General features: G+C 39.5%; 1 long non-coding RNA gene across 1 annotated transcript; it reads left to right on the forward strand.

The window, feature by feature from the left end:
- The first annotated feature begins 12,572 nt into the window (after positions 1-12,572).
- Positions 12,573-13,495, forward strand: LOC149841510 (uncharacterized). Its single transcript, XR_016431655.1, has 2 exons — positions 12,573-12,769; positions 13,320-13,495. It is a non-coding gene; the product is annotated as an uncharacterized LOC149841510 (long non-coding RNA).
- Positions 13,496-72,089: the final 58,594 nt, after the last annotated feature.

Consider the following 72,089-nt stretch of genomic DNA (forward strand, 5'->3'; position numbering starts at 1 on the left):
ATTATAACTGGTTCATCCAGTTTTCGGACAGATTCATGGATTATTTAACTGGTTCATCCAGTTTTCGGACTGGTTTGTGGATCATTTGATCGGTTCATCCAGTTTTTTAGACCGGTTCATGGGTTATTTGATCGGTTCATTCAATTTTCGAACCATTTCGAGGGTCATATGACCGGTCTATTTAGTTTTCAGACCATTTCAAGGTGTTATTGGCATTAAAGATAGTTAGATGACTTAGTGTGTTCACGTCACCAAAGTGACTGCATACACGTATGTCATCAAAGAATTTTCATGCTATCATACAGTTTAAGCCGATATCCATATTGTACTTAGATTCATGAAACGATAAATGACCCAAAGGTAGTTTTATCGTGTTTAGAATTTAAGTAGGGTAGAATAAGGTAAATGTGTCGAGATACATCACACATGTGTATCCAAAGGTACCTTGTGTTGATGGTCTAACTTCACAAAAACCTTAGTTTTACCGAATATGGTTGGTAGGCGAAGTGGTTTTGCGTGTCAGAGTTCTTACCAAAGTAGGACTCTGATGACCCCCTTCACTCGCCTGAAAATAAGCATATCAAGGGTCTTTATTCTTTTGCTTTTTTCCACTAAAGTTTTACCCTCGTACGAATGTTTCTTGATACATGTCTTTTGTCGTGCAGTTTCTAGTTTTGTGATTTTAGATGACTCAAGCTCTATACCTTTTCTTGATGGATCTAACTTTAGTGATTGAAAATAAACTATTTTTTTTACATTAGGGTATATGGATTTAGATCTGGCCATAAGGATAGATGAACCTGCTGCCCTCACTGATCAAAGCACTGCTGATCAAAAGATTGCTTTTGAGAAGTGAGAGCGCTCGAATAGGCTTAGCTTGTTGTTTTTGCAATCTAAAGTAGCTAAGAATATTCGCAGTGCTATCCCACAATATAGAACAGTGAGGGAATTTCCTGAATGCCATTGAGGCACAATTTGTGAGTTCAAACAAGGCCAGAGCCAGTACCTTAATGTCAAAGCTTATAACTATGAAATATTCTAGAGGAGAAAATATTCGCCAACACATTTTGAGAATGAGGAACATAACATCTCAGCTGAATGACATGAAGCTCCTCTAATTCTTTTCTAGTGTATTTAGTTTTAACGTCCTTACCCTTGAAATACGAACCTTTCAAAATCTCTTACAACACACATAATGATGAATGAACATTTAATGAACTCATGTCCAAGTGTATTGAAGAAGAAGAGAGGTTGAAAGGAGAGAAAGTATAAAGTGCACATATGGTTTCTCATACATCCAAGGTAGGACCAAGAAAGAATGCATTTAAGAGAAATACTAGGAAGAAGCCAACATGGGATAAGACATCCCAAGGAAAGCAATCTGACTATGTTCCCATAAGATGCTTCTTTTGTAAGAAGAAGGGACACAGGAAAGCAGATTGCATAAAACACAAGAAGTGGTTGAAAAAGAGAAGTAATTTGTCATTTGTTTCTCATAAAAGTAATTTATTACAAATTCCTGAAAATAGCTGGTGGATTGATTCGGGTGCTAATGTTCATATTTTCAACTGTCTACAGTTGTTCCTGAGCAGAAGGGAACCAACAATGCGTGAGAAGAACATTTATTCAGGAAACAAGATGCATTCACATGTGAAGGGTGTTGGAACCTGCAGGATTACTCCAGATACAGGCGTAGTTTTAGATCTTCATGATGTCTTTTATATTCCATCATATAGTAGAAACTTAATTTCAATTTTGGAGTTGGATAAATTTGGATATTGTTTTATGTTTGAAAATTTTAAATTGTTTATTTATAGAAATTCAATTGAAATTGGTTTTGCATCAGTTTATGATGATTTATATCGATTGAATGTGAAGATCCAAACTCAAGAGTCTCTGACTTCTGAATACGCATTGATTGGAAATAAATGTAGCTTGATAAATGATAAATCTTACATGCTTTGACATCGAAAGTTGGGTCATATCTCTGAAAAAAGAATAAAAAGACTTGTAAATGAAGGGATCTTAAAATCTCTAAATTTTACCGACAATGATGCATGTGTTGATTGCATAAAGGCTAAGCATACAAACACAAATAAAGAGGGTGCCAAACGCAGTAGTGAGATATTGAAAATAGTCTATACGGATGTATGTGGACCTTTTTCTCCTTGTTATATAGGCAAAAAATATTTTTTCACCTTTATTGATGACTATTCTCGGTATATGTATCTTTACTTGATCTTTGAAAAATCTGATATTTTTCAAATATTTAAGAAATTTAAGAAAGAAGTAGAGAAACAAACCAATAAGGTTATTAAGATAGTCAGGTCTGATAGAGGTGGCGAATATTATGGTAGATTTACTGAGATGGGGCAAATGGAAGGATCATTAGCGTGATTTCTCAAAGAGGAAGGCATTGTGCCTCAATATACCATGTATGGTAGTGCCTATCAAAATGGTGTAGCTGAAAGAAAAAATCGTACGCTTAAGGAAATGGTCAGAGCTATGTTGAATTATTCAACACTTTCCATAAAGTTGTGGGGTGAAGCCTTAAGGACTGCTGTGCATATTTTGAATAAGGTTCCTACGAAATCTGTGCCTAAAACTCCTTATAAGTTGTTGACAGGTAAGAAACCATTACTGTTTTATGTGCACATATGAGGATGTCCTGCAGAGGCTAAGTTGTATAACCCCCACATTAAAGCCTTTGATTCAAGAACAACCAGTGGAAATTTTATTGGTTATTCAGAAAGATCAAAAGGGTACAAATTTTATTGCCTATCTCACCCACCACAGATTGTTGAAATAGATAAGGCAAAATTTCTAGAAGATGGTTCAGTAGGATTAAGTGCACTTCAAAGCCTTGGTTTTGAGGAAGTATATGATCCAGTTTCATCACCTGTTAAGGAAAACATCGAAAGATACCACATTATTATTCCTAATGATGATGTAGTTGATCATTCGGCTGTTAATGCACAAATCCAAAGTGAACCTATTGTGGACAATGCAGAAGAGCACGAACAGGATGATCAGGTTCAATCTAAACCTGAAGAATGAGCTATTTGAAGATCCACAAGGATTAGGAGATCTGCCATACATCCGGATTATGTGGTGTACCTTCAGGAGCCTGGTGATTTCATAGATATAGATGATGATCCGTTGACTTTTATGGAAGCTGTTGAAAGCAAACAATCTTCGCACTAGATAGAAGCCATGAAAGAAGAGTTAGACTCTATGGCTAAAAATCAAGTGTGGAATCTTATCATGTTACCTAAAGAAGTAAAACCCGTAGGGTGTAAATGGGTCTTTAAGACCAAGAAGGACTCCAAAGGTAACACAGAGAGACATAAAGCAAGATTGGTTGCTAAAGAATTCACCCAGATGGAGGGCATTGATTATAATGAGACATTTTCTCTAGTCTCAACTAAGGAGTCAATGAGGATAATTTTGGCCCTCGTAGCTCATTATGACTTAGAGCTATACATCAGATGTATGTGAAAACACCGTTCCTCAAAGGGGGTCTGAATGAAAAAGTATACATGGAACAACCTCTTAGTTTCTCTGAAGATGATCGTTTGGTTTGCAAGCTTAACAAATCAATATATAGACTTAAACAGGCCTCCCGATAGTAGTATATTAAATTTTTCCTAGTCATTATGACTTTCGGGTTTACAGAAAACATTATTGATCAATGTATATACCATAAGGAAAGTGGGAGTATGTTTATTATATTGATGTTGTATGTGGATGGCATCTTACTTGCAACCAACAATATAAAGTTGCTTTCAGAGACAAAATAGTTTCTTGCATCATATTTTGATATGAAAGATATGAGTGAGGTTGCTTATGCTCTTGGCATTGAGATTCGTCGAGACAGAGCAAAAGGTTTTCTAGGCCTCTCTCAGAGATCCTATATAGAAAAAGTGTTAAAGCGATATGGGATGGAGAATTGTTCTCATAGTTCAATACCCATATCAAAAGGTGATATGCTGAGCCTAAATGATTGTTCACAAAATGACATTGACAAAGCACATATGAGTGCTTATTCATATGCATCAATTGTTGGCAGCTTGCAGTACGCACAGACATGTTCTCGACTAGATATTTCTTTTGTAGTAGGGATGCTTGGAAGATTTCAGTCTAACCCAGGTATACCTCATTGGAAGGCTGCCAAGAAAGTCTTGCGGTACTTGTAAGGGACAAAAGACTATATGTTGACGTATCATAAAGTTGATCACCTCAAGGTCATTGGCTACTCAGATGCGGACTTAGGAGGATGCCTCAATAGTAGAAAGTCTACTACTGGGTATATCATCCTACTTGTTGGGGGCGCGATCTCTTGGAGGAGTGGGAAGATACGACCACTGCTGCCCACACCATGGAAGCAGAATTCATAGCGTTGTACGAGACTACCTCGCAGGCTATATGGTTAAAGAACTTCATATCACAGTTAAAGGTGGTCGATTCCATTAGGAAGCCTCTGAAGGTCTATTGTGATAATGAAGTTGCAGTGTCTTTTTCGAACAACAACAAAAGTACTACGTCGTGCAAGCATATGAAATTAAAGTATTTTGTTGTTAAAGAAAGGACGAAGAATCATCTAGTGCATATTGTTAATATTGGTACCAAAGAGATGATCACTGATCCTCTTACTAAAGGGCTAGCACCGGGATTATATTCCGAACATGTAATGAGGATGAGCTTGTTAAACTCTTTTTTTGACATATGCACATAAATAAAGTGATCACTTTCAGTTTTTTTATTCTCATTATGGTGGTTGTTAATCTCATAAAGATTAAAGATTCAACTAAGGACCTATAGAATAGAATAAAAAGGTCATTATATTCATCAAGTTATTCCCATAAGGTTTTCTGGTTAAAGGGTTTATCGTCAGAACAAGTGGGAGAATATTGGGATAAACCACCACGTTGGTGGTGGGTTACCCACGATGTGGGTAACGCTCCCCCATGAATGTGCTCATTTCGTTAAACCTGCACAAAATCAAGGGGAACAGTTACACAACCGTTCCCATTTTGTGCCTATAAAAGAATATCCGTGAGCGACCCTTTGCGTGTGCAAAAATATAGAGAAAAACACAGAAAAGGGTTAAGGCATAAATTACCTTTTCTGGTGGGTTTTTTATAAAGGAAGAGAAGAGAGATCCTGCTCACTGATTGCTGAAGGAGCCTGCGCTCATTGGAGGGCTGCAATCCGGCTAAGGAGCTAAGCTTTCCCTTACTTCAGCCACCACCTGCTCCTTTCCTCTGCTCCAGCTGACCTCAGTTTTTTGGCAAGTGCAACAGCCTGTCAATGGCTGCCTCAGGTACGCAGTCCTCCCCTATATTTTATTGGTGCTCTGTGTCTTCTGTCGTTATGCAGGGCCACTGCCTTTCAGGGAAGGAGATGCGTTTGCCGGACCAGCTACCCAACAGTTTGTTCAACGAATAAGGAAGCAAATCAGTGGATTCCTACCAGATGGAAGAGGGTGAAACGGAAGGCGATGAGGGTTTATGAAAGAACCACTGCACTCAACGACCCGAAACTGATGACAGTGGAGAGCTTCAAGGGAGACGCTAATACTCCCCCACCAACCTCCAACAACTCGTATTCAAAGTCCTGGGCAAACAAAGTGGAAGGGGAAAGGAGGACAACCCCCAACCCAGTTCTGTCCTACAAGCAGTGCCAACAACTACAAACCCCAGATTGCGATCCCGAAGAGCCGTTATGAAGAACTCCTTGAACCTCTCAGGTGGACCGCCATTGCCGGATTTCTTGGAGGTCTGGGAGACAGGAAGTACCTACCGATAATGCCCTGCAAGCGCAATGGCCTTAATGCCAGGGATGACCCTATCGACTCTCAAAGATGAATTATTTCTCATTTCCGTAAGATCTGAAGAGCATTACTGGATTGTATCCCGGAAACGAGCATGGCGGGTAGCCGGCAAAACATTAGTGACGAATAAGTGGAGGCCTGGCACACCGATTCGGCTAGAGGTTACCACCATGATGCAACTGTGGATCCAACTCCCCGACTTGTCACTAGAGCTATAGTCGGAGGACATCTTGGAGAGCGATTGGGGGCGAATATGTAGGCACAGACGTCTACACAAAAACGAAGGAGAAGCTACACTATGCAAGGGTTAAAATGGAGGTCCCAGTCGACTTTTCACCATAACCAGCGCGGTGGAAATTGAAGTGGAAGGAGGAGGCACTTACTCGCAGGCGGTTGTTTACGAGCAAAGCATCAAGCTCTGCCCAAGATGCGGCTCCATCACACATTCGACAGATTGCTGTGGTCTACAGCCTACATCTGCACCCATCTCATCAAACAAAGAGGATGACACATCACAAGGGTGGTCGCAGGTGAGAATTTTTCGCCCAAACCGGCCAAGGATCAAGAAAACGAAACTGAAAATTGTAAAGGTGTTATCTAAATATATTGATAGTAAAAGAGAGAATACAATGAACATACATAGGAAAAATACAGTGCACACACGATAATTAGTTATCGTTATCACGGTTTCCTCGGGAATATCGATTCCTTGATTATCGATGCATTTGGCTGATCTGATAACGACTATACAGACTATACAAGAGTACCAAGTATGTTGGTCGGACTGTATCGAGATAACAAGGATATCGAGTATTCGATATTCGAGTTATCATAAACTCTTTTACGCCCCCCTCAAGTTGGAGCGTGTAGATTGAGTATGCCTAACTTGGTCTTAAGGCGAGAGAAGTGATCAATGCCAAGCGCCTTGGTGAAAAAATCTGCATACTAGGAGTGCATGGGAACAAAACTTGTTTGAATCAGGCCACTCTGAATTTTTTTTCTCACAAGATGACAATCGATCTCGATGTGTTTGATGCGCTCATGATAAACCAGATTTGCGGCAATGTGAAGGGTTGCCTGGTTGTCGCAATACAATGTCATGGGCTGGGAGTGACTAATACCAAAATCCATCAAAAGGTACTTGATCCATGTGAGTTCGCAACATGCCAAGAACATAGATCGATACTCAGCTTCAGCTGATGAGCCAGACACAGTGGACTGCTTTTTAGTCTTCCAAAAAACCGAGTTGTCCCCAATCAATATGCAATAACCGAACATTGATCTACGAGTGATTGGGTAGGAGGCCCAATCAGAATCGCAATAACCAACCACTTGGATGTTGCTTGTGGAAGACATTAGAATTCCCTTTTTTAAGAAACTTTTGATATATCGAAGGACCCGAATAACGATGTCTATATGCGGTTGTCGCGGCTGATTGCTGAACTGAATTAGAATATTGACCGTAAATACGATATCTAGATGGGTTGTAGTGAGGTATAATAACCGACCCACCAAACGTTTGTACGATCCTGGGTCTTCCAATAAGGCACCATCTTCATTACTAAGCTTGATGTGGGATTTCATGGGTGTTTTGCTTGGTTTTGCTCCAAGAAATCCCATGTACTGAAGAATATCAAGGGCATACTTACGCTGGGAGAGGAAGATGTCGTTCTTGGATCTGACGACTTTAATATTGAGAAAATATTTTAAACATCCAAGGTCTTTCAATCAAAATTGTTGATTAATGTGCACTTTGAGTTTCTCGATATAGGTGAGATCATCTCCTGCAATGATGATATCATCCACGTATACCTGAACAAAGATATGTGCCCTATTAGTAGCCTTTGAAAAAAGGAAATAGCCAGCCTTAGACTGAACAAAACCTTCTTGAAGCATATAATGTGAAAGTTTAGCAAACCAGTTTCGAGAAGACTGTTTAAGGCTGTACAACGACTTGTGCAACTTGCAAACCTTATGCTCCCCCTGAACCGAAAAACCCAATGGCAAGTCCATGTATACCTCTTCATTGAGATCCCCATGTAAAAAAGCGTTGTTAACGTCTATTTGATATATATGCAAGTGCTTTATTGCTGAAATAGCTATCAAGCATCATACAGTGACCAGCTTTGCAAGCAGAACAAAAGTCTCATTATAATCTAATCCTTCAATTTGAGTGGAGCCTTTAGGCATTAGACATGTTTTATATCTTTCAATAGAGTCATCATAACAATACTTTGTTTTGTATACCCATTTGCATCCAACTGGGTGCTTTCCAGCGGGTAAATCTACAATCAACCAGGTGTAATTTTCTTCCAACACCCTAATCTCTACAGTCATGGCATCATGCCAATACTGAAACTTTATGGCATGGGAAAAGGTTTTGGGTTCTGGACATTGAGAAATAGCACTTAGGAAGGCACAATGTTCCTTAGAAAAATGATCATACCTTATAACTTTAGACAACTCATGATTTGTGTTGTGGGTCTTTTCTCTCGCATCGGTCGATTGGAGTATGGGAGCAACGGTGTAGCAACTGTAGTCTTTGAGACACAATGGCAGTTGACGGTTTCTTTCAGATCTTTGGTGATAGACTTGAATGAGCTCAACAGTTTTAGGATTTGGATCAAGGTGGATGGGTTTGGGGGTCTCATTGACTACACTTTCATTGGATTCTTGAGTTTCGTAAGACTGAGGCTAAAAAATGGAAATGGGTAGGACACACACTTCTTCTTCATTCAGAGCATTATGATCTTGAAAGGAAAAAATATTTTCATAAAACTTGATATCCCGACTTATAAAAATCTTTTTTGTTTCAAGATCATATACACGATATCCCACTTAACCATATGGGTATCCTATGAACACTCATTTGTGAGCATGATTATCAAATTTGTGAGAGTAATGGATATTCTGAGCATAGCACAGACACCCGAAGACACGAAAATGGTCATAAGTTGGGTTCTTCCCATGGAGTAACTCGTAAGGTGTCTTTCCCAATAATTGTTTTAAAGGAATGCGATTAATGATGTATACAACCCTTAAAATGCATTCTCCCCAAAATTTAATAGGTAGGAAGGCTTGAAATCTCAAGGCCCTAGCAACATTGAGCATATTTCTTTGCTTATGTTTGACCACACCATTTTGTTGGGGGGTCCCAACAAAACTATGATGATGCTCAACACTCTTTTCTCTTAAAAAAAGGTTTGCATGTCACTCGAAAAAAACTCAGTTCCATTGTCAGATCTGAGACTCAAAAATTTACTGTTGAATTGATTTTCAATGATAAAAAAAAAAATTTAATCTGAACTATGATTTTTTATTTGTGCTGCACAAGGTGAACCCATATAGTTCTAGAATAATCGTCTACAATAATAAAAAAATATTATGCTCCGAATAATGAGGTGGTTTGGTATCCTCCTCAAATGTCACAATGAATAAGCTAGAAAGGATTTGATAAAGCAATGGATCCGCTAGAAAATAAAAGTCGAGTTTGCTTAGCCATGTGACACACATCACAATGATCATGAGGAACACAACCATGTAGTTTCTAATTATTTATAAGAATTTGTAATCTAGCATTCGAAAGATGTCCAAGATGTAAATGCCAAATATTAGAATCAAAAGAAGAGTTATTCAGGGAATGATTATCACTGGTCTAAAAAACATAAAACCCATCACATCGCTTACCCACTCCAATCTTTCTCTTCGAGAGATGGTCCTAAAAAATACAATAATCATGACAAAAGATAACATCACATTTGAGGTCTTGAATCAATTTACTCACATAAATAAGATTAAATTTAAATTATGGAACAAAGAGGGCATTTGATAGAAGAAAATTTAGCGCCAATCAGACACTACCCATGTGAGTGGCATGTGTAGAGGAGCCATTTGGCAATCCAATAGGAGGAAAATGTTGGACTTAGGGGACATTTAATTTGACAAAGAATTAGTAATGTGGTCTATCGCGCCTGTGTCTATGATCCAATGTTCTGGTGCTATGGAGTGTACAAAAAAAATATGGAGATTACCAGTTAGGTTGACTGCAGGTGCTGGTTTGGGATTACCTATATTTATTATAGCAATGATCTGCGAACTCAATTTCTTAATAGAACCATCTACGAAACCAAACTTATTTTTTGCAGATAGTGTCATGGTCATTGCGCGACACCATCTAATGTAGTTGTTGTTGGTCAATGGTTACGATACCAGTGCCATGTCGGGATTGTCTGAGTGATGGAAGAATGGGCTTTCCATCTCTTCAGAGTTTGGGCTTGATGTACTTTCAACTTCGCTATCCATCTTTAGGGTGGATTTGTAGGTTGAAAAGAAAATGATCGGGATAGCTGATCATGTGGCTTACTAATTTTGGTACATATAGATATTTATGGACCTTTAACCGTAAAAACACATGAAATAAAATCATATTTTATCACATTTATAGATGATTATTCAAGGTATGGATACATATGCCTAATCTCTAAGAAATCTAAAGCTCTAGAAAAGTTTAAGGCATACAAACATGAAGCTGATGGATTACTATGAAGAAAAATTCAAGTTATTAGATCTTATAGAGGAGGTAAATATAACTCTGATGAGGTTAAAAACTTTTGCATTGATAATAATATAACTCCTCATACAACTATACCTTATACACCACAACAGAATGGTGCAACTTAAAACGAAGGAATAAAACCTTAATAGATATGACAAGGTCTATGTTGGCATATGCAAATCTTCCTAAGAAATTCTAGAGAGAAGCAATTTATACTGCCATGTATATCCTGAATAAGGTTTCTTCTAAAGCTGTAGAGCTTACTCTCCATAAATTATGGACCGGTAGGAAGTCAGACTTGAGCCATTTACGAAAGTGAGGGTCACCTGCTCATGTATTGTTCTCTAGTCAAATGAAAGACAATTTAGGTAGTAAAGCTATCAAATGCATCTTCATGGGATACCTAAAAAGATCAAAGGGATATCGTCTATATAATCTTGGAAAGGGATTTATAGAGAATGAAAAGGTAAAATTCTTTGAAACTCAAGAAAATAATTTTGATCTTGAAGATGATGGTGTCTTTCTTGATATAATAAATGATCTTGTGGTACCCATTCAAGAGTTAGAGTATAACGATTCAGTTGTGAATAATGAGCAAAATTCAAAAGCAGTAATTGGACAGAAAAGAACAAGAATTCATCCATCTTATTTGAATGATTATTACACATTCTTAAATGAGGAATTATGTTATTCCATGGATTTAGATGAAACTCTTAACAACTTGGGTTTTGAAGATGCAATTGCTTCTAATGAGTCTGAACTATGAAAGAAAGCAATGAAAAATGAGTTGCACTCCATAGAAAAGAATGAAGTTTGGGAACTTGCTACTTTGCCTAATGGATATAAGGCAATTGGTAGCAAGTTGGTTCTCACAAAAAAACTCAAGGCAGATGAATTTATTGATAGATTCAAGGCAAGATTAGTAACAAAAAGCTATACTCAATGAGAATGCATTGATTATAAAAAAACTTACTCTCTTGTAGCCAAACTGACATCTATTCGTATTATATTGGCATTGGTAGCTTATTTTGATCTTGACCTATATCAAATGGATGTGAAAATGACATTCTTAAATGGTGAATTAAATAAAATTATTTTCATGTAGCAACCAGAAGTTTTTGAAATTGAATGTCAAGAGGATAAAGTATATAAGTTAAATAAATCTTTGTATGGATTTAAGTAGTCATCAAGACAATGGTATTTGACTTTTTATAATGCTATAACCAAATTGGGTTAGGAGGCAAATAGACTGGACCACTATATATATGCCAAGAATAGTGGAGGTAAGTTTACTATGTTATCATTTTATGTTGATGATATATTAATTTTAGAAAATGACATAGACATGATAAATATGACCAAATCATGGTTAAGTTCTCGATTTGAAATGAAAAATATGGGTGAAGCTTCATATATCCTTGGAATTAAGATCTAGAGAAATAGAAAATTGAGATTGCTATGTCTAAATCAAGAAAAATATCTTACCACATTACAATTGGTATCATCATGGTGAATTTGTGATCCCACCTACAAGACAACATGTTGATGCATGTTTAGATAACATAGATGATATGGATGAATTGATACATGATGCATTTGGAATACATGATTCTCATTGTGATGGAATAGATGAGCCTATTGAAAGTCAGAGTTCAGAAGCTAATGCAACCTTCACTGAATTGCTGAGTGATGCTGAACAAGAACTATATCTCGGATGTGCTAGATTTACAAAGTTGTCCTTCATTGTTTGCCTGTTTCATATAAAATATCTTAATGGATGGAGTAATAAATAGTTTGATATGATGCAGGATTTAGACTTGGTGGAAGTAACCCTCTTAGAACAACTTGGGTTATACATGAAGGATGAGGATGAGGATGAGGATGAGGATGATGGTCTGCCTAATGTTACTGCTGCTCCTACCACACTTCCTGAATTTGGTGAGCATGGTGGAATTCAGGTGAGCATGGTGGAAGTAACCCTCTTGAGCAACTTGGGTTATTTAGGAAGGATGATGATGATGACGAGGATGATGGTCTGCCTGATGTTACTGCTGCTCCTACCGCTCTTCATGAATTTGGTGAGCGTAGACTAGATGAGCATATAAGGTTTGATCATTTGCTATGTTGCTTGGATCTTATGGGAGAGAGCTGAAAAGAAAAACTAAGGCATCTTGTTTGCCACAGTGAAATGCAAGAAGGGTTGAGGGAACTGAGGATGAGAACAACAAAAAGTATTCTCTCTCTCTCATTAGACACAGTTTGGCTGAGTTTGTTTCTCCTAAAATTGTGATCAAGCAATTTTCTTTCAATAATAATTCTTCTCCACTGTCAGGTGGCTTTATGTGACAGAGGAAGACATAATGGGACTTCCCTGCTTTCAGGTATATTTGTTTAATGTGCTTCCATGTAACTTGAGCATCCTTCTTTTCTACAAAACTTCAAAGATTGGAGTATGTTTTCAAATTTTCATTGATTTTAACTGTTCCCATCTTTTTCTTTTATAGGATACACTCATATGCTTTTTTGCAACCATCGCATATGTGAAGTCGCTTAAAATGCTAAATAAAAGAGACAAGATTTCTGAGAAAGAACTCACCAGGAACAAAACTACCCAATTTCCAAACCCAGATGCTGTATTGCATCTTTATGTGTTAGTTACTTTGAGGATGCTCTTTGTTCCATTTGTTAGTTGTTCATCTCAGTTTATTTCATATGTCTGAGTAGTAAACTTATTCAATTATTGACTTTCAAAATACTTGCATTGATTTTTCAGCTTGAATCACCAGATTACCTTCATTTGAGCCTCACCATCTATAGATTTTTGCCTTTGATTATCAAGCTCCCATTTTGATTTTTGTCATTCCGTCTATTATACAAGAGTGAGATGTTTAATGTATGGCTTACTAAGCACCACCTGTTTCAAGAATGCAGGGGTTATGGTGGATTTGGAGGACTTGGGCACTCTGTTTATCATAGAGAACTGCTTCCTAGACTGCTGCAATATGATTGGGATGGAAGGATCAATCATCTTGCAACTAGTGGAACTCATACTGCAGCTGTTTCCGAGTCTGGTACTACTTTTGATCAATTTAAAACCTATTAGAGAATTGCCTTGTGGATTCAGATATCTCGTGCACTTTCAAACTAACTAATCTTTTATGGATATATTTTGTAAGTATGATGCTACTAGTATTGACAGGGAATATATAATTTAAAAAAATAATAATAAAAGTTTTTACTGGCACAGTTTTAAACTGCGCTAGTAAACACTTTTTTGCTGGTGCAGCAAATGTGTCAGTATAAGGCCCTTTGACACTCTGAAGGACTTTTAATGACACATTTGTTGTGCTATGAAAAATGTTTACTGGTGCAACATTGTGCCGGTAAAGTTTATTTTTTGCTGGCTCATAACTGCATGCCAGTAACAGTTCTTTCAACTTCGTATGAGTTTTTTGCTGGCGCAGAACTGCGCCAGTATTAAGTTTTTGCTGGCGTAGAACTGCACCAGGAAAAATTCTTTTTAGTTTTGTGAAGGATTTTTGCTGGCGCAAAATTGTGCCAGTATTACATTTTTGCTGGCGCAAATTTGTGCCAGCAAAAAATGATATTTCCTGCCAGTGTAAGGTTGTGCCAGGAAATGCATTACTGGCGCTACTGCTGGCGCATTCTTGCACCAGCAAAGATGTTTGCTGGCGCTATTGTTGTGCCAGTAAAACCTTTAATTCTTGTAGTGTATGGTGGTTGTGTGAAGATGACCTGATTGACAAGATCAGGCAATAGTGGAATGAACCTCAACATGCTTCTTGGACAACACTAAGGTTGGTCAGGAGGATGAATTATGTAAGAGGTTAATTGAATGGTCGAAAAGAGGGGGCAGTAAGGTTTCAATACATTGTGCTTGGGAAGAAAAGCTAAAAAGGCTACAAGATAGCAAGTCTACTCTTAGGCTTGGGGATAAAAGGTTTTGAGGTTATGCACATGTTGTTCCAAAAGATTCTTTTGTTAAGATATACTTGTTTATGGAAGCCTTGTATTATATTTTTTTTATCATTATTACCTGAGTCCCTCGTGGAATGTAAGTGGCCGTAGGTCTAATAGTGTCTTTTTTTGGAAATAATAACTTATTATAAATAAAGGAAAGGAAAGGAGATGAGGATCATGGCGTTTTCTACAAATACCTAATCTTAGCATTATTATATCTTTTATAGTCAGGTTCTACTGATAACCTAATCAGTTAATGGAAGCACAAATGGAGTTTGAAAAGTAGATACAATAGCATCGAATAATGCATTTTAGAGTTTAGTTTAGGTCATGGTCATCTGGCTATGCCCATAAAGACCATCGCAGTAGGGTTTTTAAAAGACTTGCAAGAAAATCTGTTTTACTCTGTATGATTTTAGTACTAATGCTTTCTTTTATGATGTTAGGTTGATGGTACAACAACAACAACAACTACGCCTTCATCCCAAAACAATTGGGGTCGGCGATATGAACCAAAAAAGAAAATCATTCTGGGTCTTCCACATGAATCCTTCTCCTCCAATCATTTCTATCCAATGCCATGTCCTCGGTGAGGTTCAAAGCATTCATATCCTTTCCTATCATCTCCATCCAAGTCTTCCTAGGCCTACCTCGACCTCTTTTAACTAATATATTTTCCCATTTCTCCAACCTTCTAATTGGAGCATCATTAGGCCTTCGCCGAATATGTCCAAACCACCGTAAACGATTCTCTCGCATCTTATTTTCAATGGGTGCAACGCCTACCTTCTTACATATCTCCTCGTTTCAAATCTTATCTTTTACTGTATTTCCACACATCCATCTAAGCATACGCATCTCAGCTACACTCATTTTTTGAATATGATGTCTCTTGGCAGCTCAACATTCCGTACCATATAGTAAAGCGGGCCTAATTGTCATCCTATAAAACTTTTTCTTCAACCGCAATGGCATTCTACGATCGCACAATACTCCAGTTGCACTTTTTCATTTCATCCACCCAACCTTTATCCTATGATTTACATCTCCATCAATTTCTTCATACTTTTGAATGATAGATCCCAAATATTTGAAACAGTCACCCACCGGTATTTCTTGTTCACCAAGCTTCACTACACTCCCATCACTACTTCGTTGCTTACTAAACCGACATTCCATATATTCTGTCTTACTCTTACTCCACTTAAAACCTCTTGCTTTCAATGTCTGTCTCCATAATTCTAACTTAGCATTAACCCCAACTCTAGACTCATCAATCAAAACAATATCATCAGCAAACAACATACACCATAACACATTTTCTTGAATTGATCTCGTAAGCTCATCCATCACTATAGCAAATAGGAAAAGGCTTAATGCAGATCCTTGATGTAACCCAACCGTTATAGGAAACTTGGTTGTCACCCCTCCACAAGTGCGTACATTGGTTACTACTCCTTCGTACATATCTTTAATTATACTAATGTATTTGAGAGAAACACCTTTCTTCTTCATTGTCCACCAGAGAACATCCCTAGGTGCTCTATCGTATGCCTTCTCTAAATCAATAAAAACCATATGCAAATCTTTGTTTCTCTCTCTATATCTCTCGATAAGTTGTCTAAAAAGATGTATAGCTTCCATAGTTGATCTTCCAGGCATAAAACCAAATTGATTCTCTGATATCATGACAACCTTCCTCAACCTATATTCAATCACCCTCTCTCAAAGTTTCATAGTATGTCTCATGAGTTTTATACCACGATAGTTTGTGCAATCTTGTATATCACCCTTATTCTTATATAGAGACACCAAAGTACTCTTCCTCCACTCATTAGGCATCTTATTTGTCCGCCAAATCTTGTTAAAAAGATTTGTCAACCATTTTAAGCCTTTCTCACTCAAGTATTTTCAAGCCTCGATAGATATACCATCTGGGCCAACTGCTCTTCTTGATTTCATTTTCTTCAAAGCCTCTACAATTTCTTTCTTTTGAATCTTGCGCATCAAGTCACGATTCATCTCATGAAAAGGAATAGAGAAGTCTCCAAGATCCTAAGCATGACTTCCATTAAATAGCTTATCAAAAATAATCTTTCCATCTCTCCTTAATCTCCTCATATTTGACTAAAACCTTTTGCGTTTTATCTTTGATACATCTAACCATACCCAGATTCCTCGATTTCCTATCTCTCATCTTTGCAAGCCTATAAATATCCTTCTCGCCCTCTTTGGTATCCAACTTGTCATAAACCTCCTTATATACCTTATCCCTCGCGTTTCGAACTACTTTTTAGCTTCCTTAAATTCTCATTATCACGACTCTTAGATTTCTATAACACTCTCTTTTAACCTTAATAACTAATTTGACATCCTCGTTTCACCAAATTATGTTAATTTGATGTCAGGTTGATGGTACTCGGTCAATTTTGTAGAACCGAGCATTTTTGCCATACAAATTATATTAATATATATTCCACATTTCACATAATGTGATTCAATACCTTAATTGCTAAGTTTGGTTTGCTGGGCTACATGTGATTCTCGTTTAAATGAGAAAGCAAGAGAGTCCATTTCTCTCCACTCATTTTCTAATGTTTGTTTAGCCAATGCTAATGACATTCATTCTCTCATTATGATTCCATTGATTTGCTTTCATGTTCTCTGTGCATTCAAGTTTCTCTCTTTTTCAACAACTTCATTTTGTGAAAAAAATGTCAGTAAGATCCCAAGCTCACAAGGGCTACAGACACCTGGCTAGATGTGTGGGCTTAAGGTCTTCAAATTGAAGGTTATTGCAAGTTCGATACTAGGGGTGCATCCCTTGCTGCAAGATCGAAGCCAACAAGAAAGCTCAAAATAGGAAATGAAAATATAACCATGATTAACATGACACCTCACAAGTGTTGTGTGGTCCCCACTCTCACGCATCTGACGGTCCCTAAGTGAAATGTGTTGTGGGGATTCAATATAACCAATAGACGATGTGGCCATAGCTGTTTTCATCCCAAATGCAGATGAGTGGTTGTCCAATTGCAGGATGCTATGATACCAGATTGCTTGGGACCATTATTTTTCAGTGTTTTCAGAAATTCTGACCTTACAGAGCATGATTGATTTACTAGAAAGTGACACTTGAATCATTTGATGGATAGTTTTTTATAAGATTCAAAAATCAACTGTCTACAATTTTCATAAATTTTTGAGGCTTCAAATACTATTTTTTTTCATCCAAAATTCTTGATCCAAGTGTCAATTTCTAATAAATCAATCATGCTAAACATAAGGTCCGAATTTCAAAAAAAACACCAAAAAATTCTTAGTGGGTAGAGTTGGTATGTTTTCCATCCAGTAGGTTCCCATCTCTCTCTCTCTCCCTCTCTCTCTCTCTCTATATATATATATATATATATATATATATGAATCGATGACTTCAATAAAAAAAGGTCTAAAATCTACAGCCAAAGGCCATCAGATGACTTTCCTTCTTCAATGCATGATGGGACCTCTTATATTTGATGTTTATAATTTATTTAGTAAGAAATATGCTTTACACAAAGACTTTACGATACATAAACATGTTTTTTGCAATGTAAAAAATTGATGGCTCACAATGCATTTAAAACTTTACAATACAAAGTACTGTGGGCTATTAATTTTTAGTGTTTTAAAAAATATATTTAAACATTGAAAATTCATAATCCAAAATACATCACTCACTAAATAAATGATAAAATCCAATATGTAAAGTATGATCGATGAAAAACTCAATCGTTAAAGAAGGAACATCGTAGATTATCATTGTATATATATATATATATATATATATATATATATATATATATATATATATATATATATATATATATATATAATGAAAATGAGCAAAATATGTAAACTGGTATACCTCGAGATTTTGATGAAGGTTTTTTTAAGTCTTGAAAATCAACGTCTTTGAATTTTTGTAAATATTCAAGAATACAAAATCACATTTTTTTATCCAATTACGACGATCCAATAGTCGATTACAAGTAAATGGTCATGCCAAATGCATCTGCGGGTTGGATTTGCAAAAACCCTATGAAAATCTTTGTTCATACTAGTTTACATGTTTTGATGGTTTACCTATTCCAGTTTCTCTCTCTCTCTCTCTCTCTCTCTATATATATATATATATATATATATATATATATATAGTTTGAAAAGGGGGACCGTTCAAACAAAGAAAGGTCCAAAATCTACAAGGGATAACAATTGACGGCTCAATGCAATGCTCCTAAACATGACTTTAAACTCTCAACCAAATCCAATTGACGGCTCAATGCAATGCTCCTAAACAGAACTTTAAACTCTCAGCCAAATCCAACGTGTTTATATAATATTATCCTTGGTGATTTGGTATCAGCACTATAAATGGATGAAACTAAAAATCTCATTGGACTACTGAACTTTGTTTTTTAGCTTATGTAAAATGCATAATTCAGATTCCACAAGAAATAAAAGTGGAGCTTGCTCTGGTGTCAATTGTGAACGTTCATTCCTCCCTTTTAGTTGTATAAGGATTCCATTAGCACATTAATATTACTCCACAGGATGAATTCGCTTCCGTAAGCCAAACAGCAGGGCTGGTTCCATATCCTAATCCCATGTACCAATTTTTTTCGGTTTCTTGCGTATCCTTATTTAGCAGTGTACAGGTTGAGAGAGCATGCCCTTTACATTGTCAATCATTTCTTTCGTGTATCAACACTGAAGGGATAGTTTTGCATCCCATTGCCTTCACATACGGCAGTAGAAGGCAAGATGCAAGACTCCCCTTATGCCGAGTGTAAGCAGAGGGTTGCATGCAGTGAGGAAAAAGGAACCAAAATCCATGATATAAAGTGAAAACCATAAAATTAGTTTCCAAGCCTAATTTGCCATAGAAGTGAAAATAGTACCTTGTAATCTTATCTGCAACGAAAGAAATAAATCCTGAAATTTTACTCATCATAGACAGCTTATTTACTCTGGGATGACGGTATTCAAGCCTCATGTTTGGAAGTAAGAAAAATTCTCATAGGGATTTTTTTATGAGAAGTTTTGATATGATAACTTTTCCAAATGAAAAGTTTTCACTTGTTTAGCATGAGAAACCGTATGAGAAAAATAAGAGAGGTGGAGGTGGTTCGACCATACATACATACAGAGAGAGAGAGAGAGAGAGAGAGAGAGAGAGAGAGAGAGAGAGAGAGAGAGAGAGAGAGAGAGAGAGAGAGAGAGACCTGAAAATGATGGTTGGTGGGAAGAAGAAGTTGAGAGAGAGACCTGAAAATAGTGGTGGATAAGAGGAAGATAAAGATGGATGAAATTCTTGTTGGGCAACCCATGGAATGAGATGTGTTATGGGTGAATGGTTGCCCTATTGCAAAAGAATTTTTTTCTATCAAAAAAGATATTTAAAAAAAAAATTCTTTCAAAAACTTTTTCTTTTTTGGAATGGTTGGAAAAGTTATAATTTTTTATTTCTTTCACTTTTTCTACAATTTTTTCACTTCCATTAGGTGGAAGAGAATATTAATTGGAAGAAAAGTAAAAAGTTGAAAATCATAACAAGAGGTAATGAAAGGTCACAATATCAAAGACTACGAAAGAATAAAACCCCCTCAGTTAATATTTTATAGATATCTATTACAAAAATCCGAATCAGTTGGCTACAAATCCATTTTAACACTGTTTGGGAGCCTTGCATTGGGATGGAAACTCTGTTTCTATGTGTTGCCAAAATATGGTATTGTCAAAATATAGGTTATGTTTGGAAGCCTTGCAATGAGATGGAAACACTATTTCAATGTGTTGCCAAAATATCTGTTTGCCAAAGTGTAATGTTGAGAGATGGAGTTGCCAAAAACATCTTAGCTTGAAAGGTGTTGAAATGTGGTGGTGGGCCTGCCAACACCAGTCTCAGCACATTGTTTCAGCAACGCCACTACTCACAAACAGCAAGAGAGTATAGGAGCATGGTGAAAACCACAACACAACCGCCGATTCAAGGCTCCCAAACATAACCATAATATTGCCAAAATATGGTGTTGGCAATGAAGTTGCCAAGAACATCCTCTTGTAAATGACGTTGAGATGTGGTATTAGGATTGTTGGCTCCGTCCCCAACAGTGTTTTGGCGACACCACTGCTCCCAAACAAAAGTGTTAGGAAAACTGCAACGTGCTGCTTCCAAACAGTATGGGAAGTTAGGGAAGCCACAATGCAGCTCCAATTCAAGTCTTCCAAACAGATATTTACAGAATAACCACCAGCACCAAACAGTCGACTACTAGTTACTCATCTTTGGTGTCCACTTCGCAAAGATGATGTCACAAATGGACTTGTCTACCGAAAAAATAGCATCACTGTTGGACCAAGCAACAAGATATACAACCAAGGCGAGTTTGGGCTGACATGTTCAGCCAAAACACCCAGATTGGATCAGGCTTAGGCACAACTGATGACTAGTCAATGCGCTGGTGGCAAAGTAAGACTGACTCCAGGTTGGGCTAACCTAATCTGTTGAGAGGGCCAGGACCCATCAGTGGCCTGGCCCATTTGGAATGGGTGTGGCCCTGGCCCTTGGCTAGTTGGCTTGGACAGGGCCACTTCTCATCATCGGGCTAGTCAGCCCATCAGCCCCTACATACCAGCTGAGCCAGCCCGTTGCCTACCCCTACTGACTCATCTATTCAACTATATGTGGACTGTGCTAAGCCTAGCATATCTAACAGAGTTTATTTTCTTACAAACACAAATGTGAACATGCGGCACTAGCTCTTAGCCCACGTTTGGAAATTAACAAGAAAAACTCTCATAGGAAAAAAAAAATTGCCTATGAGAAGTTTTGATATGATAAATTTTCTAAAATAAAAAATTTTCACTTGTTTGGGTAGCATGAGAAAAATAAAATGAAAAATCTTTAAAAAATGAAATAGAAGAGAAAGGGAGGAGTGTGTGTGTGGGGGGGGGGGGGGGGGGGAGGGAATCATCATGGGGTGATTCTGGATGTGGTGAAGCTTCTTTGGCGCGGTTTTCCTAGAGGTGGGTGGTGATGGATGATGAAAAATCATGGGGAGGATAGTTTTTCGGGAGGTGGGTGATGGTGGCTGGTGGTGGTAGTGAGATGGGTGATGGAGAGTGTAAATCACCATTTTCTCTTGGTAGGAAAAATTCCACCACTTCCCCCTTAGCTAGAAGAGTGTTTCCTATCAAAAAGTGAAATTTTTAGAAAAACCCTCTTACTCTCTCATTTGGAAGGGTCGAAAAAACCGTATGGCTTTCTCATTTTGTATCACTTTTCCCATGTCTTTCTCACTTTCAAATGTGCCCTTAGTCAGTTGAGCAAACTCACATAAGAGGAAATTAGTTTACATATCTTGATCGGCGTATCATTGTCACATATAAATAGGGCTGGGCGTGCCCTCGGGCCTGGTCTGAGCTAGATTTCTTTTGCATCCAGACCATAAAAACCACGCTTAGTCCTGAAGCAGTAAAAAACTTTGACCTGGGCTTACCTGGCCCCGCTTGGCCCTTACGAATAGGAAACAACTTTGTATTGTATAATAACGGGAAAGAAATCCAATTGTTAACTCCATGGCATTAACTCGGTCAATTTTGAAGGTTTTCTTTTTTTTTTTTATGTTTTTTTCAATTAGACAGGGGAAAACCCAGCCGGCCTGAGTCCCAACCCGGTTTGATGCTGATAAAAAAAACCTGTACGTACGGCTCACCTTGCCACCCCCCCCCCCCCCCCCCCCCGCCCGGGTGGTACATCCGCTTGCCCTCTACAACTGATGTGGTGCTGCTTATAGCAAGAAACAGTAATGCTTGGGGTGTCAAGAATTATAATAGGCCCATGGTGTTCTACTGGCCCAGTTCAGTGTTCAGCAGCTAAAGTGGGTGGCACAGTCCTATTGCTGTCCATGCCACTACTTGGAAGCCATGCACCTTGTAGGTTAATTGGCCGTCACGGCGTGCAACTTTTCAACTTCAAGTCTGCACCATGTGCGGCTTAGACTCTCCGATCCCAAGGGAAGCTACTCATGTCTAAGGAACTTTCCTGCAAGACTCCACCTTACTGGCTTATGCTTGTATCGATTGGCCTAAGGCACACACACTGGCTTGCACACACTTAGCCAAAAGGCTTGATGTCTTCTTTATTTTTTTCAAGCTTTGCACAGGACAAATACAACATGTCTACACCCTGCAAACGCAGGTACATATTCTACAACTACTTTAACACACAACGCACCCTTTCACATAGAAATGAATGCACAAGCACAGGGTCACGCCCCTTCATGGGCTGCACTTCTTTATGCATAGGCATAGGGGAGCGCCCCTTCAAGAGTCCGGCTCCTTCAAGGGTTATGCCCCTTACGCATAGTCGAGTCATCCGCGCCTCACTCTTGCCAAGTTTGAAGGGTCTCTTCTGCAGGCACCAATCTGCCCAGCCCGCAGCTCTACCCCACGTTGCACGGCTCCTCCGGCACACTTACAAGTTGTTCAACGCCCTCGTTGAACCCACAATATACTCCCCCAATTGTTTCTCGAACTGCCACAGTGAGCGATCACACTCCCAACTATTTTCTGAGTTTGGCAAGCCCTTCCACTTAACCAAAAACTCCCGATAATAGCTGCTCTTGTTGTGTCCCTTCATCCGGTTTGCCAGTATGCACTCGACCTCACACTCAAACTGAGCTCTTACACTTGATGGGGCACGTTTCGACTTTGACCTTCTTGGGTCATCCATATCTTCATAGTGAGGATTGAGAAAACTCATATGAAAAACAGGATGAGACTTGATTCGAGTGGTCAAGTCTAAGCGATAAGTCATGTTGTCGATCTTCTAACAGTGTAAACGGCCCATCATGTCTTGCCACCAGCCCACGATGCACCGTCTAACTGCTGATCTTCTTTCAAATTTGGGGTGCGAGCTTAAGCATCACCTGTCCCCAACTTGGAACTCCAAGGGACGACGATGTCGATTAGCAAACTTCTTCATCCACTTTGCAGCCTTGGACAAGAAGTTGCGGTCTCTATCCAATGACTCTTACGTGCCACGGATGGGGTGAGGGGTTGTTGGCCTGTAGCTAACTCGAAGGGGCTTGCTTCCGTTGCACTGCTCTTGTGCAAATTATAGCAAAACAGCACAATATCCATCAACACCACCCAAATCTTTTGATTTGCAGTCGCATAATGCTGCAAATATTCCTCAAGAATGTCATTCACCTTCTCTATTTGCTCATCACTCTGCGGGTGATTGCTTGTAGAAAAATTCAACTTCATTCCCATCAACTCGAACAAGCATGTCAAAAATCGACTAGCTAACCGCGTGTTGCAGTCACTCACTATGTCAAGCGACACTCCCCAATACTTCACAACATGCACGAAGAAGAGACACACTACTTTTTCGGTTGGGCAACTATGGGGCACACGATCAAGGTTCCATACTTAGAAAATCGATCAACCACCACCAAAATACAAGTCATGGCATCTACCTTTGGCTAGCTTGTGATAAAGTCCATAGAGACACTTTGCCATGGACGTTCAAGCGCAGGGAGTGGATCCAACAAGCTGTTGAGCTTTCTTTGCTCCACCTTGTCCTGCTGACACACTAAGCAAGTCCTTACGTAGTGTGTCACATCTACCTCCATCTTTGGCAAATAGCAATTGTGGGCTACTAAGGCCCATGTTTGATCCTGACCCAAATATTCAGCCCATTCCGTATCATGCATCTCCTGCAATAGTTCCTTGCGCAGGCCACCTGATTGAGGCACGTATACTCTGTCTTCCTTAGCATACAGTACCCCTTTCTGGACTCAAAATCAATGACAAGTGCCCTCCTGCACAAGCTTCATCAACCGATTAGTCATTGGGTCACTAGCAGTTGTTTTCCTTATGTGTTGTAGCAAATCTCGTACAACACGTACAACAATATTAAGGTAAACCACACGACTTAGTGCATCGGTGGCAACATTAGCCTTGCCTGCCCTGTCCACTATGACAAAATCAAACTCAGCCAGAAAGTCCTACCATTTAGCCTACTTCAGTGTAAGCATTTTCTGCATGGCAGAGTAACTATTTGTCATATTATCCATCTATACCACAAAGGGTCTTCCCAATAAGTAGTGTCGCCATGGCCTCAAGCAATGTACTACCGTTGTCATCTCTTTTTTATGGACTGTGTAGTGCCGCTCAACGTCCCTTAACTTACGACTCTCATAAGCCACTAGGTGCCCTTTCTGCATTAGTTCCCCACCCAAAGCTACATCTGATGCATCTGTTTCAACCTTAAAGGTTTATCTAAAATCCAGACACTTAAGCACCGACTCCTCCATTAGTGCCTTCTAAAGGGACTGGAAGGCTTTCTCATACCGATTCAACCACTTCCATGCACGCCCCTTCTTCAACAAGTCTGTGAGTGTAATATCTCGTAAAAATCATAGATTTTTCAAACTAAATAAATATAAATTTTTTAATAATTATGTTTTTGCTATTTAGATTAAAGTAATATATAATATATGCATAATAGGGGCTGACACAACTTTGAACCTTAATTGGATCGTAGATCTTGTGGATAAGACCCATGGTTCAAGGTCTCTAATTAATTATATTTTTAGTTTTAGGATACTAATTAGGTTAGGTATTACCTTTGTTTTTAAAAAAATTATATAATATAATATTCTTTTTTGTTAGCTTGATACTTAAAGATAAATGAACTTTATCTTTAATATCACAACATGCCATAGAGGGATGTCTCCTCTTCAAGTTAGGAAAGGGGGGAGGGGGTGTTTTGAGAGATAGGGTGACGAGGAGAGGACAAGAGAGGGCAGTATCGAGAGAGAGAAAAGAGGGCAGCGTGTGGCCTGCACCTCTTCTGGACCTTCACCATCAACGTTTCCATCTTCTTCTTCTTTCTTCCTAGTTGAATCCAATAATAATGAGGTACGATATTCTCTCTCCCTTGGTTCGATAGGTGAGGAGTCTCGCATGGATCGAATCTCTCTCATGGGTTTAAGAAAAGAGATTTTAAAACCAAAAATCTATTTGAGAGGCAACGTTCTTGGATACTTAACTGTTCTGAATTTGTTCTTGTGATAACGTGAAGGGATCTGTGAGGAGCAGAAAGCCTGTTCATAATTTTTTTTTTTATAAATCTGGTTTCATAGATCTATGCATCTCTTTTTGGACTTAATAGCCTCTTAAGAAAATTTGTGTATTTAGAGGATCATATGGGCCATGCGTGACTATGCATTAAGAATAAAAGGGAGTTGAATGAATCATAAGTAGGTGTGAGATCTTTTTATATATAGCATGATCTGTTAAGGCTTGCAGAAGCTTTAAATGCTTTGGACGGTGATTGCATTTCAGAAGTTTGTAATGACTTAAACTGATTTTCTTTGCTAGTTAGATTTTAATGGCTTAAACTGATTTTCTTTTTGAAATTACTAGCATGAATGGATGATGCTCGTGAGATTTCAATAATGTATACTATTGTTGCATGCACGTTTATTGGCTCATGCTTGTGCAATTCTTCTGAACCTGCATTGAGATGTTTATGAGGAGTCGGAATCGGATCCTTTGGTCTGTTTGGGTTTGGGTTTTTGGACTAGACCCAAGGGTCTGAACTAAACCCAGTTGCACATGGAATTGGGATTGGGACAGAACTACCACATGAAAATCAAGCTACCCATTTTTCCTTGGTGGGTTCGGATTGGACTACCACAGGAAATCGAATGGTCTGACTTTCCATGGTGGGTATGGTTTGAGTTCTGGATTAGTCCTGTTCAGCTGCGTGTGGAGTGATCTTTCTCGAGTATGGTAAATAAAAGAATTAAATCTGAGTTTTTCTTTTGATTATATTAAAACTGGTTTTATGGTTTAGAAAAAAATCTGATTGTCTCTACCTAGATAGTCTAAATTGGTTTTATGATCTAATAACATCTAAATTGAGAGTTTATAAAAAAAGTTAAGTCTTAATTGTCTTGTAAAACTTAGTTTTGGCGAATTAATTAAACTGGGTTAGATTTAAATGTACTTGAGTCTTTCTTAGTTTATTAAATCAGAGTTTTTGATCCATGGGAAAATCTAAGTTTTTGTGAATGGTCAAATCTAATTTTAAACTACTGATTTCCTGTATTTTATATGCACATGGTTATGATACACTGAACTTGGTTTCTAAAATTTAGGTTCATATGCCTTAAAAATCTGTTTTCTAGAAAATCCCATAATCTGATTTTTTTTTCTACTAAAGAATTCGGTTTCAGCTTGTTATCAATATCTGGCTGTGTCTATTATAAAACCATTTTGTCATATTATCAATTAAATCTTTTGGCTGGGTTATAATTCAATTTTAGTTACATGTATTTAGTTTTTAGCCATGAATATACATCAATGTTACGTCTTAGGTGAAAGAAATATTAATACAAATGGTATTCCTCTATTTATGTGTGATTATTGTTCACTTAAATTTTTTAGTGTTATTAAATCATGTAGTGGTTATGTATGAACCATTGATGGGCCTTTAAAGGCCAGATGCTTGTATTGTTCTTAAAGTGACAAGTTTTGAATGCATTGCAATATTATTTTATTATGCTTCTCAGTTAATTGTAGCATATATATTATACTGTTAAAATTAACAGGGCAAAAGCTCAATTAGACAATGCATGTTGATTTGCATACTTGTTCTTATGAAGAACCTTCAATGAATTAATAATGGTAAAAGAGACCAAACTGTGTAACAATTTGTTCTACCTTGGTGGCCTTTTGAAAAGGTGAGATCCTTGGATGACGGTCACGGGGGACCATGAGGATACTGAACGTTGTATGCATTATTTGCCCCAAGAACACGATGAGTGATTTGTGGTTTCAACAGTGGTTGTAGGGAACTTCTATCATTTTACTTGGGGGCAATGTTGTTTGACTTAGTTGCAGTCATTGGTATACTAAGAAAGTAATATTAATGGGTGATGATGCTCTTGTCATCTCGACATTAGGTGATAATTTCTAATATTCTGATTTAAGGTGATGATTCCTGACATCGGTCAATGGACATGTGTGAGACCTAATTAATAAAATATAATTGTGTGATAAGATACCATTGAGGACTGCATGCTTTGGACCTTGTGATTTGACCCATTTATAGTATCCATGAGTTTTATACAAGATGAAACTAAATGTATTGCATTAAGTAGGAACATGCATTCAAAAACAATTCTTGATAACTAAATTAAAAAGTCATTCATGCAAGTTGCATTGATTCATGCATTCCTAAATGTTTATGTGGCATATGGTTTTTGGTTACCTATGATTAAACTTTTTATATTGCAAACTTATTATGAGTATAAATTATTTGCTAAATCCCTCTTAAACTTATGTTTGATTTAATTTATGTTATCTTCCTTACTATTGGATTTCGAGAGGGACTCATACGAGAACTTTGATTCTTATCTCATTTTTAAAAAACCTTTTTCAAGTACTAAGGCTCAGTGATGGCGGGACTAGCTTGCTGAAAGGAGCAATGGTTTATGGTTTGGTGGATAAGATTCTGACCATTTTAGGAGTTTGTGGTTTTTGAGGAACTTGTTGAACCCGAAATGAAGACCATTCAATTAATTTAAATTTATGTTTGAATAATTCTATGTTGGGAATGTATGTTGGTTTGTGGTTATGAAATATGTAATGTGCCCCTGGATCCTTGGGATATCATTTCATAATATTTTAAAATTATTTATTCATTTAAAAAAAATCTGTATTTTTCGAGGGTCAGTTTGAGGTCGTTACAATGAGGGAAGCAACAATACTCGAATACTCACTCACAAAATGCCTGTAGTAATTTTCCAAACCCAAAAACGACTGTAGGTCAGTGACTTTGGTAGGCACAGGCCAATCCGCAATAGTGTACACCTTGCACGCATCTATCTCCACGCAACCACCACACACAATGTGCCCTAAAAATGATACTTTCGCCTGTGCAAACATGCACTTATCCAACTTCAAGAACAACCAATGCTCCCTCAACTTTCCAAACACCAACTGCAGGTGTCACACATGTTCTTCCAACAACTTGCTATAGATGACAATGCCATCTAAGTACACCACCACAAAGTCATATATATAGGGGCAAAACATATTATTCATCAAGTTGCAAAATGTTGTTGGGGCATTGGTTAGCCCAAACGGCATCACCCAAAACTCATATAAGCCATACTGCATAATGCAAGCAGGCTTAGGCTCGTTTCCTTTCTCAATGCACACCTGGTAATACCCAGACTGCAAATCTAACTTGGTGAAGATAATTGTTGTGCCCAACTGATTGAACAGGTCCTCAATGCGGGGCAAAGGGTACTTGTTTTTTACTAAAAACTTGTTCAATGCCCAATAGTCCATGTACATGGACATACTCACATCCTTCTTATGTTGAAACAACATCGAGGTACCATACCGGGCTTTGGATGGTTGAATGAACCTTGCCTTCAACAACTCATCCAACTGTTTTTGAAGTTTCACCAACTCAGGAGGGGCCATCCGATAGGGGGCTTGAGCCAGAGGACATGTGCCTATGACCAATTCTATGGCATGATCCATAGCATATCGCAGGGTAACTCTTTAGGCATTTCCGTAGGCAACACATCCTTGTATTCTTTCAATACCTCGTACATCATCTCTGGCACCGGACCCTGCATACTTTCTTCATTGACTTCCTGTAATGTTGCAAGGTAGATCTCCTTCCCTTTCCACAATCCATCATTCAGTTGCAAGGCTGACACCACCTGTAACTCTGATGATTCGATGGATAACGTTTGGACCATGCATAGAGCCTTCTTATCAGCTATCACCAAGGCCTTAAGGTGAGGGAAGACAATTGCCTTAGCCCATTCGAAGAAGTCGATGCCAAGGATGACATCAAAATCATCGATTTTGACTACTGTCAATTTACACGACGCCAACCAACTGCCTATCTAGACGGGCACCATTCAAGCCACTCCACGAACTTTGAATGGCTGCAAGTTGATGGTCTTCAACCGGCCATCACTTCGCTCCAAGGTGAGTCCCAACCTAGCCACCTCCCTTATGGCAAAAAAATTGTGTGTCACCCCACAATCCAACATAACGCTTACAATAGTGTTATTTATGCAGGCTTCCACATACAACAACCGGGCCTTCAAGAGTGTGCCACACTTGTTCGACAATGCGTTCAACATCTGTAGCGGGCTCATGTGCCCTTCCGAAGTAGACGACGAAACAAGGGCATCAGTCTTGACTGTCACATTCAAGGTCTTCTGTTGTGGGCAGTTTTTGGCACGATGGGGTCCTTTTCAAATGAAACACCTAGAGAAAGAGACTGACTTTCCACTGCCTTTCTTTTTGGACTCTGCTTGGTGCTTCTTACCGGGCTTTCGTGAAGCCCGTGAGGAATTATCTCTTGCCTTCGAGACATCACCACCACCCTCTGACCAGAAGTCGCGCAAGGCATCTGCTGCAACCAACGCTGCAGACAAATCGCCCACCTTTTGTCATCAAAACTTTGCTTGTGCCCATGTTTGTAATCATCTCATGAAGTTAAAGAGCTTGTCATCATCTGACATGTTCTTCACATCAAGCATTAGTGCAGAGAATTGCTTCACATATTCTTGTACATACCTTATATGTTTGAGTTTTCGAAGAGAATCTTGTGCCACCCATGCAAAGTTTGCAGGCGTGAACTATGCCCTAAGTTCCTTTTTCATTACCTCTCAAGTGAAGATAGGATTCCCACCGATCAGACCACCTTCAGCACGTGTTCTCCACCATAGCTTAGCTTCACTATAGAGATACATGCTGACCACCATCACTTGGTCACCAACAAGGGTATGCGCAACCTTGAAATACATCTCCATGTCTCATAAGAAGTTCTCAAGGTCCTTGACACCATGCGTGCCATTGAACACCTTCGGTTCGAGGACCTTAATCTTCCTTTGATTTGTTCCACCCATGTTCCCAACAACACTTTTAAGCACCACAATATTCTCTTGAACAACTTTGATGGCTGAGTACACATCTTTCTGTAGCACGATCATTTGACCATCAATGCTTTCAACCAGTTGCTTATGTTGTGCATCAAATCCACTTGCCTGATTCACAAGAGTGGTAATGTTCTCTCACATTGCCACAATTCGTGCATCAAGTGAAAAAAATGTCTTCTCCATATGCGTCAGCTGATTATGCAATTTCTCAAATGCACTCATAGCAAAACCCTCAAAATTCAAATCTGACTCTGGTACCAACTGTCACACGTGCAACTTTTCAACTTCAAGTCTGCACCACGTGCAACCTAGACTCCCCAAACCTAAGGAAAGCTAGCAAACTTTGCTCAGGTCTAAGACACTTTCTTGCAAGACTCCACCTTACTGGGTTACGCTTAAGTTGATTGGACTAAGGCACACATACATACTTGCTTGCACATACTTAGCTAAAAGGCTTGATGCCTTCTTTGCTTTTCTTAAGCTTTGTATAGGACATATACAAAATGTCTACACCCTGTCCACCCAGGGACTTATATACATATTCTACAACTACTTTAACCCATAATGCACCCTTTCATTTATGAAATCGTGAGTGTGTGGTAGACGACACGAGGACAAAGTCATGTACGTGGTTCGACCGATCTTGGCCTACGTCCATGGGAGCTCCTGTGATCTTTCATTTAGTCTTCAATAATATAATTACATGCCCAGGGCAGAGATATATAATCTGCTACCGTAAGGCCCAGAGAGGATTATGGATAGGATAGCTACAAGTGCCAGTTAGGGAATGACAGAGAGAAAAAAGGTAATGTAACAAAAAATGGAAACTGTTTAGATATGGTGAAAGATCCATGCGCAGGGCTCGATAGACGTTATCTTTAACACTCCCCCTCAAGTGGGGTGTGTATGTCGAAACATCCCCACTTGCCTATGCAATGCTCAAATTGGGCTGAGCTTGTTGCTTTCATAAGGGCATCTGCCAGTTGTTCGGAGCTCTTGGTGTAGGGAGTTTGAATTTCACCTCTGGTTATTTTCTCTCTGATAAAGTGGCAATCAATTTCAATGTGCTTGGTCCTTTCATGGTAGACTGGGTTAGCCGCTACATGTATGGCTGCCTTGTTGTCACAATACATGTTCATATAAGCTTCGACTTTGAAATTCATCTCTAGAAGGAGGGATTTGGTCCACGAGAGTTCTCCAGCTGTGGACACCATAGCCCTGTACTCGGCTTCCGCACTGGATCTTGCAATGATGCTCTATTTCTTACTTTTCCAGGCGACAATGTTTCCCCCAACGAAGATATAGTATCTGGTGGTGGACTTCTTGTCATCGGAGTGTCCTGCCCAGTCTGCGTCCGAGTGCCCTTCAATGTTGATGTGATTGTTTCTTTTGAATAGTATGCCTTGCCCAAGGGTCTTCTTTATGTATCTTAAAATTTTGTCAATTGCTTGCATATGAGGAACTTTAGGATCGTGCATGTACTTGCTTAAAGTATTGACCGTATAGGCGAGGTCAGGATGAGTGACAGTGAGGTAGATGAGTTTCTCGATTATCTGTTGATATCTTCCCTTCTCTGTTGGGGATTCACCTTCGTGACAAGTTATTTTGACGTTGAAATCCATGGGAATGTTGGCTAACTTGGATCCCAGTTTTTCGGTCTCTTTCAAACACTACAAGAAAAACGTGGATTGGTGACGGACGATATCCGATGCTAATATGTCGCTAATCCATTTTAGCGATGGATTGACGATAGATTAGCATTGGATAGCATCTATCACAATTTCCTGGTCGCTAATTAGCGACATAACTTATCTGTCGCTACTTTTGTCGCTAATTTGTGACAGATTATCGAATGTCATATTTCGTCGTGAGTCTGTCGCTAAATAAGCACTGATTTGTTTTGCGACGGATTATATTCCATCTCTATTTTAGTGACGGAATATAATCCATCAAAAATCCATCACTGAATATTAGCGACGGATAATATCCATCACAAAAAAAAAATGAACTCAAACGGACCTGAAATGTTGTCTCACAATGTTATTAAAAATGCATCTCAAGGCATAAAAAACGTGCATTGCCTCAAGGCGAGGGGCTTTATGCCTTGAGGTGCATGTACAAAGTGCAACAACCCTGAGGCGTGCACCCCATATGCCTTGAGGCACACGGCTCAAGGTGAGGCTCACCTCAAGCCGAGGCATACACGCCTTGAATTTTGTAGTCAAATATGGGTCAAAGCCCTCATTTGACCAAAATTTAGGGTTTTTTTTACATAGTTTTAACTAAGCTGCTAGTAAAAAAATCGGATCTGATCTATAAGACACCGGGTCTCAAATATAAGCCCAAAAAAATGCAGAAGATAATCTAATCAGTAGTTGAAATTCGATCATTGGGATTGCCTCCCTAGTCTGTATCAGTAAAAACAGTTAATTCAAGAGATGAAGAAGAGGATAAGAAAAACCCTTTAGAAATTGTGTTTTTGATGTATCAAACAATTCGCATCACAACCGTCATATGGACTGTAGTAGGAGTGTGCTGAAACTGACTTGCAACATGAACCACATGAGCTATATCCGGGCGAGTGATGAATAAGTAAGAAAGAGATCCAATCAATTGTCGATAGGGGGTAGGATCCTCAAGTAGAACACCATCCTCAAGTCTCAACTTTGTATTAATAACTTCAGAAGTTTCAACTTTCTTTTCATTTGAAACTCCCGACTTGGTACAAATATCTGCTGCTAGTTTCATTTAAGATAGTATGTATCCTCGAGGAGAATATGCCACTTCAATACCTAATTTTTTTTTCAAAAGACCCAAGTCAGACATATCAAAAGTTTTCTTTAACATAGATTTAACATTATTTACTCTATTTTTGTCACTTCCAGTGATGATCTAACAATGAAATCACCCGTTTTCTTAACAAAGAGAGCAGTGTCAGTATAACAAGAAGTAAAACCCAAATTTATTAGTACATTACTAAATTTGTTATACCAAGATTTAGGAGCTTGCTTAAGGCCACATAATGCCTTTTTTAATTTTAAAATTTTACCATTCCAATTCATGCCAGGAGGTAGTTTCATATAAACTTCTTCATCAAGGTCTCTATTTAAAAAGGCGTTCTTAACATCAAGTTGGAAAATTGTTCATTTTTTCATAGAGGCTATTCCGATAAGGGTTCGAACACCAGTCATTCGAGCAACAAGGGCAAAAGTCTCATCATAATCCGCCTCATACTCTTGGACATATCCTTTGGCTACTAATCGAGCCTTAAATCTTTCTAAAGAACCATCACTTTTAATTTTTACTTTAAAGACCCATCTACATCCAATGAGTTTCTTTCCATTAGGGGGGTCAATGATTTATCAAGTTTGTGCCTTTTCAAGTGCATTAAGTTCAAGTTCCATTGCTTCATTCCAATGAGCATATTGTTTGGCATCATTATAATGAGATGGTTCATGGAAAACAGTGTTATTAAAAACGTGCCTCAAGGTGCAAAAAGCGTGCCTCGCCTCAAGGCGAGGGGCTTTATGCCTTGAGGCGCATGTACAAAGTGCAACAACCCTCATTTAACCAAAAATTAGGGTTTTTATTACACAATTATAACTAAGCTGTTAGTAAAAAATTGGGTCTGATCCATAAGACACTGGGTCTCAAACATAAGCCCCAAAAAAATTCTTCCAGGGAGCGCCGAGGTGGAGGGGGGGGGGGGGGAGCCCCCAGACCCCCCTTACTGCAAGGGCAAAAACTCTGAATCAGGCTCCATAACTCATCAGTTGGACCTATGTTAAAATCAGTGGGTCCAAACCTGAATCCGACTAAGTAATGTAGGTATTAGATCAAGATTCGGGTTTAATTGGATTTATATAAGAAAAACTATACCCAGATCCGATAAAATGAAAACATGCATTTTCTAATATATATATATATATATATATATATATATTAACAATTGGTTATTAATGCTAAAATGCATTTTCTAATTATGACATGATATTGTTAATGCTAATATGCATTTTGTTGTTAATGTTAATTTTTTATTTAATAAATGTTCATGTTTTATTTCTTAGATACTTACATAGATCAAGTTGTTGTATTAATGTTATATTTACATGTTAATCTCATATTTTTGTAGTATTTATTTGAGCTTTTTTATTTGTTGTTGGTTGTTGCTTCATCAATAAAGAATTTTTTATTTATTTATAATTTTAGATATTTTTTATAGTTTTTTTAAGTGAAAAAAAAAACTTTGAGGCTTACGCTTTACGCCTCGACGCTTTTCACAACACTGTTGTCTATCTACGGGGAAATAGCAGCTTTTGGAGAATCAATTATAGATATAGTGGTGCTGGCACAAAAAAAGAAAAAAATGAACTCAGAGTGCTAATGGGTATGACATTTATCTGAGATGACACTCATTACCGAAAAGTGAAACTCATACAAAAACTGCACCTGCATTGTCTTATTATAGATGCTTATGCACAGGCCTCACTGTTTTCCTCACATGAAAATATTTATTTAACACATTCGTTTGAAATTGAAGAAATTGGCTATCTACTGTCTGTAGAAAAGTTAGGATAAGAAAATCAAAGACTATAAATGTCACATAATAGCTGGAAGTCTATGTCACACAGATAGATTTTGGCCCCCCTCAATCATGTCCCCTTAAATACCAGACATATTGAAAACGTCACAAGAATGGTTGTATCCCCATATCTGAAGCCTTATCCATGTGACAACTGGTAGCATTTGCATTAGTGGCAAGACCACCTAAGTTGGCAATTCCAAGTCTATTACATCTACGAAATGCAGAAAGCAAATATGACCCATGTCAAGAGGAGAATCATGCTAACATATACTCTTTTATGTGCCAATAGAGAACCATGTGCAACAAAACAAAGCAATAGAAGAGCTTTAGAAGCATCTAATATTTATTTAACAGGAATCAAATGTTCACTAGCAAATAAAGCACGGTTAATGAATTACCATCATTAACAAACCCATAATATGAAATAGTTATGCCAAAGTGTATTGCACCAGTCTCTATCCCCTTTACAGCAAAAACATCTGCAGACCCCCCTATACATAGCAAAGAAAGAGAAGTAAAAAAATCAATTTAAGGAAAGCATACTCATCACTTTTGAAGAGAAACAATCTAATGGGACACTTCAGGATAGGCAGATAAACAATAATATATATGGAAAAGGATAGTTCCCTATTTTTCAAGTGTTTCTCACAATGGAAAGAACCATCAGAATCAATGGCACACCAACTAACTGTATGGGTTTGAAGGAGATGAGTTTTCAAATGGCAGTTGAATTATAACCTTAATGGTTATTCTTATATGGTCAAGAAACCAAACAATGTTAAAGAATCTATAAAAGTCATGTTTAATGATTACAAGCAATAATGAATATAATAGTCAAACAATCTGATGGTAAAAATGTATGCTTAAGGAAATAAGCAATTGCAAAAGCATGACGAAAGGAGGGCAGAGACCCCAAATCAATAATAACAATTAATATACAGAAAAAAAAGTCTTTACTGGTCTCCTTTTCATACTTCCTCCAACATGTACTATGTCCCCCTTTTTTTATCATTATTGTTCAAGGTCTAAAAGTGACCTGCACAAACCATCTCAGACAACATTTCTTGATTATCTCTCTCTTCTTCACTTTTTCATTTTGAAAAGCAAAGGAAACTTTGTATCAAAATAAATTGGACAGATTGTCAAGGTGCAACTCAAACATCTATCTTCACATATGCATTTCTACCATAAATTGTATATCTAGTAATTTCTTTGTTACTTGCCACTACACACTATAGCAATATACTTCAAATTCTCATATTATAGAAAACACCCAGTTAATTGAAGCAACCAATTGACGTACGACATGCAACAATAGAATTATTACTGAATGAATTGTTTTCATAATCTAATACTTTTAAAATCATAGTTGCCAATGTCACTCTCGACAAGTTTTTTCTTGGATTTTTTTTTTCAAAAAAAATCTAAAAAAATTCTCAAGAAAATATCAGAAGTTTTAAATTTTAATCTGCCATAAAATTCTCAGGAAAATGATCAGCCCTTGTCGACCCATCGAAAGAACTCAGTCGACAGGGGCTCATCCCTTGCCGATCTGCCAAAGAGCGAGTGGCAGGCGCAAAGCCCTCTACCGAAAGGGGTGCATGGCAAGGGCTGAGGGGTACCGAGGTTGTCGGGGGTGCACGGAGGTCGCCGACGACTTTGATTGCCAACGACTGCTTAGAAGAGGAAGAAGATGGGAGGCAAAGAGGAGATCAGAAATGGCCGACAGTTACACAGAGGGGGAGCTCACCAAAGGCGGCCGGACGGGGGTCGGTCGCTCGATGAGGAGGCACCAGCGAAGCTTCCTGAGCAGCAACAACAGCAGTCGGGGCAACGAGAGGATGTCAGGCATCGCCGACACATGTAGGGAGAGAGAGAGAGAGAGAGAGAGAGAGAGAGAGAGAGAGAGAGAGAGAGAGAGAGAGAGAGAGAGAGAGAGAGAGAGAGAGAGAGATGGCGACGGGGAGGTTGTCGGCAACTCTGGTCGTCGGCGGCCACAGAGGGAATAGTAGAAGCCGGAGAGGAGGAGAGGGGTGAGCAGAGGAGGAGAGCGAGAACATAGAGAGGGAGACGAGGTGCAGGGAGAGACAGACAACATGAGGAGTTTGGCATGCTTTGCTTGTGTAGACCGAGTCCCTTGAGGAGTTTGGCCATTGCTTCGACAGTCAGTGGGGTGCCTGTCGTGTTCGTGATCCACTTGGTTCATGTTCGGATCTCCCTCACGTGCGCTCTGGTTTGCCATGAATGAACCAACACATCTTGTGCGAGTGACCAAGTTTTTTGCAATGAGAGCACCTAGGTCTTTTTCCTTTGTCCCAGTTGGTACTGTTGCTGTTGGTGTTCTGCTCTCCTTGTTTGGGTCAAGATTTAGAGCTCCTATAGTCGGAGTAGAAGGCTGACTTCTCCGGTCCTTCCTTGGCATCCCCAAGATCACTGGTGGGGTTCATGACTTTGCGTCGGGCTTCCTCCTGCATGATGGTGGCACAAACCAGATTTAAGGAGGGGAGATCATGGGTCATGAGGATTTGACTCCTTAGACCTTCGTATTCGGGCCCGAGAGCAGCGAGAATGTGAAAGATTTGTTCATGCTCTTTCAACTTAGCTGTGTCTCTGGGATCGTTAGTGGCGATCTGATATGAGTCCAATTCATCCCACAGGCTTCGTATACGTCCCAGAAATTTGCTAAAAGAAGTGGCATCGGATTTCTTCGCATCACGAATCTCTTTGGTGAGCTGGTACATTCTGGCTATGTTGTACTGCTCACCGTAGAGTTCCTTGGCAGCTTTCCGAATTTCCTCAGCCGATTCAAGGAATAAGAAACCATCTGCTATTCTGGGCTCCATGGAATTCAAGATCCAGGACATGACCAGGTGGTTACCGGATTCCCATTCTTCGTACTTGGTATCGGTAATTTCTGGTTTGTTCTTCTTGCCATTTATAAATCCAAGCTTAGATTTTGTAACGCTCCCCCCATCGTGGGGGGGTTACAGAAGGAGAAGGGGGCGACGCCCCTTCCTCTCCCACGAATCAGATCGTGGGAGAGGAAGCGGGCTGCCCCCATTTAATTCTGAAGGTGGGAGGGGGTAACCGAGCAACCCCCATGGCTATAAAAGCCATGGGGGGCCTCCTCTCATCTCCCCATTCGATCACCAGAGGAGCAGAGAGGAAGCGCGTAGGAGAAACAGGAGCAGACATCGCTGATCGCCGTCAGGTGAGTCTCCCTTTCTCGTGCTTTGTCCGAATGCAGGGGGAGGGGTCACCGACAACCTCTCTGTTGTCGGTGAGTTGAAGAAAAAAAAAACAGGGACAGGGAGAACCCTGTCCCAGCCTTGCAATAGAAGAAGGAGAACGACAGAGGGATTTCCCCTCTGTCGTTGCCTCTCGTTGGTGACAGAAATGGGGAGGAGAGGATCGGCTGTCGCATGGAGGCAGTATGTCCGATCGCCGCCCTCATCACCACGTGAACCGACCATTTGCAGAAGATGCAACAGTTCGGCAACAATGGTGTTGCCAGTACTTTTGCAGAATTTATGCAGGGCAGAATCGGTATGCATTTTCTGCAGACTAAGTCAGCCATTTTGCCCGGTTTGAGCATGACCGGATCGAGCCAGATCGACGCAAACCGAGCTAGGGTCTGAGTACTCTGACAGACTGACTCGGTCTTAACGAACCAAGTCGGGTCTATATACCGTGACAGACTATTTCAGTCTATTCGGATCAAGTCGGGTCCTGACTACTAAGCAGATGGAATCAGGTTTGTGATGGGGGATAGATTCGGTCCAAACCAAAGGTAGACCCAATATGGGTCAGACCGACTCAGTCTAGACCGAGACAAATCGGATGCGTGTGCGATTGGTTTATCGAGTGCGGTGGAAAAATCAAAGTAGCGAAGACTCGATTTTTCCATTACAAATTGGATTTGGGTTTGGATCTTAGTTGTACCCAAAACTCAGATTGGATTCAATTAGACGACCTGATTTAGATCCAGACAAACCTTTTTCAAGCAGGTTTGGATCAAGAATACCGAATCCATGATCCAAATCATAGTTGAGTTGAGGATGGCATAGAGGTTATTGAAAGAGCAAAAAGACTATTTTGCCCTTGATATGCCTACAAAATATACAAGGCATAGCTAAGTGACCGAAGTCAGATCTATGTGATTCTTGAATCCATGGATTCTACGGCTTGGGTAGAATCTATTAGTAGGGGATTTGTGAACAAAATGGAGTCAGAGGTTGACAATTTAGTTTAAGGGTGTTTTGGTAATTTTGATAATACGAGGTATTCATTGTTTTCAGATCAAGGGTTGCAATTGGAATTTAAGCGTTCCAGGTAAGTAAACATTTGCAAATTCCTCCTTAGTTAATTAAAACACATGCTAGCTAGTTTAGGCATTCTTTAATGTGATTCCAATGCTTCAAGTATGCTAGTTCTGTTATTGAGGATAAACACTGTTTTGCATGCTTAGGAATCTATAAAGTTCAAGTGTGATGCTTAAACCTGATCATGCATATTTTCTGAGTTATGAAATAAATGTGGCATGACATGATTGCATGTATGAGATTGATGTATTAAGTGAAAATTGAGGGTAGAGTTCCAAAGCCTCAAGGTAGGTATTACCTTGGGGATAAGTCACGCTTATGCCTTGAGAGGGGCATTGTAAGGATCGTGAATTAATCTGTGGTGGGTTACCATCCTTAACAGTTCAGACATGTAAACATGTGTTAAAAAGTAATTAGTGGATATACATTGAGGATTGTATAACACACTAAATTCAAGATGTGAATGTTGAGTAAAAGTTGTCTATAGGATGACCACCCAGTGTATGATGGAAACTCTACTAGGAGGCATGGTCTGGGGCAATGTTGAGGTGTGTACCTCTTAAGCAACCTGGGAATATCTCAGACGTTTCTAGGTGACCCTTAGCGGTTAAAACATTGCCACTAGACACATGTAGGACGTAGCATGAACCACAAAACCTTGGGGGCAGGTATAGCTCCTTGAGACACCTTGGGGCAGGTATAGCCACCCTGGCTCTTCGGCTAGCTACCGTTTGAGTCCCTTCGCTCCCGGCTTGCAACCGGCGAGCTGCTGCAGCACCTGTGTCCGTAGTCTGGGCCGGTTTGGACTACGTTGTTTGTGAGTGGTTCATAAGTCTGGCCAACATTGTAGACTCTGAGTTGTCTACATGGGTTGCTACGCCCGAGGAGGCTATGTCCGGAATAGCCGATTAGAGTAGAAGAGTTGTTTGAAAATGATAATAGAGATGCGGTAAAAGGGGGTAAAACTCATAACTAACATGTGTGCATAAGTAGCAAACTAAACTAAGACTAGGAGCTTAGAGCTCACTACAGTTGCAACGGTCGTGTCTATTTTTAAATGAAATCTTACTGGGTTGTAGACTCACCCCCTTCTTTTGGTTGCAACTGTAGGTTCAGGGACTGCTGCCACCACTCTCAGGACTTAGTACTATTCTGCCACGTCAGCCACATCAGAAGTATGGTTTTCCTTTACTTTTTATTCTGCTTTTGTCTTTGGATGGTTATGCTATTGTAAATGGATGTATGGACCTTCAAGTATTGAATAAAAGAAAAAAAAAATTTTGGCACGATTTTAAGTTATTTTTGAGATTATTGAGTAATTTCCCTCTGGGAACGTCCACGAACCCGGGCTCGAGAGGCCCCGGATCGGGTCGTTACAGATTTGCTGCTTAGTTAGAGCATCGCGGCTTTGGACCAGGGCAAATAGTTAAGGCCATTAAGTAAACTGTTTGTGATTCTTAGGTTGGGCATTACCTGTTCATGGACGATCACCCTCTGAGCGTGCGTCTCTGTGATCATCGGTACGCCTCCACTGTTTTGACTCTCCGTGGCTGGGAAGAGAGATTAGATGCAGGTACGTCTGATCCGATCTGATCGTGTTGCTCTCATACCATGAAATCGTGAGTGTGTGGTAGACGACAGGAGGACAAAATCATGTACGTGGTTCGACCAATCTTGGCCTACGTCCACGGGAGCTCCTGCAATCTTTCATTTAGTCTTCAGGCAGAGATATATATAATCGGCTACCGTAAGGCCTAGAGATAGGATAGCTACAAGTGCCAGTTAGGGAGTGACAGAGAGAAAAAAGGAAATGTAACCGAAAATGGAAACCGTTCAGATATGGTGAAAGATCCATGCGCATGCCTCGATAGACGTTATATTTAACAATTTAAAAATGAATAAACATAACATGTTCACGCCCACTTGAAGGGTCACGCCCCTTCATACACAGGGGTTCAGTCATCCGCTTCTCACTCTTGCCAAGTATGAAGAGTCTCTTCTGCAGGCACCAAACCGCCCAGAACTTAAGTGCGCAGCCCACCGCACCACCCCACGGCTCTTCTGGCTCACTTACAAGTTGGGGTCTTACAGGCCCCCCAATGTTTGACCATCAAGTCCTTGGCTTTCTCCTGCTTGTCGATACCCTTATGTAACCCATAGATGTAAAGGTTAAGTAGGGCCACATGCTTGCTGGTTTGGGACCAAATCTAATCACTAAACCAATCAACTGAGATCCATCTCCAGATACGTGCTTAGAGAGTGCGACGACTCAGTATCCTAAATGGAACCCAGTGGGGTCATGATTAGACCAAGGAAGTGGTTTTGTTGGGCTTAGGTCATGAGACCTAAATTTTAATGGTCTCCACCCTTATATGGGTCAGGATCCTGAAGGCTTGGCCCCATCTTTGGCTTAAGTCAGTGGCGTAACTAGGATTCATGTGAGGGGGGGGGGGGGGGGGGGGGGGGCAAACAGGGGTGTAGCAAAAAAAAAATTTTTTTGTGAGATAAAATAAAAAATGTCTATAATTATTAATAAAAATCTAATTCATATGGACGAATCAAACTATTTGCTGCAGTCAGGGCTGGGCTACAAAAATGGATAAAAATCTATTTCATATGGAATCAGGGCTGGGCTAGGACTGGGCTTTAAATTTTTTTTTTTTTAACTGTTTCGGGAGGCAGGACTGGGCTACAGCCCCCCTTAGCTACGCCTTTGGCTTAAGTTATGCTTTTGCAGATTGATGCCCACAGAGAGGTTGGTTATTTGGTTTTAGATGTAACGTACACGTGAACACATAAATCCGCTTTTTAACCTTTCAAATTTTCAAAATTTTTATACATTTTTTTATTTTAAAATTAACTCAGATATATTTCCTTTCGAAATACGCCAGCCGGGTTTAGGCAGACCTTCCTAGTTTATTATAATTTCAATCTCAATTTATACGATACATGTGGAGCCCTACATCAGAGGTTTACCCACAACTAAAAGCAGCAATATCAAGGAATTAAGGTTGTATCAAATATAGGGATGGCAGTGGACCGGGGGAAAATGGGGATGAAGGTTAAAATGCATTCCCGTGCAGAGATGGAGGCTGGGATGGACTTATGTTTTCTCCGGCCCCGCCCCACCCCACCCCACCCCATCCCCATCTCCAATCCTTCTAAGGGATGACAATAGATCGAAGAGAAATGGGCCCCCGCCCCACCTCACCCCCGTTTGGACAAGGCATGGAGGACATGAAACGGGGATGAAGGTAGGGGTGGAGGTTAAAATCCATCCCGGTGTGGGGATGGAGGTTCAGATTTTGAGACAGGGCGGGGGTGGAGACCTTGTCCCCCACCCCCGCCCCCATCCATTGCCATCCCTAATCAAATCCAGTCTTCCTCCACATTCAAGCTGATTGGTACTACCCTGCACCGATTCCCCTATTGCCGCTAGCCTAGCTAGGAAGGTGTGAACCTTGTTGGCTGATTAGTAATTGAACTTTTATGAGTTGTATATTTCTCTTATCTTTATTGCACTATTTTTTCCCATGTGGTGGCTCACCCTAGTCACCGAGTCAGGTAAGGATTTGAATTTAGTCCAATTTTCCAGTGGGTCCAGCACACTTTTTACTTTTTATTAATCAATATGCATCTAATAAAATGAAGCCCAAATATCGAACACACCGATATCTTAATCTTTCAAGTGTTGATTAGACATGCCATAATATTTCAGTAAAGTGAAGCCATAAATAATTAAGAAGCCTAACATGGTGCTTTTGTGGGTTTGATTGAGATTTCTTTTGGATGTTAGCACTTTTTTTCTTAGTAATAATTAAGGCATTCATTCATGCAAACTAACCCGCCTTTTTTGGAACATCTTCGGGTTTGTGTCATCTGTTTAACAGCATATGCTTAAATGCTATAAACTCTTGGTGGTGTCATAAAGGAATCATTTATTATTGCCTCAGAATTCTTTCACATACGAATTATTGCATTATGTTGAGAAGAAAGATTAGTGACTGAAAGGCTTTTCAATTAGAGCTCTCATTTTGTGTTTGTATTATATGTATGCAGCTAAGCTAGACTAGGGACACTCGTTTGATGGCCTAAGTGTACTTTCAACTACCTGTGCACCATGCAATCTATTCATGTATCAAAGTAGTGGCCCATGCAGCTAAAACCCAACACTCCTGATTTGCTCATATTTTTTTAGAGTGGCAGACGGTGCCTTGGATGTCGTTCATCTTAAAACCATTCTGATGCCGTCTATTCAAAATACCAACATCTAAAAAAAAGAGGGGGGCCAATCCAAGGGATGAGCATCCCATTCGAACAGGTTTTGGATGTCGTTCATCTTGAGATCAACGGCATCCAGAGGTGCATGCTCTGATGGAATCTCTCACCTGATCTCATCTCTCTTTTTTTCTTTTTTGAACATTTTTATGATTGGTAATTAGTATGCGATGCGACTACTTGCATACTTCAATAGATATAAAATATTTTATCAAGTGTACGGAGAAGGGATATCCCACTTACGAGAGATACACTGGCTTTGGATACCGAAGGATCCTACTTTTTCCCACTTTTTTCCTCGGACAAAAGAACGGTCACCTCCAAGGACCAAAATCAACTCAGGGTAGGTGGAAAAGGCCTATTACATGTGTAGTAGGAATCATTTGAAAGAGGGGTTCGTTTGTTGTGACTGTCATCATTCACAGTTTCTTGTGTTTGGGGCTCGTTGCGGTGTCGCAAACATCGCCGATATTTTCAAAATATAGCAAAAATTGTCTCAAGCTAATATTACGACAAAAAAAGTGCAGTATTTTTTCAATATATTGTTGTTTTGAAAAAATTGCATAAAACCAGTTTTTTTGCAGAGATTTTATATTTATATTTTTATTTAAATTTTTCATATAGTTTTTATGTTAATATATGTTAGAATTTGCAAAAGAGGGTGAACTCGAATCTAAGGGCGTACAGGGTTGCGCAATAAATCACCCATATGGTTTGATCACAGCCTCTAGCCTTCCAATCCAGCTTTTTCCTTTCAAGAAACTGTAATTCTTACCGGCCGCTAGACCCCTTCTAATAATCTTGAAAGAGGGCTGGGTTGGAACATGTCAAATGGAAAGGAGAAGCCCTCCTTTAACTCAAGAGTTGAGTCCCTTGAATTTTTAATTATTTCTTGAAAGGCATGAATCCATTATGGCCATATATCCCAACAATATATATATATATATATAAAATTTATAATTTCGATGATAAAGTTTTCCAGCTGTGAAGGATCCCCAATAGAACCATTAACACCCAAGCCTATATAGAGCCCACCAGTGAAAACACTTATACAACCGGTAGAAGTTGAACTTAAGGCCGAATGCATATGAAGAGTTAGATCTGCAAAAAACCCTATAAAAATCTTGATTCATACTCGATTACATATTTTGCTGGTTTATATATATATATATATATATATATATATATATATATATATATATATATATATATATATATATTCTCTTGATTTTCTTAAAAAAGTAGATCTTTTAAGGTTCAAAATTAGATTTTCCTTAAGAACCAGAGCAGGTTTGGTTTCACTGGATGTGACGAAATACTTGAGATAGTTTCGGCTTTATATAAGAGCCGCAAAAAGCATGGTCGCTCAAGGAACAAGGAAACTGCGATAAGAGCATCACATGGGATGGGTAAGTAGCGGAAGAGTTAAGAGAAAATTATTTGCAAGAGTATCGACGAAGGTGCACCCATCTTGTCCAACCCCCAACTCGATGAGCCTTGCCACGTTCTTTCTCGGCCTAAAAAAAAAAGTGTTGGGATACAACTGTGTACCTTGGCAACTGGGGTATGCAACTATTCAACACTTACGTACCCAACCATAGGTTTTTCTTTGGGCGATCAAACTTTGACTGAAAATGTCCAAAATGTCGAACAACTTTCAGCCACATGGCCGCACACTATAAGAAAAACTCTAATTAGCGACAAAAATTTGTGATGAATTTTTTTCGTCGCAAATTTACGACGGATTAGCTAAGAGAAAACTATATGTCGCTAACATTCAAGTTATTTGCAGAATTAGCGACGGACCAAATTTCATCACGCATCCGTCACTACTTAGCGACGGAGACATTCTGTCTCAAACTTCGACACAACTTAGCAACGGATCATCAGCATAAATTTTCTATCGCTACTCCGTCGCAAATTTGTGATGGATGTGCGATGAAATTTTATCGTTGCTAAATTTCTCGTAAATTTCTAATGTGAGCCCTTTTTCCCTTTCTGTTTTATTTGTCGCCCACTCGCCGCCCGTCGACCTCCCATCTCCCGACCGCCGCCCATCGACCTCCCGTCTCCCGCCTACTGCTCGTCAACCTCCCGTCTCCCCCCTACTGTCTGTCTACCTCCAGTCGCTCGCCCGTCGACCTCTCGTCGCCCGCCTACCAGTTGACGACCTCCTCTATCGACCGCCTCTCATTCCCTCTCCCGTTGTCGGAGGGCCGATGACCCCAGCATGCCTACAAGTAACCCTCTCCCTTCCCCCTATGGTTGTCGGAGGGCCAACAGAGGCCCGACAACCTCTGTTGGGCCCTCCCCACCCGTCTGTTGACGGCGAGGGCTGGCAGACCCGATCGCCTCTGCCAGGCCCTCCCCTTGCCTCAATCTTCGGCAAGACAGGGGGCTTCACCCTTGTCCTTTCGAATGCCGACAGAGGACCCCCTGTCCTCTTGACTTCTCCTGCAGTGGGGCTCTGCTCCGATGCCAGAGAATGATCGGTAGGGGGAGAAGCCCCCTAGCCTTTTATTTTTCCTGGCAGGGGGTGACTTCATTCCCCCTATTCTCGATAATTTTGACAGGGGTCGAAGCACCAAAACCCCTTATCTGTATCATGTGCAACGCGAGGTTCGAGCCACAAGAAGTAATACGAGAGATTAGGCATTTACTAGTTCAACATCTACCAGGACCGGTCACTCAATAGAAAGAGTATCTGAATGAGGTGTTGGACAAATTATGGTCCTCATTCATGGTATACAATCGTTTCTCATAGTTAATGTGTTTCATATTTAGTTTTTTGTTATATTCATGTCTACTAACTTTCTGAAATTATTTGTAGGCTACGAATCGCTTCACGACTATGATGGAGGAGCAGAACGCGAGGAATGTGTGGCAGAAGGTGGATGACAATTAATTTGCAGACATGTTGCACAATATGAAGACTGCAGCAAGAAAAGCATCTGACGAGATAGATGATCCACTGCAGTAGAAGGGCCATGACCCTCCTACTATCAGGTCAGATGTTTGGGATGCAATGTGTGACAAGTGGGCGAGGCATGAATTTCGAAACTGCTCAGCGAAGGCTGCATAGAACCAAGCGAAGATGCCCGATACCCATCTACACACAGGTGGATCTAGGACTTTTGAGAGCCACCTAAAGAAAATGGTAATTCATCAATATATATATATTGTCAATTTCATAAGTATTGTTGCATACCTGTTAAATAATTTTTTTATCATTTAACTTCGCAAGAAGTAGAAAAAGGAGACATTGTGCCATATAAGGATGTGTTTGTTGAAATACATAAACGTAAGACCACGAGAGAGTTCGTATCAGAGAAAGCAAGAACAACAATGATATGTATTTATTGTATTAATAAACATTGTAATATACAAGTTATCATAAACATTGTAATTTTTAATTATTAATCTACATTGTAATCATTACTTTGTAGGAGTCATACGAGTAACAGATGGTAGAGCGATATAACAATGACTCCACTCAACATCTGTCTTTTGATCCTGCAACATGGGTGACTGCAATAGGTGAACCCAAAAATGGTCATGTGTTCGGGTTTGGGAGTAATATGAACACCTCACCAGTCGTTGCTTCCTCCCGTCACGGCTCACAGAGTTCTCCCACCAGCATCAACTCCAAGCATTCGACTGACCCGCTTAATTCTTGGGATGTTGTCCGCCAGCTTGTTAAGGACACAATGCGTGACTATTTACATGAAACAATTTTCGATGTTGTCTATAATGAGTTGTGCAGTTTTTTTCAAGACAGGGGAACTTCATCTGCAAGTGCCTGTCATGTATGAAAGTTTCGTGTGATTTGTTTCATGTCATTAGATTTCAAGCCACTATATGCATGATTAGAACATATATTTGCATGATTGAATCATTATGAATTTTTTATTTCAGCCTTAGAACACATCTGAATTCTGTTAATATCCTTCACTTTATTGCTAAATAGATTATGTGTAATTCACTCATGTTACTTTGATTGCCTTAACTTCGGTGCATTGCATATAATTTATTTCATTATATTTTGTTTATCAATACTAAACTTTCTTTTTTCTTGTAGGATGCTAGAGATAATCAGTGTAGAGGAACTGAAGGGGTATATCGAGACAATGAAGAAGATGACACACAAAATATTGGCGATGATTAGATTCATGTGATTAATTTATTGTACCTTCTTATTGTTTCAAAAGAAAATCTTTGTAAATGTTTACTTGTAAATAATTAGAACTTGGTGAGGATTATAGTGGATCCATAAATTGCTTTAGTTGTTTTTTTATGTGTACTTTATTTTTTATAAACAGAAAATATAAATTATACAAGAAATATAAATTGTATCACGAGAATTTTTTCTCGATATTTATATTTTAAATAAAATTTTTTAAAATTTATTTATGTTTGCGATGGATTAGCGATGAATATTATCTGTCACTATTTAGTATTGGCATCTAATTTTTTGACGATTTAGGGATAAATATTTATCCATCGCAAAAGTGAATCGGCCAATGATTTGCGACAAATTTTAATCCGTCGCTAATTCCATCGCTATTGTAGCGACGAATTTTAATCCGCCACCAAACCAAATCTCTACAGATTAACGACGGCCTTGCGACGAATCATGTCATTCGCTAATTTATCGCAAATTAGCAAATGAACTAGCGACACATAGTTTTCGTCACTAATTAGCGACTAAAATTTTGTGATAAAAGTTATTCGTCGCTAATCTATCGCTAAACTCTACAGCGACGGATTAAGGCCATCGCTAATCCACAGATTTCTTGTAGTGACACACCATGCATAAAACAAATCAGGTTTTTGCAGCAGTTGCCACGGCCACTAAAAGCCCTTTTTTTATACGTTGATGTTTATCTCTAAAAGTATGTGTGTGCATGAAAAGGATATCTAACGTGATACATGTTTTCTATTGAATAATTTATGATAAGCACATCTAAGGTTCATGTTAAGCAAAAAAACCCCACAATTATGATTTTTAATAAGGTCTTAACAAAAATTAGGCCTAATGAACTCATTCCTATGTACATGAGAGAGAGTATGTGCGTGTGTGCTGTGTAGCCATTAGGGGTGGCAATTTCTGACACGACCCGCCAACCCGCCTCTTAGGCGGGTTCGGGTTGGGCTTAAGCCAACCCGTTTAATAAACGGGTCGACCCGCGTAACCCGTTTATTAAACAGGTCGGGTTCGGGTTGGGGGTATGCCAACCCGCCAACCCGACCCGCCAACCCGATCCGTCAACCCGTCAACCCGACCCGCCAACCTGACTACCTGCCAACCCGATCCGTCAACCCGCCAACCTGACCCGCGAACCTGAAAACCCGTTTACCCGACCCAACCCATTTATTAAATGGGTTGGCGGGTCGTGTCGGGTTACCCGTTTATTAAACGGGTCGGGTTCGTGTTTGACACAGCTGACCCGTTTAATAAACGGGTCGGGTTCGGGTTGAGGTATGCTGACACGCCAACCCGACCCGATTGCCACCCCTAGTAGCCATCTAGCATGACTTGTGGCGACCGATCGAGCATCCAAGACCCATACCGTACCCGTGCCAAAGTGAGAAATCTTTTCAAAAACAGCACTTAAAAAAGGCTATCAATTTTTCTTAAAAAAATGAAAATATTCATGTTTCTCATAATTTTGTCGGGAAAAAATAAACAAATTAACAAACTTGAAAAATAAAATAAAATCACAGTATTTTTTCATTAAAATAAAGATAATGTGGCATTTTATATATTTAAAAGGGTGAAATATCACGACATCAGGCTCGTTGGCCCACAAGACCACAATAATGAGGTAAACCAATGAAGAAGATGCCAAAAATCCAATAAGAGCGATCATAGAATCAATGGCATAACCACCAATTATCATAACATTTACCCTTTTAACTATGGAGGGGACAAGGTGCGCTCATATATTCAAGAGAGCGTCCAAGAAAGGAACAAGAAGCCAATTGCTAAATCTACAAGCTTGTAGGGCCAGAATTATTCAAGCTAGTATGTGTAGTAGGCACTCCTATATATATATATATATATATATATATATATATATATATATATATACACACTCCTGTACAAGACTGCCAAATATATCTTATCCAAAAAAAATGCCAAATGTCCCGCATTACATGCATCTAAAGAAATGTGGTTGAACTCATCAAAATCCTTAGTTGATGTAATTATTATCTTTTTCATGGAAAAGAGAATTTTTTTATTAAAGTGTCCTAAAATAGGAACAAAAGTGCTATCAGCACTCACAAGTAGGGCTGGTAAACGAACCGAGCAGCTCGTGGCTCAGCTTGGTCCAGCTCACCTGAAGCTCATTTGTGATCGCCAAGATGGTTCAGTGAGACGAGCCACAAGCTGCTTGTATAGAGTAATCGAGCAGAGCATGAATAATGGGTGTTCTCGTTTAGGCTTGTTTAGATGAGCTTATATAGAATTTATGTACGATACATGTTAAAAAACATATAGAAGTTTCATTGGTTTAATTGGGCATGTAGGCAACCAAGAGGTCGGGGTTTCCATTTTCACTATTAGGGATGGCAGTGGGGCGGGGGACAAGGTCTCCACCCCCGCCTCCATGCCCGGCGGAGATGGATTTTAACCTCCACCCCCGCCTTCATCCCCGTTTCATGTCCTCCATCCCTGGTTCAAACGGGGATGAGGCGGGGATATTGCGGGGAAAAGTGATGGGGATGGGTCAGGCGGGGATCATGGCAGGGACGGGGCGGGGCAGGGAAAAGTGTACGTCCATCCCCGCCTCCATCCCCGAACGGGGCGCTGGATTTTAACCTTGCCTCCATCCCCGTTTCATACCCTTCATCCCCAGTCCAAACAGGGCGAGGCGGGGCCCCGCTTTGCCCCGGTCCACTGCCATCCCTATTCACTATGGACCCTATGAAAAAGTGGTTATCTTATTTAACGAGCCAGCTTCTGACTGGGCGCGTCTGGCTTGGACTCATACGAGCTCAAGCTCGGCTCCGCTTGCATGAGCCAGACAAGCCGAGCTGAGCGTGGCTTGCTGTAAACAAGCTGAGTCCAAACAACCCTTATTCGGTTGATTAAGAAAAAGAAATGCGGATGGAATCCTAAAAGAAGACATTAGAAGTAGCCCATTCTTCTATGGCTAACCCAATCCAAATAATCTCCACTTATTAAAAGCATGTGTCCCCGCAATTGTCCTCCTTGTTAAGGGTGAGGGTTGATGGTCCACTCGCCCATGAAGCCTCAAGGTCAAACCACGGGGGATGTGCTCATGACTTTGCCGATTGTAGGGTTACCATCTACAGTGAGTCCCAATGTGGCCCAATTCTGGGTGATTCCTCATCATAATCATCAAAGATTCTTTAATTTTTTCCTTTCTAAAATGGTCCATGTACCTTTTGTTCCGAAGACCTGATCACGCTGGCTCAGCCTGCCGCACCTACAGTCGTCGTGCCAACAACATAAAACTCTGAGGTTAGGACCCCTGCCTTCAGGGCCTATGCTACTCATTGGCTTGCGCAGAGGGGTGACTTTCATGAGAATTGAACCTTGACTGCCCGTCTAGCAGCCAAATCCCCACCCTACTATGCTAGCCCCCCCTTGAGGCAATGGTCTGAAAAAAGATATTACACATTTCTTTTATCTGGTAAAACGACCCGCCAAAAAGATCAAACAAGCTGAAGGGACATCACGAAGGGGCTTAAGCTGGGTCAGGGTGTACTCCTTGGTGGGCAAGGGGAATATGTGGTTTTTACAGCAACGAGCTCGAGTAAATGAGGCAGTTTTCCATAATTGGTCAACTAAAAATATAGATCTTCAGTAATAACTGAATTTATCTGGTTCATTTTTTTATGACAAGGAACCCTCATCGAGAGCTGAGTCACTTGATTGGCCTAGAAGTAAACTCTAGGTTGGGGTCACCGACACCTAATTAAGCCCTTAGAGCGCCCACCAGTTGAAGGCACCTGCGCACTCCGTGAGAGCAAACCTGTGAAAAAGAGGTCAGAACCTTCTCCCCAGGCCCGCTGCCACTCGGGTGACCCGTGTGGGTGTATCCTGTTTCATGTATTAGTACCTAATTTTGCACTTTATTGAATTACTTATTAAAGATACTCCCAAGTCCTATATAAGTTTATCAATCCAGTAGACAACATAACCACCCCTCTTCTTCAATACTCTTCACATAAAACTTGCTAGATTGAAAGGAGTAAATAACTAGTGCGATTTTCAGTTATAAAACCCATATCCATCTATCTAATTTCACAGATGTGAACCGATAACAGCAACTCTATTAATTATTTTAAAAAAACACGTGCTCGTTTTTGGATGTGTGATTACCTTGAAAGTAATTGTTTCGATTGTTGGATCCGTGATCCAGACCCTTTATGGCAACTAGAGGTGTCACTCTAAGAGGGGGGAGCCTCTATGGCAACATACAAGTAGAATGATAGCAAAGTGGGTAGGGTGGAAGAAAATTAGGACTCTCAATTTCATCCACAAAAACACTCAAGAGTGATAAACACTTAAAAACATGATGATAATACTCTTCACTTGTACTCAAAACATATAGCTCATAGGTATATACTGAGTTGAGAGCCCTTTTTACACACTTCTTATGTATAAATGATTAGTTTTTGACTATTTCTTGTGGGTTATAACTCTAATTATAAATTTTCATCTTAATGGCTACTAATGACACGTACCGAAGTCATAACTCATAACCTATATAACCTCTCTCTAAACTCTTCACATGCTTTTTTAATGGCTCTACACTTGACATGTCCCACAACGTCCATTACATGACTTAAGAGTTACCCGCTATGTGCATACATAATAACTTCACATTAACACTCTTCTGTACACACGCTGCCCATATTATATTATGAAAATACCAAATTTGCCTATAAAATCTTTATACGAAAAAACCAGCCATAACTCTAAACTTGACTTTGACTCAAAACCCAAACTGGGTTTACACTTCCAACATAAGGATGCAAATTGGCCGGATCCCACATGAAGGTTTTGCAATTTTTGGCTGTTTCATATCTGACAAGATCTGACTCCCCCATGTATTTAGCTGTTCAGATCTGACCCGTTTGCATCCGTAAGTGTGGGTCTCACTTTGGTGGCAAATTTTTTTGGGATGTTGAGACCACCAACGAATTGGTTGACCATGTGAGATATGGATATTCCCAAGTGGTGTAAACTTGATGTACCAAGATAAAGCGTACCCACTGACATGTAGTCTTGTGATATTTATAGGAAATGATGTACAAAATAACAATGCATTATTGGACCTGTATGCATAGCACATGCAATGGAGTGTCTGAAAGGTGATGCCCTAGTGCTGCCCACGGGAAATAGCGAGGCAAGCCTCTTCAGTCACGCTCTTGTTGAGCTCCACTACTGCTGTGTTGATCTCAGGAATCACAAGTTAGTGGCGGTGGAGTAGCCAGACCTAACATGTGCTTGGCTAGGCCCTCATATCACCAAGCAATCTTGCTCTTGTCCTATTTCCCAAGTTCTCGTTTAATTATTTAAAATTTTTAAGAGGCAAATTTATGGTGTGCTATGACCAACGGGGGCACCGGTTGTCTGGTAGGAGCAGTGAGTGCACGTCACCTTGTGTTGGGATGTTGCAAGTTCAAATTCCAAATGGTATAGTTGTATTACTGGTGAGGGTCTGCTAACCCTATAAAAAAACATTTATGGTGTGCTATGCTAACCACCACCCAATGGGCCGGCCACACGCTAGTGCCGCTTGTCCATGGCGTTGCATATGTACTTGGTGCATGGATTATGAACTACTGATCAATTTATGATCAGTCTTAAAATTTTAGGTTTAATTTTCACAGTTAGGTAAAACCACAATCTTCAAACAAAGAAAAGATTTGAATAAAGACCAATTTGCAATTTACCTTGTAAGATGTAGGGGCTACTCGTTGAAGGTAATACGCAAGCTATGTCACAGGGATACTCCAACTTACTCCTGTATCGTGTCGCCTTATATACTATTCTTAATGGGGAGTTGTACAAGAATAGTATATATGGTTCGTGTCGTTAAAACCGTGACCATATGACACAGCATGCAAGTTTAAGAACACAAGATGGCTTCTCTCTCTCAAGAAAAGAAAGAACACAAGATGGCAATTTGTATCACACACCTTCATGGATTTCAGTTGAACTTTAATACGTAAGTGATTTAAGCTTTTAGAATAATAGTTCAAGCAAAAATTTGGAGAAGGGTGTTGAATGAAATAGCTCGACCGATAAAGTTTCACTATCATTGAGGGTTCTGTGGTTTTGAACCCCACCAGAGGCTTTCGTGTAGTTTGGCTCTCAAGTCTCAAAAGTACAAAAGATCATCCTAGATTGCATTGTACATCTAATAACTAATATGAAGGTGACAGATGATTGCCTGAACTATACGCAATCGTTCACAATAAACTTTTAGTGAAAGTTATTACAATTACAGATAAGGGCTAATCAAAATTCAAGGCATTACTCCAACAAGCACAGTAAAGTGATCAAACAAGTTATGACCCAACACAGAGGCTTGTTCCTTCCCCATTCACTATGCTCATAGCCTTCGAAATGGACATAATTGAGATGCCAAGTCTGAATGATTCCAAATAATAACAGGTCAAAAGAGAAGATGAGATCTGCCTCTTGGGACCGTGTAATATGCTTCCTTCCACAGAGAAAGCTCTGAAACACAAGTGGAGGGTCAGATTGCCAGGCCATTGCCTGGTCTCTACTGTAGCTTGAGTCATCAAATCAGGACCAAATTTAGCGAAATTGGTCCTTTGGCGTAGGCCTAGCTGGGTAAGAGAGAGAGAGAGAGAGAGAGAGAGAGAGAGGAGTTATGCCAACGAGAAAACAGTAGTCTCCCCACCATTCTTGTATGTGAACTTTTACTAAATAATTTTGATCCTTTCAAGTCTTTTTTCATGAAGGATGGGGAATGTTCCGGACCGCCATGTTTCTCACCTTTTTGCTCTGATGTATATACCTCTTTGGCACTCTAGAGTGCCCCACAAGGCCTTACGGCCTAAGAACCCCGTGTATTCGGACCCTCTCTTCCCCTCTTGATGTACTTTGCTTTCAAGTATCTATAAAGAAGCTTTTTGCATCTCTCTCTCTCTCTTTGTGCTTGTGCATACGCGTACTCTTGCTTTCGCTCGTGCGCGTGTGTTGTGCGTTGCTTGTCCGCTTAAAAGGCCTGCCTTCGGTGTGTGTGATTGCCCGAAGCTACGTCACGGGGGCCTTCGCTTCCCAGCCCGTGACAAGTTGGTACTAGAGCCTTGTCGACATTGGGAGTGAGAATGGCGCCGAAGAAGATTGCCATAACTCCTTCAAGCAGTGTGGTTCCTGCTGAAGAGGACTTCATGGCCGATGATCAGGTGTCAGCCATCTCGCGCGATGTGGCAGAGCTGACTGGGTCAGTGACCAACATGGAGAAGTTGGTTAATGAAACTTGTGTCGCTTTTAGAGATCTCAATGCAGAGATCAAGACAACAGTAGAGGGAGTGGAAGACTCGGTGGAAAGTCTTGCCACTAAACTTAACTACTCGGTGGAGGACTTTTCCACCAGATTTGATGGTTTGTTGAGTCGGTTCAACATCATGGTTGCTGAATTGGATGTTGTTCGATGAAAGAATGAACAATTAGAGCGACAGTTGAGAACTGCCCCGGCTGGCGGTGTTGCGACATATGTGGATAGACCACGTTACAGGCTACCTGAGCCCGCAAAGTATAAAGGCATGCGAGACTCAAAGGATCTCGAGAATTTTATCTACGAGATGAACCAATTTCTAGAAGCTGCGAGGATAGAGGAGGACGCAGATAGGTTGCGCATCGCAACAATGTACTTTGCGGATGAAGCGACCCTTTGGTGGAGACGTCGCTTAGGTGATGTTCGACGGGGATTGGTTGCTATAGTCTTATGGGAAGACCTCCAGAAGGAAATGCAAGACTACTTTCTACCTAAAAATCAAGAGAAAATGGTCTGCAAAAGGTTATTGGCATTGAAACAGACAGGGTCAGTACATGACTATGTCAAGGCATTCTCTTCGATAATGTTGGAAGTGGAGAGAATGAATGATGAGGATCAATTGTTTTACTTTGGCAACGGGTTGCAAGGACGGGCAAACCAAGAACTCATTCGGCATGACCCCGCAACACTAGCTGAGGCGCTTGCGGTTGCAGAGAAACTTGTCGAGCTGGATAGGAATGACCCTGCATTTCAAGGCAGACGACAGAGAAATGATCGCAACAATTGAAGGAACAACCAAGGACAAAATGCTGATCGGGGAAACCAGCATAATCATGGCCGGCAAGATGGCCAAAATAATAATCAAAATTGGAATAACTTTCAAGGTGGTAATTATCGTCGCCGTGACTGTCGCATCTGTCATGGAGATCATTGGCAGGATACATGTCCCAATAGAAACCACGGTCAAGGGAATGGAGATAACTGTGCACCCCGAGTTGCGAATGCTGTTCAGGGTGAGGAAAAGGATCAACCTGCAGTAGCGCCAACCGTTGGCGCAATGCAGATGATGAATGCAGTAAAGGTCACAACCAGTGTGGAACCGACAATATGCAAATAATTGATGTATTTGAAACTTTTGCTCAACGAAAGACTCACCAAGGCATTGGTAGACACAGGTGCCACACACAACTTCATCTCGCATGAAGAAACAGAACAGTTGGGATTACAGTGGGAGAAAAAAGAGAGCCGCATGAAAGCGGTTAATTCAGAGGCTAAAGCCATCTACGGTGTCGCTCGGGATATACCAGTGCGGATCCCCAACTGGTCAAGAAAGATCGCGTTATCAGTCGCACCCATGGATGATTTTAAAGTCATCCTCGGGATGAAATTCTTGAGAAGCAACAAGGTAGTGCCGATGCCCCACCTTAACGTTGTCAGCTTTGAGAGTGAGAGTCAGCCCTGCATGGTTACTGCAATGACAAGGAAACCTTGTGAGCGTTTGGTGTCTGCGCTCCAGTTGAAGAGAGGCATGAAAAATGGTGACGAGACTTTTCTTGTCACAATCCGTGCTACAGATGAGGTAGAAAAAGTCGCGGATGTCTGAGAGGCCTTAGCGCCAGTATTGAAGGAGTTTGGTGATGTTATGCCCGCCGAGATGCCGAAGAAGCTACCTCCGAGGCGTGAGGTAGATCATCAGATTGAATTAGTACCGGGTGCACGGCCACCCGCTATGGCTCCTTATCGCATGGCAATTCCTGAGCTGCAGGAATTACGCAGACAATTGGATGGTATGCTCGAAGCAAGAATCATCCAGCCATCCAAAGCTCCCTTTGGAGCGCCCGTGCTCTTTCAAGCAAAGCACGATGGGTCGAAGCGGTTGTGCGTCGACTATAGGGCACTGAATAAAATGATGGTGAAGAACAAGTACCTGCTTCCTTTGATCACAGACTTGTTCGATCAACTTGGAAAGGCAAAGGTCTTCTCTAAGTTGGATTTGAGATCGGGCTACTGACAAGTGAAAGTTGCAGAAGAGGATGAGGCAAAGACTACTTGTGTAACGCGATATGGGGCGTTCGAATTCCTTGTCATGCCCTTTAGCTTGACGAACGCGCCCGCTACCTTTTCGACCCTAATGAATAAGATCTTCTACCCGTACCTCGACAAGTTTGTCGTCGTGTATTTGGATGACATAGTGGTGTATAGCGAATCAATGGAGCAGCATGTTTAGCACCTTCAAATTGTGTTTCAGACTTTGAAGGACCACGAATTGTATGTCAAGCGAGAGAAGTGCCTATTCGGCCAGAAGAAAGTCCATTTTCTGGGGCATATTGTTGGAGGGAGCACTCTCAAAATAGACCACAAGAAGATTGAAGCTATTCAAGCATGAGAGTCGCCCTCTAAGGTTCTTGAGTTGCGCTCTTTCTTGGAGCTTGCAAATTATTACCGACACTTCATCAAGGGATACTCGCAGATTACGACTGCGCTCACAGATCTGTTGAAGAAAGACAGACCATGGTTATGGTCTGATGCCTGCCAGAAGGCTTTTGATGAGTTAAAACATGCCTTGACAGATGAGCTAGTGCTGAAGTTGCCTGACTGTCGACAACCCTTTGAAGTGCAGACCGATGCGTCTGACTTTGCTATTGGTGGGGTGTTGCTCCAAGAAGGACATCCCATCACATTTGAAAGCAGGAAGTTGAACGACGTTGAACGTCGATACACGGTGCACGAGCGCGAGATGTTGGCGGTCGTGCATTGTCTCCGCACATGGAGACACTATCTCTTGGGATCATAATTCGTTGTGCGCACTAATAATATTGCGACAAGCTACTTCCAAACTCAGAAGAAGCTGAGTCCAAGGCAAGCACGTTGGCAGGATTTCTCGACAGAATTCGATATGGTCCTCGAGTATAGACCAGGCAGGACCAATGTTGTGGCTGACGCCTTGAGTCGAAAGGCGGAACTTGCAGCTTTTCTCGCTTGGGAGGGCAGTGTGAGCCAACCGACGAGCGATCTTCTTGAACAAGTGCGAGAAGCTTCGAAAAGTGACCCAATGACTCAACAATTGATTGCATTGGTGAAGGAAGGAAAGATGCAGAGATTCTGGCTAGAGAATGGTTTGCTTCGCACTGTGGGCGATCGTCTATATATTCCGCGACAAGATACCTTGAGGAGGCGCTTGATGCACGAGTGCCATGATACTACTTGGGCGGGTCACCCAGGACAACATAGGACCTTGGCATTGTTGGAACGTGCATTCTACTGGCCGCAGATGCGCGATGACGTAGATGTCTATGTGCAAACTTGCTTGATTTGCCAACAAGACAAGTCCATCAATCAGAGACCCGGTGGACTATTGGAGCCCCTACCTGTGCCTAGTCACCCGTGGGAGTGCATAACCATGGACTTCATTGTAAGCTTGCCGAAAGAACAAGGTTGCAGTTCGATTTATGTGGTTGTGGATAGGTTCTCGAAGTATGCTATCTTTGTGCCTGCCCCTGCCACCTGCTCAGCCGTTGATACTGCAAAGTTATTCGTGCAAAACATAATTAACCATTGGGGAATTCCAGAGAGCATCGTCAGTGATTGTGATGCACGCTTCACTGGAAAGTTTTGGCGAGAAGTGTTTCGCTTAATGGGAACGAACTTGCATTTCAGCACAAGTTTCCACCCCCAAACCGACGGACAGACAAAGAGAATAAACAATATGCTGGAGGAATACCTGCGACACTTTGTCAGTGCCAACCAAAGGGATTTGGTTGATTTACTTGATGCGGCTCAATTCTGCTACAACCTTCAAAAGAGCGAGTCATCCGGCCATAGTCCATTTGAAGTCGCAACTGGACAACAACCGCAGACTCCGCACTCCCTTGCTGCGCGAGGACGTGGAAAAACACCTTATGCATACCAGTTTGTCAGGAACTGGCAAGATCAGACAGAGTTGGCGAAGACATATCTAAACAAGGCAACCAAGCGCATGAAGAAATGGGCAGATGAGAAGCGTCGCCCAACAAAATTTTGAGTTGGAGACAAAGTGTTGGCCAAGCTCTTTCCTGACCGCACAACTATCTTTCGGGGCCACCATCGAGGCCTTATTCGCAAGTATGATGGCTCCTTCACTATTATCAAACGTGTAGGAAACTTGGCGTACCGACTGGACTTGCCAGCAAACTTTCAAGTGCACCCAGTATTCCATATATGTAACCTGAAGCCATTCCACGAAGATGAAGGAGATCCTCAATGGAGCATGCCTTAACGTGCTCTGATCCCATAGCGAGCTCCTTCAACAGTTAGTGTACCAGGCAGAGATCCAGATATCATCCTCAACCATTCCAACAACTATCTAGGGGAAGTCAAAAAGTACTTAGTGCAGTAGAAAGGATTGCCAGAATGTGAAGCCACCTGGGAGAAAGCCAGCAGCATGTTTGAGCATCGACAACTTGTAGAAGGCTACCATGAACAATTGGCGTCGAGGACGGCGCCAACTTAGGCGGGGGAGCGTGTTCTGGACCGCCATGTTTTTCACCTTTTTGCTGTGATGTATATACCTCTTTGGCACTCTAGAGTGCCCCACAAGGCCTTACGACCTAAGAACCCCATGTATTCGGACCCTCTCTTCCCCTCTTGATGTACTTTGCTTTCAAGTATCTATAAAGAAGCTTTTTGCATCTCTCTCTCTCTTTGTGCTTGTGCTTGTGCATACGCGTACTCTTGCTTCCGCTCGTGCGCGTGTGTTGTGCGTTGCTTGTGCGCTTAAAAGGCCTGCCTTCGTTGTGTGTGATTGCCCGAAGCTACGTCACGGGGGCCTTCGCTTCCCAGCCCGTGACAGAGAAGCCACCCTTAGAATCAGAGACTAGTTGCATTGGCTAAGTCTGCCGTTTTTTCGGTCTTTGTCCTGACAGTGTAAAGCCATGGCACACCCCTTGCCCTCAGGGTGTTGCCAGGCTTCCGCTGAGCAAGGGCTTATCCCTTTCACTCATTAATGCAATGGGCTGATGACAGTCATAGGAATGGAACTCTGACCACCTGCCTAGTGGCCAAAGCTTCCTCCGCTACGCCAAACCCCTTTGGGGCTAATCCTCAAGTAGTTAGCTATGCTCGCTACGTGGGTTTCCTTTTCCAAAAAGAGAAGACCACAAAATATCTTGAATTGTGAATCCCTATACTGTGGGAACTTCATGCTTAGAATAAAAACTCAATGCATTGGCCTCTACTTGTTTCCAAATAGTAACAAACAAGCCAAGATAAACACATTTGACATAGGTAAATTCTAAGGAACTGTAGTCCAAAGTATCATAAACCAATTGTCCGTTATATTGATGGAGATCAATTTTGAATTCTACTAGTCCAACACTAAAAGGCAACTTATGACATACAATTAGGTCAGCTAGCCCTAAGGAAAACAAGCATAACTAATTAAGCACGTGCGTATACCCTTTTTTACCTGTATCTTGCATGGGTTGTTTCTTGTTGTATGCTATTGCTGGAAAATCATGAGCAAAACTAAATAAACCACAACAATAAAGATTGCAAAGAAGAAAGATATACATGGTTCAGCCTATGACCTATGTCCATGGGCAAAAGGAAGAAAAGTTTTACCATGATTAATAAAAAAAAAGAGATACACCCAAACCTTCAAAGTCAAAGACTCCTAAAGAAGCTCAATAAAAAAGCCACTATACATCTCACCTAAAGCCACTTTTTTATAGCACACATATGAGGTTGTTCTACTTTAATTATCACACATTCACCTTATATGAATGACTAGTATCCTATTGTATTAAGTCTTCACATGAGATTAAGAAACTTGGACTGTCATGGGTTTTCTATCCCAATATTCTCCTAAATCCAAATGTGTTATGGAGTGAAGTAGGTCCAAAATTCAAGGCACACATAATAAATCTTTTCCTTGGCTTGAACTCACTCAAAGCCTCATAAATAACAAACTTTCTCCACCTTCTCCACAAATGACCACAAGGCTCAAAGTAAAACAATCAACTAATACCAATCATGTTCAACGAATTCTTAAACTTGACAACTGAAACGGACTTCATTAATGCATCAACTAGATAGTAACAATCTTCTTCACGAGAATGTCTCTCTGAGCAATAATATCTCAAATAAAGCAGTACCTAACATCAATATGTTTTGTTCTCTCATGAAACATTTGGTCTTTGTTCAAGTGAATAACACTTTTACTATTACAATAAACTATAGTCTTCTCTTGGCCCAAGCCGAGTTCACCTAACACATCTCTCAATCAGATGGCTTTCTTTCACTGCCTCAGTCACTGCCATATATTCAGCCTATCTAATAGATAACACAACTTTAGAATTTAAAGTTGCTTTCAACTTACAACACAACCTCCCAAAGAGAACATAACCTAACCTATAAGTGACCTATCAAGATCACCAGAATCAATATATTCAACCAAACTGTCACTGCTCAAGCATTAGAGGTACCCTTCAAATGCTTGAGAATCCTGCATGCCAATAAATTTTACTAGGACATGACATGTCTATACTCACAACATTAACAACATGTGAAAGGACATGTGTAAACAATTGCATGCATAATGCTGCCAATAATACTAGAGTAGAGTACATGTGGCATATATTACACTTCACCTATTCAAGGAGACAAAAGATCCAAGAGTTTAAAATATGCAACAATAGGGATACCTCCAGGTTTGAAATCTGTCATGCCAAAATGTTTGAGAACCTTCTCAACAGATTTCGTTTTGCTCAAATACAACTTGCCAGCCTTTCAGAGTGTCTCTGAATCTCCAAGTTGAGAATCTTCTTAGCCGAACTTATATATTTTATTTCAAACTCATTAGTCAATTGTGTGTTCAATTTCTTGATCTCAAACATATTCTTCGCTGCAATCAACATATCATCAAAATAAAATAGCAAGTAGATAAAGGAGCCTTCGGGGAGCTTTCTGTAATAGACACAACTATCAAACTTCTGCAATAGAAAAACTCAACATAGAAGAATTAAACCTTTTATACCACTGCCTCTAAGACTACTTTAAGTCATGCAAAGATTTCTTCAATAGGCAAACATAGTCTTCTTTACCTTCAATCACAAAACTTTTAGGCTAAGGTATTAAAATTTGTTCTTCAAATTCAACATGTAAGAAAGCAGTTTTAATATTAAGTAACTCTAATTCCAAATCTTACATGGCAACTAGGGCAAGTTGAGCAATGTTTAACAAAAAGAAAACATCATTAAAATTAATTCACTCTACATGACTATAACCTTGTGTAACCAACAGTACTTTGTATCAGACGTCTTCAAAACTTGAGGTGCCTTTCTTTTTCTTGAAGACCCCATTTGCAACAAACAATCTTCTTATGTTTAGGTGGTTTCACAAGCTCTCAAGTTTATTTTTTATGAAGGGATTCAATTTATTCATGCATACCCACCAATCACTTATCAAAATCAATTGAAGTAATAGTTTGTGAATATGATAAGGGATCACCATAATCAATTGACACTACAATTGATAAGACATAAGTAGCTATTTCAACATACCCATATTTTTGTAGTGGTCGGATCTCTTTCCTCTGTCTGCCCTTGGATATGTTGTACCGCTCCACCTTTTCAGCTTATTGAGGCACCACTTCTTCTGTGTGAGTAGGTGGCTGAACTGGAGGTGTCCCTAGAAGAGGACTAACTTGGAAAATAGCCTTCAATGTCAAGCTCTACCTTTTCTATTGAACTTAGCTCAATTTGAATATTTTCCATGTTAGAGGAAGATAGAGTCTCCTTTCTTGGATGCAACATAAATAGCTCATCGAAGGGCACATCTCTACTAATTATAAACTTAAGAGATTCAGGGCTAACACACCATAACATATACCCTTTCACTTCAGATGCATAACCAAGAAAAATATACTTTTGAGCTATATATTGGCTCAAGTTTACCATCACTTACATGAGCATATGTGGGACATCCAAATATTCTTAAATCAGAGTAATCAGGAAGAGTACCAAACCATACATCTCCAGGAGTCTTGTACTGAATAGCCGAAGATCAAGATCGATTTATTAAGTGACATACTGTATAGGTTGCCTCTTCCCAAAACTCTTTTTCTACTTATGCATTAGAGAGCATTCCACAAACTCTCTTTAATATTATCATGTTCATGTGTTCTGCCACTGCATTTTGTTGTGGTGTCATGACAACAGTGTGATGCCTGATGATGTCTTTATCCTTGTAGAATTCAATGAACTCATTACTATAAAATTCAAGTTCATTATTAATCTTTAATCTCTTAACTTGCTTTTTTGTTTGTGTCACAAGTAAAAATTTTCACATCTTGAAAATAACAAATACCTCACTTTTAGGTTTCAAGAAGTAAACTCAAACCTTTATATAGAAGTCGTTAATAACGTAAGCATGTATCATGCACCATCTTTGGAAACGACTTCAGTAGGTCCCCATAAATCCAAGTAAATATAATCTAAGGTATCTTTAGTTGTGTGCACCCCAACAACAAATTTGATTATCTTTTTTTTTCTAAAAATGCAGTTCTCACATAAATTCATTTTTTTTGTACTTTGACCACAAAGAATAAATCTTTTCCTTAACATACTCATGCATTTCTCACTCATATGACCAAGTCTCATATGCCATAACTTGGTAGTGTCAAATTCAGATATGGATGGAGAACAAACTACAATTGAGCCTGTCATCATGGAGCTCTGTAACACATACAAGCTCCCAATCTTCTTGCCCTTCATTATAATTTTAGCACCTCTGTTAACCTTTATAACTCCACCTACAAATGAATACATGCATTCATTTTCATCAAAAGTACATAACAAGATGAAGTTCTTTTTCAAATTTGAAACATGCTTGACATCTGCTAATGTTTTAATCACACCGTCATTTATCTTAATTCGAATTGCTCCCTTTCTAGTGATTTTAAAACTGCATTATTGTCCAACAACACAAAACCACCATCAACGGCTCCATATAAAAAAAACTACTCTCAATTTGGACACATGTGTAAAAAACATCCCAAATAAAGAATTCATGCATCATTGGATTTGATCCCATAGCCAGTCATAATAAAGACATCAACTTGAGAGATACTAGCTTCTACGGTGGTTTCTTTTTTTTCAATCCTTATTGTGTGATGATTGAAAATTTGAGCCATTTTTTTTAAATGAGCACACAACAGAAGAAAAAACTAGTTTAAGTTCTTTGAAAACAAGATGGAAGGAATTGCAATTAAAATGAGCAATACCATACACAGTGAATCAAAACATTTTTATATATTGATTTTTAAGTTTTATTTACAAAATCTAGTGAACTACAAGTACTTTTTACAAAATTCCTAAATCATAATACAACTGTGACAATTCCAAAACACACAGAAATCTCAAGATTGGGATGGGTCCACACTACAAGAAAATACGTGATTAGCGACGGAATAATTACATCGCTAGTTAGCGACAGATTAACGAGAGCAACACATCTGTCGCTATAATTAATGAAATTTACGAAAATAGCGATGGAATATATCTCATCGTAAAATATGTCGCTAATTAACGACAAAACATTTTGTCGTAATGGATGCACCATTTAATGACAAAACTGGCGCCAAACACTTTTCTGTCGCTATTTAGCGACGAAATTGGCGACAAAATATATTTCGTCGCTATTTTTGTAAATTTGATTTATGGCGGCTTAGCGACAAAATTAATTCATCGCTAAGCCATCACGAATTGTTGATAAACCTAATCCCAGACCTCTTTTCCTTTTCTTCTTTTGCTGCTCCCGACGTTCACCGGCCCCACCATCTGTCGGCCCCGCCGTTCGCTGCCGCCCGAAGACAGGTATGAAGAGGATTGCGTTTTCCGGCAGGGGGTTAACCCCCTGCCGGAAAGGCAAGGGGTTAACCCTCTGCCGGAAAGGCAAGGGGTTAACCCCCTATGTTTCGGAAGGGGGTCGACCCCCTGTCAAAACAGCAGGGAGTCGACCCCCTGCCGGAACAGCAGGGGGTCGACCCCCTGCCAAAACAGGCAGGAGGTCAACCCCCTGCGGTTTCTGGCAGGGGGTCGACCCCCTGTGTTCCTGCAGGGGGTCGACCCCCTACGGTTTCGGTAGGTCATTGGGTACTGGGCTTCTCAAGGCCTATGCAAAATGTTTTCATTTGCCTCAGTTTTTTTTGTGGTGACTTCATTTTAAAACATTGTTTTTTGCATATTTGTCAACGGAACCCGCTTGTGCTCAGCCACCCATGGTAAGTAAGTGACAAAAATAATGCAAATCGGGTAAATACCCGTGGTGAGTAAGTGATGCAAGTGTATCACATGTTATTTATTTTATTAGAAGTAATACTTTATTGTTCACATACTCACTTAATTGTTGATATTTAAGGTTACTTTGTTGGAGTTCGGAGATCATGCTGAGCATGATTTTAATGTATGAATATGGAAATGTTCTTATTTTTGGAGTACGGATTCCATGCTAGGCATGATAGTAGTTAGTAGAATATTGAAGTGTGTTTGCTGCAGGTACATGTTTGTCATTTATTTGATATAAATGATTACGATGTATTGCAATGTTTAATGTAATTGTATTCATGCTTGCATGTAGTTACTTTCAATTTGATTAAGGCTTCCATGTGAAATTGTATAATGAAAGCATGTTTCAACTGATTGTATCTTGTCATTAATAGTTTGCACATGAAAATAGTAAGTTATCAATGCATGCATCATAATTCTTGTTATTGTATGACATTATATATTGCATGATAAATTTGATATGCTTATGGTCACAACCTCTATTTGAATGCATTGCAATACTTGATGGGAATGATTTGAATGTATTGTAATACTTGATGCAAATGAATGAGTTGTATTGCAATACTTGATGTGAATGATTTGAATTATTTGAATATATTGTAATACTTGATACAAATGATTTGAATGCATTGCAATACTTGATGTGAATGATTTGAATTATTTGAATGTATTGTAATACTTGATGTGGATGAATGAGTTGTATTGCAATACTTGATGTGAATGATTTGAATTATTTGAATGTATTGTAATACTTGATGTGAATGATTTGAATTATTTGAATGTATTGTAATACTTGATGCGAATGATTTGAATGCATTGCAATGCTTGATGTGAATGATTTGAATGCATTGCAGTACCTGATATGAATGATTTAAATGCATTGCAATACTTGATGTAAACGATTTGAATTATTTGAATGTATTGTAATACTTGATGTGAATGATTTGAATTATTTGAATATATTGTAATACTTAATGCGAATGATTTGAATGCATTTCAATGCTTGATGTGAATGATTTGAATGCATTGCAGTACCTGATATGAATGATTTGAATGCATTGCAATACTTGATGTGAATGACTTGAATGTATTGTAATACTTGATGTGAATGACTTGAATTATTGTAATACGTGATGTGAATGACTTGAATGTATTGTAATACTTGATGCGAATGAATAAGTTGTATTGTACTTGATGTGAATGATTTGAATTATTTGAATATATTGTAATACTTGTTGCGAATCATTTGAATGTATTGCAATACTTGATGCGAATGATTTGAATGTATTGTAATACTTGATGCAAATTATTTGAATGTATTGTATGACATATGTTATTTGTTAGAATATGGTTCATGGAGGTTACAGTGGTCGCTCATCCAATAGTAGCCAGACCCAACCTTCATCTTCACAGGCTCCTGTGATAGGTATATCATTTAACTAATTGGATGCTTGATTAGTTGAAATGCACATTCTGAGAATTTCTAACATATTTTTTTACAGATGATGTTTCGCCTGTACTCGACCCACCTACACCAGTTGATCACACAAGTCAAGAGCCAACACAAGAAGCAAGGTCTTCTCAGTCTGGCACAAGCAGACTTATTCGAATAGTGTATATCGATAATCGACCGTAAGTATTTCGTTTTCAATTATTGCATATATTATAAATATTTTATATTGATATTTACCGTGTACAAATTCATGTGCAACACGAGGTTTGAGCCACAAGAAGTAGTACACGAGATTAGAAATTCACTTCTTCAACATCTACCAGGACCAGTCGCTCAATGAAAAGAGTATCCAAAAGAGGTGATAAATAGATTTTGGTCCTCATTCACGGTATACAGTTGTTTCTCATAGTTAATGTGTTTCCTATTTAAAATTTTTTTAGTCATATCTACTAACTTTCTGAAAATATTTGTAGGCTTCGAATCGCTTCGCAACTACGGTGCAAGAAAATGATGCAAGGAAGGTGTGACAGAAGGTGACTGCCAATCGATTTGCAGACATGCTGCACAATATGAAGACTGCAACAAAAAAAGCATCTGGCAGAATAGATGATCCACTACAGTGGAAGGACCATGGCCCTATTACTATCAGAAGAGATTATTGAGAAGGAATGTACGATAAGTGGGCAGAAGATGCATTTTGAAATCGTTCTGCGAAGGCTGCACAAAATCAAGCAAAAATTCCTGAAGCCCATCTACACATAGGTGAATCTAAGACATTTGGGAGCCACCTGAAGAAAATGGTAACTCATCAATATATAATATTAATTTTATAAGTATTGTTGCAAACTTGTTAACTAAATCTTTTATCATTTAAATTTGCAGGAAGCAGAAAAAGGAGGCATTGTACCATATAAGGATGTGTTTGTTGAAACACACAAACAGAAAATCACGGGAGACTTCGTATTAGAGAAGGCGAGAACGACAATAGTATGTATTTATTCTATTAATAATCATTGCAATATGCAAGTTATCATAATGTTATCATTAATTATTAATGCATACTTTAAACATTATTTTGTATGAGACATATGAGCAACAAATGGTAGATCGATATGGCAATGACGCTACTCAGCATCCATCATTTGATCCTGCAGCATGAGTGACTGCAGCAGGTGAACCCAAAAAAGGTCGTGTGTTCGGGTTTGGGAGTAATATGAACACTTCACCTGTTATTGCTTCTTCCAGTTACGATTCACAGACTTCTTCCGCCGACATAAGCTCCAAGCAACAGTCTATTCTTTCTGGTGAAGATGTACGCCAGATCGTTAAGGACACAATGCGTGACTACTTCCATGAAACTGTCGCTGATGTTCTCCGAGCTGAGTTCAACAATTTTTCGCTAAATAGGGGAACTTCAATTGCAGGTCCCTCTCAGGTATGAAAGTTTCATATGCCTTAGAGCACATATGAGCATGGTAGAATCACATATAGAGTTTTTCTGACTGCCTTAGAACACATATGAGCATGCTATAATCACATATTCAGTTTTTTGACTGCCTTAGAACACATATGAGCATAATCAAATCACATATATAACTTTTTGCCTGCCTTAGAGCACATATGAGCATAGTAGAATCATATATAGAGTTTTTTGCCTGCCTTAGAGCACATATGAGCATGCTATAATCACATATAAAGTTTTTTGTCTATCTTAAAGCACATATGAGCATGATAAAATCACATATAAAGTTTTTTTGACTGCCTTAGAACACATATGAGCATGCTATAATCACGTATTCAGTTTTTTAACTGCCTTAGAACACATATGAGCATGCTATAATCACACATTCAGTTTTTTGACTACCTTAAAACACATATGAGCATGCTAGAATCACACATTTCGTTCTTTTACTGCCTTAAAACACATATCATTCATGATAGAATCACATATAAAGTTTTTTGCTTTGTCTGCCTTAGAGCACATATGAGCATAATAGAATCACACATAAAGTTTTTCTGACTGCCTTAGAATACATATGAGCATGCTATAATCACATATTCAATTTTTTGACTGCCTTAGCACACATATGAGCATGATTGAATCATATATATAGCTTTTTGCCTGCCTTAGAGCACATATGAGTATGGTAGAATCACATATAGAGTTTTTCTAGCTGTCTTAGAACACATATGAGCATGATATAATCACATATAGAGTTTTTTTACTGCCTTAGAACACATATCATTCATGATAGAATCACATATAGAGTTTTTTGTTTGCCTTAGAGCACACATGAGCATGATAAAATCACATATAAAGTTTTTGTACTGCCTTAGAACACATATGAGCACATGATAGAATCAATATAGTGTATAATTTATTTCAATATATTTTGTTTATCAATACTGATTGTTCTTTTCTTGTGTAAGTTGCTAGCGATAATCAGCATAGCGAAGCTGAAGAGACAAATCAAGGCAATGAACAAGAAGACACACAAAATCTTGGCGATGATTAGATTAATGTGTTGAAGAAGTTCTATTTTTTTTGTTTCGAAATTGTAATTATTGAATTGTAAATAATTAAACTTGTTAATTTTAAAGTGGAACGATTAATTGTTGTAGATTCCTTTTATATGAAATTTTATGTGTACTTTGTTTTTTATTTACAGAAAATATAAATTGTACAGGAAATTTAATTTTCAAATAATTTTTTTATTTTTTTTCTTGTTCGCGACGGATTAGCGATAGATATATCCGTCGCTATACATATAATTTAGCGACGGATGTAAATCTGTCGCCAAGCCAAGGTTGTCGTTTAGTACTGACGGATTTGCGACGAAATCCGTCGTTCGTTATTCCGTCGCAATTAGCAACGGAACTGGCGACGAATTTATTCTGTCGCCAGTTAGCGTCGAAAAAATCGTGACGTAAGCTGTCCGTCGCCTCTTCGTCATTAATATCCATCGCTAAGCCGGTTAACGATGGAATAGCGACGGAATGAGGTCATCGCTAACCCACTGCTTTGTTGTGGTGCCATGATCCAACTCCAAAAATACTCGAGCCCACCGCATTCATCGTCACCAAAGCATATCTTCCTATGGGTACCTAAAATGAAGAAAGTAAGCAAAGGTGAGACCAAACACATGTCTCAGTAAGAAACACAACCTCCCATCTCACGATAGCGAATATAGATAGGTTAATGAGCTAAACTGAACCCCAACCAAGTTCACAACTCAACACGAGTACAAGTCCCGACTCTCTGCATAATATGACTTGACTCAACCTCTAACTCAAGAGAGAAAACAATCAACATGCACTACCTAGATGCATAAACATATTTTAATATTTTCTCTATTTAAGTTCTTTTGCTTTCTATATGATGCACATATAACTATTTTGTTTAGATATTAATTATTGTTTTCACGAGGACACCACTGTCTTGAGTCGCTATAGACTGACTGATCTACATGGGGTTGTATTTTCAAACATTGATATTTAAAATCTTTTATTAACCCCAAGAGCACTTGGTTACACCAACACCAAGGTCTAGAACTCTTCGTCAAGGCATTCATTTTCCTTAGACAAAATTGTAGTGCTATACCTCTTGCGTATGTAGTAGGACCTTCAAAACAAATAAGTCCTTGTCCCATAAGCTCCCATGGTTGGGGACTGGTCCTCTCTAGTGACCAAGATGGGATCCACAACATCAACCTACCATCGATAGTTGAAAAGGACCCCATCGACAACTCAACACATCTCATGGGGTTGGTGCAAACTTGCTCACAAGACAAGTACAAAGTCACTCAAGGTGGCATGTTACCCTATCTTTTAGGGCGTAACCAAAATCTTTGTGTAACTTATTTCATATTTAATTAATGTTTATTTTTACATTAGTTCTCAATGTACCTTCTAGGTACACAAGGACTTGCCCAATAAGCTACACTAAGCTCTTAACTTACGAGATTAATTATCTAACTTGTGCAGTCACTTTATTGCACACATGGGGTCACCTAGGTGCCCTAACAACATCATATTTAACTAACGATTTACTACCCTCCCACAACAGGCTCACACATGGAAAAATCATTTCACATGGTTCACACTATAAGTGAAACTGGAGAAAATCATAAACTTGGAATTCTACGAATCCCAACAATAATATACATGACCTACTAATAAAAGAACATTCAAGAGTCTAGAAGAATGCAGCACGATCATAAATCCTATAACTAAATCTAAATTTCATTAAAAAATAAATAACAATAAAAGATTCATTATGCTTTTGATGCCACAACCTTCGGGCCTTCAGTTTAATTAACGTTCTCCATAAATAAAAGCCCAATTCAATATCCAAGATATAAATTTTTTATAACATACTTTATAAGAATAAGGCAAATTCTCAACTTAGAATATGGACAACATGCACACATGCTACAAATTTTTTTTTAACTTAAAATCACACGGACAACATGCACATACTACATTTTTTTTTAGCTTAGAATAATATAGACAACATAGATATCATATAACAAAATTATTTTCCAAAATAGTTTGCATAGACAACATAGGTATCATAAAATAGTTTTTTTTTTCATCACAGATCACACATGCAACATAATTATTCAAATTACAGAAAATTTGTCAACCTAATCACATAGGCAACATAGGTATTTATAAAACGGTTTTGTTTTTCAAACAATCACATAGGCAACATAGGTAATCGAAATACATAAATTTTTTCAAACAAACACATAGGCAACATAGGTATTTACACTATATTTTTTTTTTCAAAACTGATGACATAGACAACATATGTAATCAAAGTACATAACTTTTTTTCAAACAAACACACTGGCAACACAGGTGTTTACACTACAAAAAATGTTTTTCAAAATTGATCACATAGAAAGCATAGGTAATCACAGTACATAAATTATTTTTCAAACAAACACATAAGCAACATATGTAATCAAAGTACAAGATTTTTTTTCAAACAAACACATGGGTAGCATAGGTAATCAAAGTACATTTTTTTTTCAAACAAATGCATAGGCAACATAGGTAATTAAAGTACATGATTTTATTTTCAAACAAACACATAGGCAATATAGGTGTTTATACTACAATTTTTTTTTTTCAAAATTGATTACATAGACAACATAGGTAATCAAAATATAATTTTTTTTTTCAAACAAACACATAGGCAACATAGGTAATCA

This window comes from Nuphar pumila, chromosome 4 (assembly GCF_984573655.1).
Source record: "Nuphar pumila chromosome 4, dmNupPumi1.hap1.1, whole genome shotgun sequence".
NCBI lineage: Eukaryota > Viridiplantae > Streptophyta > Magnoliopsida > Nymphaeales > Nymphaeaceae > Nuphar > Nuphar pumila.